The following is a 71,124-nucleotide window of genomic DNA, read 5'->3' as shown; positions in this document are numbered from 1 at the left end:
CTTTTCTGAGGTTAGTTCCCGGTGAGTGTTATGTGCTTTGCATGTTGGATAGGTGTATGCCATGCTATGTGTTAGTTGAGGAACATTTGGGGACGAATGTTCTTAAGGGGGGGAGAATGTAATACCCGGCTAGACTCCGGTATCGGAATTCCTACCGTCCGGTGGAATCTCGGATGTCGGCAGCCCCTAGTAGGGTAGAAACATGTTTTCATAAAATGTTTTAGTGTTTTTCATGGATTTTAAGTAAAAAGGAAATGAGTTTTTGAATGAAAACAACCTTGGAGGAAAACACAGGTTCGGCCGCCGAAACTCAAAGTTCGGCCGCCGAACTTGCAGGCATTTCGGGTGTGCCTTAAGCCCCCGAAGGCATAAGTGAGGGAAGTCCAGGTTCGGCCGCCGAACATGGCATGCATGCGGAGGCACATTCGGCCCCCGAATGTGGCCTGGCCAGCCACTATAAAAGGGTTCCTTAGCCGAAAACGGGCGAGCTTTTTCCCCATTTTCGGCCAAGATGAGCCTTTCCGCCATTCCTCACCATCCTTGAGTTCTTTCCTTCAAATCTTTCATGATTTTCACAAGCTTTCATCTTGTTTTGAAGATTTTCAAGTTTGAGCAAGTTTTGGAGCTTTGAGGTTCAAGACCCCAATCTCTCCCACCTCCGAGTTTAGGTCGTCTCTCTCTCGATCTTCAAGAGGTAAGAGCCGATCTTAAGCTCCTTGCATGTTTTAAGTAAGTTTTAAGTAGATCTATGGGTTAGAATGCATGTTTAGGTTATGGTTATGTTTATGGGTATAAATGTATGTTCATGAACAATGTGGCTTGTAAATGTATGTTTGATGTGTTGTAGTTGGGGTTTAAGGTAGTTTGAGACCCCTAGGAACTTGTATGCATGTTTTGGTTGAGCTAAATGCATGATGGTATTGAGTTGGAGGCATTTGTGCATGTTTGAACCAAGTTTCTGCCCTTTGGGAGAAACCAGATTCGGCAGCCGAAAGGACTTTCGGCCGCCGAACCGACTTTCGGCCGCCGAACCCTCTTGTGGAGGCAGCCTTCGGCTGCCGAAGCTTGCCCCCGAAAGGAGACTTTCGTCTCTGTCTGGGAGTTTCGGCCGCCGAAAGTGCCGCCGAACATGCATGAGTTTCGCCTCTATCTGGGAGTTTCGGTCGCCGAAGGTGCCGCTGAACCTGCCTGACTTTCGGCTCTGGAGGGACTTTCGGCCGCCGAACCTGCCGCCGAAAGTGCCCTGTCCAGCCTTCCTTTGCATGTTTTTACATGGACGTTTTGAGGTGTTTTAGAGGGTTTTTAGGGGATGTATTCAGAGTCATGTTATAGTTTGTTGGTCCCTCATTTGAGTCCACCTGTGTAGGTTCGGACTCGAGGAACCGAGGACCTCAGCAGTGAGTCAGCTGCTTCAGTCAGTGTCAGAGCTAGCCAGAGGTGAGTGGAATAACTCTTATGCTTTTAAATAAATAAATCAGTTTTGAGCATGTTCATGCATCACGGATGCCATGTGATATTTTAGGTTGTTTGCATTAGAAATCACGAATATGTTGCATTGCATAATATGTTGTTGATGTGGATGAATGTTGAATGATCCATTAGCCCTCATATGTTATGACATGATGATATGATATGGAAGTCCAGGTGTGGCCTGCACTACGCCCCTGGCACTATGTAAGAGGAAGACCGGACGTGGCCTGCACTATGCCCCCGGCACCATGGATTATGTATGTTATGTTATGTTATGTATAAGAGAAAGACCAGGTGTGGCCTGCACTACGCCCCTGGCATGATTGGAATATGTAGAGGGCTAAATGGTGACAAGTTCATCCTTGATATGATTAGTTGTGATGTGATGCATTCCATGATAGCATGCGTTTTAAATGCTTTATGATTCTGCTCACTGGGCTCTAGTAGCTCACCCCTCTCCCAATTTCCCCAGGTTTGCAGGTACGGGTTAGACAGAGAAGTCAAGAAGAGTAATAAAGTCTTATGTATGTAATAGTTAGAATGTGGACATGACAAATTGTATAATGATGTATAGATATGTATTGTAACGATATTAAGGTTAGAAGTGTGCTTGACCATAGTATATTGTAATCCCCTTTTGATACATGATCTTAATGTTTATGGATGTCTATATTTAGCCAACTCAACACATGTTATGCCACCCATTGGGGGCATTGATGAGATCCCACAGAGGGGTCAAGTTTATGATTATGTATATGTTCAGTGCATGTACAGGTTGAGTTTGGTGTATGATAGAATGTATGAAAGGAAAGTTTTAATTTTTATGTATGTTGTTGATCATGTATGGGACTAAACAGGTTTACAGGTTGCATGTCAGGCTTGCTACGGGTCCCGGCGGCCTTAAGCCGACCTGGATCCTAGTGCCTGTAGCGGTCCGATTTTCGGGTCGTTACACCCGATGTACCTCCCATCGGATACCCTAGCCCCTGAGGGTAGGGTGGATCTGTGGTGGTTGAACAAAACCCGAGGCCTGAGCGCCTCCTTGGGACTCCCCTATATCCTCTTCTAACATGCTCATGCCCAGACTGTTATCTCTTCTCTGACCATCCTCCTCTGATTCCCTCACATCTGCTGACATTCCACCTTGAACTGTTCTCCTCCTGCTCACATCAAAAGACCTTCTAAGATCCCTTGATGTTCCTTCTCTGCTTGATCTACAAGATCTTGTTCTTTGCAGAGCAGGGGGAAGGGCATCCATGCCCTCATTCTCTGGTGGGACTCCAGTCAATCGTGCAGATCGACGAGTGCCTCGCATTCTGTTTCTGAAAAACAGTACATACCTGTAACAGCCCGGAAACCGGACCGCTACCGGCGCTAGGATCCAGATCGGCATAAGGCCGCCGGGACCCGTAGCAAGCCTACTATGCATCCTGTACAGTTGGTATAATCCCAAACATGATCAAACATTCCATTAAACATTTGAAACTTTACCTTTAGCCAGCTTGACCTGTGTATGCACTATGGCCGAACTCATAGAACCCCTAGGGTCAGCATACCCTATGTCAAACTCAGTCCAACATATATATCAACATGAAATAAAACTCATGTACAAAGGGATTAACCAACTCGGGCCAAGCACAATACTATAACTCTTAACATATAACATAAAATCAGTTTGCAATACAACTCTTTTTACATCAATACATAACCTTACATTACATTATGTCCACTACTATTCTATTACATATCATAACCATAGCCATATCCTGATGACTTCCTGAACTATCTCTGGCCCTGCAAACCTGGGGTTAGGGGAGAGGGGTGAGCTAGAAAGCCCAGTGAGCAAAAACCATAAAAGGATGAATCTGTCAACAATGCTTTATGCCAGGGGCGATACGGCCACGCCTGGACTTCACATACTCTATGCCAGGGGCGATACGGCCACACCTGGACTTCTCATACTCTATGCCAGGGGCAATACGGCCACACCTGAACTTCTCATCTCATATATATATCGTACATGTCATATCCTATCATTTCATCACATCACATCATACTGAGGGCTAGAGGTTCATCCAGTATCCATCCACATCATCATCATCGCATTATGCAATGCATCATATTCGTGAATTCTAATGCAAACAACCTATTGCATAACATGGTATTCATGATGCATGAACATGCTTGAACATGCTGAAAACATTTGATTTAAAACATAAAGGTTAGTTCCACTCACCTCTGGCTAGCTCTGGACTAACTCTGAAGCAGCTAACACTGCCAATCACCTCGGTCCCTCAGGTCCGATCCTACACAGATGGACTCCAGTGAGGTGCCAAACATACTCTAAACACTCATAAACAACTCCCCATAAACCCCCTAAAATATCACTTAAACATGCATAGAAAACACTCAAGAAAATGATGGACAGGGCACTTTCGGCGGCAGGTTCGACGGCCGAAGGTCCCTTCCAGAGACGAAAGTCATGCAGGTTCGGGGGCACTTTCAGCGGCCGATGTAACGACCCCAAAATAGACCGTCACCGGCGCTAGGATTCAGGTCGGCTTAAGGCCGCCAGAACCCGTAGCAAGCCTGCTATACTCTCTGTGTACCTGTAAATCTCATACATGATCATACATTTTCTGTGAAAATAAAAACTCTTTTCTCTAGATCAAGGCTTAACCTGTGCATGCACTATCTCTGTACTCTGTACTCTGTACCCCTGACTAGAGCTTGCTCTAGATGGGTTAACTCATACCTGTTAAGCCTTGTTTTCACATACTCTATAAAACAGTTATACATAAACAGACCATGTATACAAAAGATTTACAACACAAAAATAACTAAGTCAAGCACAATTCTAACTTTATACACAACTGTTACATCTCTTTCAATTTACATGTCCACAATATTCTATTACAAAACTCTTCTCTCTTCCTGTACTCTGCTGGACTTTCCCTGCACACTGTACACTGAACCTGCAAAACTGGGGTTAAGGGAGTGGGATGAGCTCTATAGCCCAGTGAGTAGAACAGTAAAATAGTCAGTAACACATGCTCTGATGGAATGCATCAAACCACAGACAATCCACATCAAGGGTAAACCTGTCACCACATAGTCCCGGTAACTCTGCCGTGCCAGGGCGTAGAATCGAGCACCTGGTCTTCCTGTCATATATGTATATGTGTATATAACACCTCTGTACTTACCATTGCTAGGACGTAGTCAAAGGCTCCTGGACTTTACTATACTTGCCAGGGCGTAGTCAAAGGCTCCTGGACTTCTCTATACCTGCCAGGGTGTAGTCAAAGGCTCCTGGACTTCTCTCAGAGACTATTGGATCATTCAACAGTCACCCACATCAATAAATACCTATGCAATGCAACATATTCGTGGAGTCTAATGCAAACAACCTATTGTATACTCATGATGCATGAACTATGCTAAAAGCATTTCAGTTTTCAATTAAAAGAATTAAGTTTAGTTCCACTCACCTCTGGCTATCTGGACTAACTCTGCAGGCTCTGAAAACTCTGGAGCAATACTCACTGCTGCTCTCTCTGGTTCCTCTGGTCTGTGTAAGCACAGATAAACTCAAATGAGGGACCAAACTAACTTATAAACCACTCTATGTAACTCTCTAAGAATCCCCTTAAACTCACTCAAACATCCATGCAAAGCATGCAAGAGAAGGCTGGACAGAACACTTTCGGCGGCAGGTTCGGCGGTCGAAAGTCCTCTCCAGAGACGAAACTCATGCACCTTCGGCGGCCGAATCTCTACTTTCGGCAGCCGAACCCTTTCGGGGGCAAGTTTCGGAGGCTGAAAGGCACTCTAGAGACGAAAGTCTCTAACCTTCGGCGGCACCTTCGGCGGCCGAACTCCCCTCCAGAGCCGAAAGTCCAAAAGCTCGGGGGCAAGCTTGGGCAGCCGAAGCCACCTCCTCATGGGTTCGGCGGCCGAATGTACCTTCGGCGGCCGAACCTAAGTTCATCCGCAAGGCAGAAACTTGCTCTGCCTCTCACCAAAAGCACAAATCTCTCCCAAGCTTAAACACCTCAAGTCCTCAACTTGCATAAACCCAAGTATATGCTCAAAGGGGTCAGAAACTACCTTAAAACCCCAAACACACAAGACATACAACACATATACAAGCTTTTCTCACTAAATTACCAAAATCTCAAAAATAACCCTATTCATGCAACTCTCTCCCATAACCTCCTAAAACCTTCAGAAAACATGAAAACAAGCTCAGGATCTTCACTTACCTCTTGAAACCAAGAAGATGAACAATCCTAACGTGGAGTTTTGGAGCAACTCTCCTTCAAACTCTCCAAAATACACAACTTTGAGTTTTTAGCTTAAAACCTTCAAAATAACATAAAAACTAATCAAACCTTTGCAAGATTGGATAAAAACATGTAAAATACTCAAGAAGGACAGAGTCTCACCTCAGAAAGTGAAAGGAATCGGCGAGCCTTATCCTTTCAACCGACTGAGGGCCTTTTATAGGTGGCTGGCCAGACCACCTTCGGCGGCCACAAGTGAAACCGAAAGCCATGCATGTTCGGCGGCCGAACCTCAACTTCGGCGGCCGAACCTGGCTTTTCTGCCTTGGTTCATTTCACTCAAAAACTCATTTCCTTATGCTTTAAAACTATGAAACATACCAAAACCTTTTAGAAAAACAGAAATATACCCCTTCTAGAGACTTTCGGCATCCTGAACTCCATCGGAAAGTAGAATTCCGATGCCGGACTCTAGGCGGGTATTACATTCTCCCCCCCTTAAGAACAGTCGTCCTCGAATGTTCCTAAAACAAACAAGTCACACATAAAAAGGAGGAAACTAACCTCAAAACAAATGTGGATACTGCTGAAGCATAGATTCCCGCGTCTCCCAGGTACATTCTTCTAGATTATGGTAGTTCCACAGAACTTTCACCATCGGAATCTCTTTGTTCCTTAGCTGTCTGATCTGCGTGTCCAGAATCCGTACTGGCTGCTCTATATAAGTGAGATCCCCTAGAATCTCCACATCAGGCTCACTCAAAACCTGACTCGGATCTGACACAAACTGCCGTAGCATAGAAACATGAAATACCGGGTGAATTTTCTCCATAGAAGTAGGTAAATCCAGCTTATACGACACATTTCCAATCCTCTGTACGATTTCAAAGGGTCCAATGTATCGTGGGGCTAACTTACCTTTTCTTCCAAAACGAACCACTCCTTTCATTGGAGACACCTTCAGCAATACCATACTACCCTTCTGAAATTCTAACTGCTTTCTGTGAACGTCTGTATAACTTTTCTGTCTGCTCTGAGCTGTTCTGATTCTCTCTCTGATCATAGGCACCACTCTACTGGTAATCTCTACTAACTCTGGCCCTGCAAGAGCCTTCTCTCCTATTTCTTCCCAACAAACTTGTGATCTGCACTTCCTCCCATATAAAACTTCATAAGGAGCCATCCCTATGCTAGCATGATGGCTGTTATTGTAGGCAAACTCCACCAAAGGTAGATGCTGCCTCCAAGAACCGCCAAAGTCTAACACACACAGTCGAAGCATATCCTCTATGGTCTGGATGGTCTTCTCTGACTGTCCATCAGTCTGTGGGTGGAAAGCAGTGCTAAAATCCAATCTCGTGCCCATCGCAATCTGCAGACTCCGCCAAAATCTGGAGGTAAACTGAGGTCCTCTGTCTGAGACTATAGATACTGGAACTCCATGTAATCTCACTATCTCATCCAGATATACCTGTGCCAACTTATCCACAGCATAGTTACTCCGAACTGGAAGAAAATGAGCAGATTTCGTGAGTCTGTCCACAATCACCCATATGGAGTCTATCCTGTTGGACGCTGCTGGTAAACCCACTACAAAATCCATAGCTATGTTCTCCCATTTCCATTCTGGAATCGGCAGTGGGTTAAGCATTCCAGCAGGTTTCTGATGTTCTAATTTCACCCTCTGGCAAACCTCACAGGCTGTCACAAACTGTGCCACTTCTTTCTTCATGGCTGGCCACCAATAGACCCTTTTCAGATCCTGGTACATCTTGGTGGCTCCTGGGTGAACACTATACCTCGCATTATGAGCTTCCCTCATAATGTCTTCCTTCACATTGCTACTATCTGGTACACAAAGTCGACTCCCATAGCAGAGGATCCCTTTGCTGTCAAATCTGAACTCTGCACTGTTGCCTGACTGAACAGTCCTGGCAATTTTCATCAACTCTGGGTCCTCGTGCTGTTTCTGCGCTATCTGCTCCAGAAACACAGGTGTCACTCTCATCTGTGCTATCAACGCACCTGTACCAGACAACTCTAGCTGTAACCCCTCTTCTAAGAGCTTGTAAAGCTCCATCACGACTGGTCTCCGCTCTGCTGCTATATGGGATAAACTGCCTAGTGACTTCCGACTTAGGGCGTCTGCCAAAACATTCGCCTTACCCGGATGATACTGGATCTTACAATCATAATCACTGAGCAATTCTACCCATCTTCTCTGCCTCAAATTCAGCTCTCTCTGGCTTAAGATGTACTGTAAACTCTTGTGATCAGTGAAGATCTCGCATTTAACCCCGTAGAGGTAATGCCGCCACATCTTGAGTGCAAAAATAACTGCTGCCATCTCTAGGTCATGGGTAGGGTAATTCAACTCGTGCTTCTTCAACTGTCTAGAAGCATAAGCAATCACCCTATCCTGTTGCATCAAAACACAACCCAATCCCACTCGAGATGCATCACAGAACACTGTGAAATCCTCATTACTGACAGGCAGAGCTAGCACTGGTGCTGTTGTCAATCTCTTCTTGAGCTTCTCAAAGCTCTCTTCACACTGGTCTGACCAGATAAACTTCTGGTTCTTCTGAGTCAGTTTGGTCATAGGAGCCGCTATCTTTGAGAAGTCCTGAATGAACCTCCTGTAGTAACCTGCCAGTCCCAGAAAGCTTTTAATCTCAGTCACTGTAGTGGGTCTGGGCTAGTTAGCTACAGCCTCTATCTTCTTGGGGTCTACCTCAATCCCTTCTGCTGATACTACATGTCCCAAGAAGGAAATGCTCCTCAACCAAAACTCACACTTCGAGAACTTGGCATACAAACCATGCTCTCTCAGTGTCTGCAGAACTATCCTCAGATGCTGGGCATGCTCCTCTGCATCTCTGGAATACACTAAGATATCATCAATAAAAACAATGACAAAGTGATCCAGAAACTCACTGAAAACTCTGTTCATGAGATCCATGAATGCTGCAGGGGCGTTAGTCAACCCGAACGGCATCACTAAGAACTCATAATGCCCATATCTGGTCCTGAAAGCTGTCTTTGGCACATCTGCCTCTCTGACTCTCAACTGATGATACCTGGATCTCAGATCTATTTTAGAGAAACAACCTGCTCCAGCTAGCTGGTCGAATAGATCATCAATCCTAGGTAAAGGGTACCTATTCTTGGTAGTGACCTTGTTCAACTGTCTATAGTCGATACAAAGTCTAAGGGATCCATCCTTCTTTCTGACAAAGAGCACTGGAGCACCCCAAGGTGAGGTACTGGGGCGGATGAAACCCTTATCTACCAAATCCTGCAACTGTTCTTTCAACTCCTTTAACTCTGCTGGCGCCATCCTGTAGGGAGGAATAGAGATAGGTCTGGTATCAGGCAATAATTTGATTTCAAACTCTATCTCCCTACCAGGTGGTAGTCCTGGAAGTTCGTCTGGAAAAACATTTGGAAACTCTCGGACTACTGGTAGCGAAGCTGGTTCCCTAACCTGGCTATCTAGCTCTCTCACATGAGCTAGAAACCCCTGACAACCCCTCCTAAGCAAATGACGAGCCTGTAGGGCTGAAATCAAACCTCTGGGTGTACCTCTCCTGTCTCCTCTGAAGACACACTTTGACCCATCCTGGTCTCTGAAGCTAACTATCTTCTCTCTACAGTTCAAAGTAGCACTATATGCAGATAACCAATCCATCCCTAGAATGACATCAAAATCTGTCAAGTCTAGAACTACAAGGTCAGCTGGAAGGCATCTACCCTCTATGAACACTGGACTGAACCGACAGACTGACACTGCCACTGATGGGTCACACTTGGGTCCACTGACCCAGAGAGGATACTCTAACTCAGAACTGATCAAACCCAATCTCTCTATGGCTCTCGAAGCAATAAAGGAATGAGAAGCACCGGGGTCCATCAAAGCATACACATCTGAACACCCAATGATGAGATTACCTGACACCACTGTGTTCGACGTGTTCGCCTCCTCCTGTGTCACAATGAAAATCCGTGCTGGGACTACCGGATTTCCACCTCGGGAACCTGCTGCTGAAGTAGAGGCTGCCCCTCTCCCTCTACCTCTGCCACTACTCTGAGGCATGACTGGAGCTGCTGGCTGTACAACTGGCTGTACCACACTACCTGAACTCATCTGCTGGGATGGTGCAAAAGTCACCTGAGGACAATCCCGAGCAATATGCCCTTCCTGTCCACATCTATAACAAGCTCCTCTATGTGGTCTTCCGCATCTTCTGCATACTGGATAAGCTGTGCCAGAGCTTGAGCCACTACCTATTCCCATACTAGACTTGGCTTTACTCCAGAACCTATTCTTTAACCCTTTTGCTCTATCCCATCTCTTGCTGCCTGAAGTTGCTGCACTGGGGGCCTTAGAACCCGAAGCCTGTGCCTTTGACTGTTTCTGAATATTGGCACTAGCTTCCATTTTCCTGGCTGCGTCCACTATAGTGTGGAAACTCTCCTTCTCTGCTGGAAGAATCAAGGAAGAATACCTGGGATGCAGTCTCATAGTATATCTCCTTGCCTTCTTCTGATCAGTATCATAGGCGTGACCCACATACTGAAGCAAATCCAGGAACTTATCTGTGAATTCATCAACACTCATTTCGTCTGTCTGTCTCAACTGTTCGAACTCTATTACTTTCATCTCCCTGGAACTGTCAAGAAAAGCCCACCCTGCAAATTCATTGGCGAACTCTCCCCAGGATATACTGTTCATCCTGGGTTCCACATAATTCTTGAACCATTCTCTGGCTTTCTTGCATTTGAGTGTAAACCCTGCCATCTCAATGGCTCTACTATCATCTGCTCCCAATTCACTGGTTATCATCCTAACTGATCTGAGGTATTCAAATGGATCATCTCCCGTGTTGTATTTAGGAGCATCCAATTTCAAGTACTCTGTCATTTGCACTTTACCTCCAGATGAGCTAGGTTGATGTCTGTCAACAACAGGGGCTACTGGTTCTGGTGGTGGTGGTACTGGGTCATTTAGCTCTGGGTGTGCTGCACTTGGATGGGTAGGGGAAGGTGGATACATAGGATATGGTGGGTAATAATGAGGATAAGGCATATATGGTATGTAAGGAGGATATGGGACAAAACTAGAGTACTCCGACATACCTCCCATCGGATACTCTGGGTCCTGCGGAAAGGCTGGATAGCCAAAACCTGAGGCCTGAACGCCTCCCTGCGACTCTCCCATACCTTCCTCAAATCTGCCTACACCCATGCTGTCATCTCTAGACTGATCAATCTCCATAGCCTCCCTCCTTTCCTCTGATCTTCCTCCCCTAGCTGTTCCCCTTCTGCTCTCGTCGACAGACCTTCTAGGGTCTATTGACGTACCTTCCCTGCTAGATCTCTGAGACCTTGCCCTCGGCAATGCAAGAGGACGAGCAGCTGTTCTCTCACTATCTGGTGGGACTCCAGTCAATCGAGCTGATTGACGAGTTCCTCTCATCTTTACTCTGGAAAACAACACATAATATAGCACTTTAGCACATAAACATCACATATCAATAAGGCACATGCATAACTCATGGCATTAAACAGATAGGACTCAATACCCTATCCTAGTGGACATGATTTCCTATTGTGCTTGACCACTTCTAACCTCTATGAGCCTGACACTTTCTCTATAGGTCCGATCATGTGAACCTAGGGCTCTGATACCAATCTGTAACGACCCCAAAATGGACCGTCACCAGCGCTAGGATTCAGGTCGGCTTAAGGCCGCCAGAACCCGTAGCAAGCCTGCTATACTATCTGTGTACCTGTAAATCTCATACATGATCATACATTTTCTGTGAAAATAAAAACTCTTTTCTCTGGATCAAGGCTTAACCTGTGCATGCACTATCTCTGTACTCTGTACTCTGTACCCCTGACTAGAGCTTGCTCTAGATGGGTTAACTCATACCTGTTAAGCCTGGTTTTCACATACTCTATAAAATAGTTATACATAAACAGACCATGTATACAAAAGATTTACAACACAAAAATAACTAAGTCAAGCACAATTCTAACTTTATACACAACTGTTACATCTCTTTCAATTTACATGTCCACAATATTCTATTACAAAACTCTTCTCTCTTTCTGTACTCTGCTGGACTTTCCCTGTACACTGTACACTGAACCTGCAAAACTGGGGTTAAGGGCGTGGGATGAGCTCTATAGCCCAGTGAGTAGAACAGTAAAATAGTCAGTAACACATGCTCTGATGGAATGCATCAAACCACAGACAATCCACATCAAGGGTAAACCTGTCACCACAGTCCCGGTAACTCTGCCGTGCCAGGGCGTAGAATCGAACACCTGGTCTTCCTGTCATATATGTATATGTGTATATAACACCTCTGTACTTACCATTGCCAGGGCGTAGTCAAAGGCTCCTGGACTTTACTATACTTGCCAGGGCGTAGTCAAAGGCTCCTGGACTTCTCTATACCTGCCAGGGCGTAGTCAAAGGCTCCTGGACTTCTCTCAGAGACTATTGGATCATTCAGCATTCACCCACATCAATAAATACCTATGCAATGCAACATATTCATGGAGTCTAATGCAAACAACCTACTGTATACTCATGATGCATGAACTATGCTAAAAGCATTTCAGTTTTCAATTAAAAGAATTAAGTTTAGTTCCACTCACCTCTGGCTATCTGGACTGACTCTGCAGGCTCTAAAAACTCTGGAGCAGTACTCACTGCTGCTCTCTCTGGTTCCTCTGGTCTGTGTAAGCACAGATAAACTCAAATGAGGGACCAAACTAACTTATAAACCACTCTATGTAACTCTCTAAGAATCCCCTTAAACTCACTCAAACATCCATGCAAAGCATGCAAGAGAAGGCTGGATAGAACACTTTCAGCGGCAGGTTCGGCGGCCGAAAGTCCTCTCCAGAGACGAAAATCATGCACCTTCGGCGGCCGAATCTCTACTTTCGGCAGCCGAACCCTTTCGGGGGCAAGTTTCGGAGGCTGAAAGGCACTCCAGAGACGAAAGTCTCTAACCTTCGGCAGCACCTTCGGCGGCCGAACTCCCCTCCAGAGCCGAAAGTCCAAAAGCTCGGGGGCAAGCTTGGGCAGTCAAGCCACCTCCTCATGGGTTCGGCGGCCGAACCTGAGTTCATCCGCAAGGCAGAAACTTGCTCTGCCTCTCACCAAAAGCACAAATCTCTCCCAAGCTTAAACACCTCAAGTCCTCAACTTGCATACACCTAAGTATATGCTCAAAGGGGTCAGAAACTACCTTAAAATCCCAAACACACAAGACATACAACACATATACAAGCTTTTCTCACTAAATTACCAAAATCTCAAAAATAACCCTATTCATGCAACTCTCTCCCATAACCTCCTAAAACCTTCAGAAAACATGAAAACAAGCTCAGGATCTTCACTTACCTCTTGAAACCAAGAAGATGAACAATCCTAACGTGGAGTTTTGGAGCAACTCTCCTTCAAACTCTCCAAAATACACAACTTTGAGTTTTTAGCTTAAAACCTTCAAAATAACATAAAAACTAATCAAATCTTTGCAAGATTGGATAAAAACATGTAAAATACTCAAGAAGGACAGAGTCTCACCTCAGAAAGTGAAAGGAATCGGCGAGCCTTATCCTTTCAACCGACTGAGGGCCTTTTATAGGTGGCTGGCCAGACCACCTTCGGCGGCCACACGTGAAACCGAAAGCCATGCATGTTCGGCGGCCGAACCTCAACTTCGGCGGCCGAACCTGGCTTTTCTGCCTTGGTTCATTTCACTCAAAAAATCATTTCCTTATGCTTTAAAACTATGAAACATACCAAAACCTTTTAGAAAAACAGAAATATACCCCTTCTAGAGACTTTCGGCATCCTGAACTCTATCGGAAAGTAGAATTCCGATGTCGGACTCTAGCCGGGTATTACAGCCGAACCCTCTCTCCAGAGACGAAAGTTAGGCACTTTCGGCGGCCGAACATCACCTTCGGCGGCCGAAAGTCTGCTCCAGCTCCAAAACATAACTTTCGGGGGCAAGGTTTGGCGGCCAATCCATGCATCCATAGGCAGGTTCGACGGCCGAAATCACCTTCGGCGGCCGAACCTGAGTTCTTCCAGAACTCAGCCCTTGTGCATACAAGCCTCCCAACCCCCCAAAACAAGCATCCAACCTCTTTAAAACATGCATAAACTTCTCAAAACCATGCATAAACCCTTAACCATGCACAAAGGAGCTTAACCACTAGATTAAACTCCAAAAACAACATCAAAAGCATACATAGATAGCTTATGACCCACATAGGCCAAAACCATCAAAACAACCCATAATCTCACTTGCTCTTTCCCAATCATGCTTACACTCTCCCACATGCATAAGCTAGCTTAAACCTTCAACATAACATCACATAAACATACATTGGGCATAAAACCCACATAAACCCTAACATGCATATCTACCCATACTCAACCATCAAAACATCATTAAACTTACTAAAAACTTCATTAAAACACTAGGAAAGCAAGGATCTAGACTTACGTCTTGAAGATCGAGGGGTGGTGCGATCCCTAACTCGGAGATATGGAGGATCCAAGCTCCAAAAGCCTCCAAACTCCCAAAACTCCTTTTAAGCTTCAAAACATCAAAACAAGGGTAGATCGCATGAAAACTTGAAGGATGGGTAGAGAAAAACATGAAAACGACCAAAGGAGGACCAAAACTCACAGAGCTCGAGAATGGGGAGAAAACTCGCCCATTTCCGATCTGAGGGCTCTTTATAGGTGGCATGCTGAACCACCTTCGGCAGCCTAACGTGCCCCCTAAACTCATGCATGTTCGGCGGCCGAACTTGAGGTTCGGCCGCCGAACCTTGGTTCATTCAAACAAGGCTTTCGGAGGCCAAAAGCGCTCCCGAAACCTTCCTATGTTCGGCGGCCGAACTTCACTTTCGGCGGCCGAACCTGGCAAAAGCCTCCTTGGTCTTTTCTTTTCAAAACTCAATTTTTTTTCATTTAAAACCATGAAATCAGTAAAAACATTTTAGAAACCACATTTTACCCCTCTAGAAGACTCTGACATCATCAAAATTCCATATTCCAACGGAGATTCCGTCGGAAGGTAGGGATTCCGATGCCGGAATCTAGCCGGGTATTACAATACCCATAAATCTTAGCATCATATGGTTCATGTGAAAACACATGAACCCACGTCATACATACCATATCATTAATGCACATGCATATAGTCATGGTATTACACATCATCATCATTAAGACAAAACTCTACATCCTATCCTAGTGGACATGATTTTTCCCTATTGTGCTTGCCCTTCTATAACATCTATGAGCCCGACACACTCTAGGTCCGACCATATGAACCTAGGGCTCTGATACCACTCTGTAACGATCCGGAAATCGGACCGCTACCGGCGCTAGGATCCAGATCGACTTAAGGTCGTCGGGACCCGTAGCAAGCCTAACATACATCCTGTCATACCTGATAAATCCCATACATGATCATACATTTTCATATAAATTAAAACTTTCCATATACCAAGCTTGACTGTGCATGCACTAAAACCATATACATAAAAACCCCTTACTGGAGCCCTCATCAAATGCTCCAGTTAGGTCAACATCTCATATGTCAAGCCTGATTCAACATAACTCATCATTAAAACATTTCATAAAGATCATGTAAAAAGGGACTTAACCATACATAACTAGGGCAAAGCTCAACTCTATCCATTACATATCTTTACATTACATCTCAATACTTTACAATACATTTCATTACATTACATGTCCACTAAAACTCTATTACATGACATAACCATAGCCATTACCCTTGCCGACTCTCTGTGCTAACTCTGACCTGCACACCTGAGGGTTAGGGGAAGGGGGTAAGCTACTAAAGCCCAGTGAGCAGAACAATAAAACAGTTAAATAACATGTGCTCTCATGGAATGCATCACATCATAAACATTTCATATTAAGGATGGACTTGTCACCAATAACCATCTACAATATCCAATGTGCCCGGCCCACTAAGGGTGCTCCGCATGACTTCTCCCTTAAACATAACATAACATATCCATTATGCCAGGGGCGTAGAATGGGTCTCACTGGTCTTTCTCTTACATCGTGCCAGGGGCGTAGAATAGGCCTCACTGGTCTTCCTCATACATCGTGCCAGGGGCGTAGAATGGGTCTCACTGGACTTCCATACCGTATTATACCATATCATATCTAGGGCTAGTGGGTCATCCAATATCCATCCACATCAACATCATAGTGTGCAATGCATCATATTCATGAATTCTAATGCAAGCAACCTAATACATAACATGGCAATCATGATGCATGAACATGCTTAAAAATCCATTTGCTCTAAAATAAAAAGAGTTGTGTTCTACTCACCTCTGGCTGATGCTTTACTGACTCTGAAGCAGCTAGCTCACTGCTAAACACCTCGGTTCCTCAGGTGGACTCAAATGAGGGACCAAACAACTCTAACATAACTCTAAACATCTCCCCAAAAACCCCCCCAAAACATCATAAAACATTCATAGAAAACATGCAAAGGAAGGCTAAACAGGGCATTTTCGGCGGCAGGTTCGGCGGCCGAAACTCTCCTCCAGAGTCGAAAGTCTAAACTTTCGGGGGCGAGTTTAGGCGGCCTAAAGCTGCCTCCAGGCAGGTTCGGCGGCTGAACATGGGTTCGGCGGCCGAACCCTGGGTTCTCCAGAATGGCCGAACCCGATTCCGCCTCATGCATTCAGCCTCCAAAACCTCTCCACAACGCCCATAACATGCATTCAACTATTCTAAAATATGTATGTACACATTTTCAAGCATATAGGGGCATAAAACTAGCCTAAACCCCAACAAATATCACATTAAGCATACATTTTCTCATCAAACCCACATAAACCCTAACATTTTACATTTACTCTAACATTTTCTCATCAAACCCACATAAACCCTAACATTTTACATTTACTCTAAACATGCATTAAAACCCTTAAAACCCCTCAAAACTTACTTAAAACATAGGAAAGAGTAAGGATCTATACTTACCTCTTGAAGATCGAGAGGAGGTGCAACCCAACTTGGAGATTGGGAGAAAACGAACTCTGAGGGTCTCCAAGCTTCTAAAACCTTGATCTTAGCTTAAAACCTTCAAACCATGATAAAAACTCATAAAAATCTTGAAGGATTTGAGGAGAAAATACAAGATCACCAAAGGGGTGGCGGAGACTCACCTTGCCCGGAAATGGGGAGAGAAAACTCACCCTTTTTCAGACTGGGGGCCTTTTATAGGTGGCTGGCCAGACCACCTTCGGTGGCCAAACGAGCTTCCGCAACTTCACCACCTTCGACGGCCGAACATGAGGTTCGGCGGCCGAACCTGGCAATTCCCTTCAAAACTTCCTTTTCTTTCAAAACTCAATTTTCTTTCTTAATCAAACCATAAAAACATGTAAAAAAATTTTAGAAAACTTTTATTTTATCCTTCTAGAAGGCTCCGACATCCGAGAAATTTCGGATTCCAATGGAGATTCCGCCGGAAGGTAGGAATTCCGGTGCCGGGTCTAGCCGGGTATTACATTATGTTTCTAATTATATTCGTTGGTTAGGGTTGTAGTAGAGCAACCTTTTGAAAGATATTTTTATTTTGTTTTTTATCAAGTTATGTGACGGGATTTTTGATCACTTGTTGATCCTAGGTTCCACATCACCTAGTTCATGAGTTTTTTCTGTATCATGTATATACGTGTCATGATTTCAACGGGCCTTGTTATTCTTCTGTTATCGCAGTGATTTAAAAGAAGAAGAATCTATGTACAAAACACTTTTTTTTTCTCTATTCTACTCTGTCTTTTATTTAAAAAAACTGAGGAGTTACTTATCTATATCTATTGTCTCTTTTACATTTATTCTAAGACAATTCCTACATTTAAAAATGTCTTTTAGTAAATGGTATCATACTGATATTCTTCAAAGCCATAATAGAGGACATGGAATATAAACATTCCAACAAGTTATTTTAGTATTTTTTCAATTTGAAAGATTTGTTTTGTGTCGTTTGATGTACTTTAAGATTATAGGATCAACATATCTAATATGTAGAAAGATAATATTTATTGTTGTATTTCACGATAGAGATTACAACCTATTTATACATAAGACGGTATCTAAACAGGAAGAAAAATCAAGTATATAATTATACAATCCCTAAAATTAAGCAACTGACCCATCTATTAATATTTACTTTCCATATTAACATATTTACTTTCTATAACCTATAACACTCCCCTTCAAGCTGGAGCATAAATGTTAATCATGCCCAACTTGTTAAATATATAATCAATTCGTCCCATACAACTTAGCAGACACTGAATTTGTGAACCCAACTTCTTAAAATAGTTGACGTACCCACAAAACTTCACAAACAGCTTTTGCCATGACTCGACATTCAGGTTCAGCACTAGAACGGGAGACCACATTTTCTCAGCTTGGTAAAATGCCTTACACACATCATAAATACGGAAAATATTCCCTTTGCCAGAATATAGAAATTCCAAATACTCCATTAATTCTTTAACAAATTCAGAATGATTAATAAGATTAATCACCTCACTATGAATATAATTTCGAATATGCAAAAACAAACGAGCATCATCTCTCATCCAATCTCTATGAGTTTCATCAGTAGAAGGATTCTTGGATTCTTGGGAAGATGATCATCCATTTCAATACTTCGTAAATAAATACGGATAGTCTTACTCCAATTCAAAAAATTAGATCTATTTAATTTGTGTTCCGTGATTTTAGTCATCACAAGAATCACATTGGTTTTAACTTCAGCCATGAAGACAGCCAACCCAAAACAATCAAAATAAGCAAAGGATCAGAAGAACAATACCTGATGAACAGTACTCGTGAACAGTACTTGATGAACAATTCCCGTGAACAGTATTCGATGAACAATTCTCGTGAACAATGTCCGATGAAAAGAGCCCTAAGTCTCCAAATGTTACCCTTTATGGGTAATCCAAATGAACAGAGTCCTGAGTCTCCAAATGTTATCTTTTATGGGTAATCCAAATGAATAGAATCCTAAGTCTCTAAATATTACCTTTTATTGGTAATCCAAATAAACAGAGCCCTAAGTCTCCAAATGTTACCCTTTATGAGTAATCCAAATGAACAGAACTCAAAGTTTCCAAATGTTACCCTTTTATGGGTAACCCAAATAAATAGAACCCTAAGTCTCCAAAAGTTACTCTTTATGGGTAACCCAAATGAACAGAGCTCTAAGTCTTCAAAAAAACTTTAAATCTCTATTGGTGAGACTCTGATACCATGTGGAAAGATAATATTTATTGTTGTATTTCACGATAGAGATTACAACCTATTTCACCATGTAGAAATATGTTAATATAAGAAATAAATATTGATAGATGGGTCAGTTGCTTAATTTTAGGGATTGTATAATTATAGACTTGATTTTCCTTCCTGTTTAGATATTGTCTTATGTATAAATAGATTGTAATCTCTATCATGAAATACAACAGTAAATATTATCTTTCTATATTGTATCAGAGTCATTCTCGTAGAAATTTAATTTTCTTTCTCTCTCGTCAAGTTTTAAAATTTTTTGAGACTTAGGGCTCTGTTCATTTGAGTTACTCATAAAGGGTAACATCTGGAGATTTAGGATTCTGTTCATTAGTATTACCCATAAAGGGTAACATTTGGAGACGTAGGGCTCTATTCATCATCGGTACCCATATAGGGTAATATTTGGAGACTTAGGACTCTGTTTATCGGGTTACCCATAAAGAGTAATATTTGGAGATGTAGGGTTTTGTCTATTTGGATTACCCTTAAAGGATAACATTTGGAGACTTAAGGTACTGTTCATTGAGTACTGTTCATAGGTACTGTTCATCGGGTACTCTTCACGAGTACTATTTACGGGTACTGTTCACGGGTTCTGTTCCCGGGTTCTATTCTTCTGATCCTTTGTTTATTTTGATTGTTTTGGGTTGATTGTCCTTATGGCTGAAATTGATTATATATGTAACAAGTTGGACATTATTAACATTTATACTCCAACTTGAAAGGGAGTGTTATAGATTATAGAAAGTAAATATGTTAATATAGAAAGTAAATATTGATAGTTGGGTGAGTTGCTTAATTCTAGGGATTGTATAATCCTAGATTTGATTTTTCTTCCTGTTTAAATATCGTCCGTCATATATAAATAGATTATAATCTCTATTGTGAATTATAACAACAAATATTATCATTCTACGTAACAAATACCAGTCAAATTCAATATGTTCTTTCCTATAATTAAAATAAATTGAAAGAGAAGTTCACATGATATTAATATAATATTTTATGAAAAAATATTAAAAACTTAAATCTTACTCTTTCTATCTCATAAGTTTTGTCCATTTTTTTTTATTATTAAAAAATTATTATTTACTTTTTTTTACATTATAATAACATATAAATTGATTATTATAACCTATTTAATTTTATTTTATTTCCAAAAAATCTCTCAAAATATCTCTTACTATTTAATAAAATTTAATATTTTTAAAACGAATATAATTAAAAAGTTAATAAAAAATTTATCTTTTTTAATATGTATAAAAAAATAAAATGAAAAAAAATTATGAGACAAATGGAGTATAAAAGCTAATTATGAATAAGTGTTTTTTTGGAAGAAAAAGAAAAAACAATCTCACACTATAATAACACTCATTATTTTCGGTGGATGCAAGCTTGCTAAATAAAGATTGAAGAGATTGATTTATTTAAAGTGAATGGAGATTAATGGAGGTCCAAAAATGTTTATGAGAAGGTTGTATGAGACTTGTATATAGGAAGAAGGTTTCAGGGTGATGCGCAGTTGAATCTTAGTGCATTAATTGTTAGATATGTGTTTCGGAGATAAAAGTTGAATACAAGCAAAGTGAGATAGAAGCCTAAATTTTGTTTAAAAATTTTGATTATTAAAAAATCATTAATTCCATTTAATAAATTTAAATGACATTTAATAAAATATCGTAAGTGTTAAAAGAACGTAAATAAAAGATATAATTTTATTATAAAATAAATTTTAAATTTTAAAATAAAAATTATGTGAAAACAATATTTTAATAATTATTATTAATAAATATTTTAATTAAATTTTAAATATTAAAAATAAAATAAAATAAATAATAAAACAAATTAAACAAATCAAACTGAATAGAATCATGATAATATTTGATTTCTACAAATTTTATTCAGTTTATTTAGTTGATTCGATCTTCAACGGAATTGACCGAATACCCTCTGGTTAAGTTTTTCCCTTGTTTCGTAATGCCTGCTATTTCCCATTCTCAAAGCGACTCCGGATTCCTTGCCCCGTTTTGAATCCATCCCATTCTGACTTTCGCCTGTTAACCCGAACCCGCTTGTCAACCGTTTAAAACCCAGAGGTAAGCTTCTAGGTTTTTCATCTACAGTCATCGTGAGGTTGACTCTCTATTTCTGTTTCGTGTCAACAAAGGAACAGCGGAACCATCTTAACTCATCATCAAAACTCAACAAATGGCATCCAGATTCGCTCTGAACCGACTCTGTATTACTCGCTCTATGGAGTCAACTCGGGGGGCAACTCGCTACTTCAGCGATGGCAAGGGCCGTGTCCTGAGCGAAGAGGAACGCGCTGCTGAGAACGTCTATATCCAGGTTTCTTTCTCTTCTTCCTTTTTCCCGCTCTTAAATTTTCTTATAATTTTTTGCTAGTTTTTGCGTTAGTTCCTGTTTGGCTATCGAGAAAGTGTCGTGAAATAGAAGAAAATCGAAATATTTTAAGGTAGATATATATCATAATAAAGCATAAAAGTGCCGCTCCTTTTGATGTATTAACGATGTAACTACTTTGCTTCGTTTGAGCAATTGTGCTTGCTTAACAATACTTCTGTAAAGAATGATTCGGTTGGAGCGGCTGGGTTCAGGTGGTTTCTTCGTGGTCTCCGGGCGATCCGATGGCTGCCCTTTATTAGTTACAATTGATTGATCCTGTTTCGAAAGAAAATAAAAACTATAGAATCAGTTTGATTGAGAGGAAAATGGAAGATGTAGCTTGTTGTGCTAAGTGATTTTAAAGCTATGTTAAGATGGTTGGTGTTTTTCAGATAAGATGATATTCTTTTCCCATTTTCTCTCTACTCCCTCTTCTCTGAGACTTGGATTAAGTAGGTGACTTTAATTTCCTCGTTTGGTTGTTGTGATTTTTTTTTATTGATATCCCAATTAATTTGTTTTTATTGTTATTTGATGTTTTTTGAATTTTTTTTTCCCAAAGAAAATGGAGAGGGAGAGGCTGGAGAAGCTGAAGCAGAAGGCTGAGAAAGAAAAGGCAGAGAAAGAGAAAGAGAGCGCTGACAAGGTATGAACAGTTTTTCCTTCATTGTGTTTAAGTGGGTCTATGCACTAATGACTGTGATGACATCAATTGGGGAAGTGAATTTTTTTTTTTTTGTGATTTCCAGCATTTTCCTGTTTATTCAAAATCTTTCTTTCTACCAGTCTGCTTTTCATGAGTTTAATTGCTTTTGAAATGGAGAAAGGAAAAAAGGAATGACCTAAGATTAGACTTATTCTGGTGGTTTGGATGTATAAAAAATAATGGTGTTGGCCAATTGTTTATATATATATATATATATATACATATACATATATCTGTGAGCATTAAAATTCAGAACCATTTTGATGTATCTGGTTTTATTATACGTGAAATATTCCTTTTTAGTGCATCTCCTGATTGCTTTGTTCATTTTGTTGCTTGACTTTGGACAAATTTTGCCATTGAAACTACTTTGACCCTAAGTTTTAAACTGTCATATAGAAGCTTAATACCTGTTTTTGGCTAAAACATTTGATCTTTATCATCTTATGTGAGTCCTCCTTATTGGTAAGCAAGTGAGCATGTAATTTGTCTTCCACCAAACCACATCCCCACCCTCCAACAGGCCCGGAACCCACAAAGCCACAAAAAAAAGGCAACAAAATGTGTTAGTAGTTACCTTATTAGTAGTACAAGAATTACAAAAATGTTCATGTCCGTAATTCTGTGTTTTGTTGTAGCAATCAAATTTAAAAGTTTGGAGACTAGATGTCTTGATGTAATATCCTGAGTCTGCAACTTTTGCTCATAAGAATTTTATAGAAAGAGTTAAAAAGAGGGGAAAAACTTAAATGAAAAAAGAGGCATTGTGCATTGGTTAAGTTCCAGTTGAGGGTGGGAGTGCAGATTGGAAAACTAGCTTCCAGCTTTCACTTGGAAAATCAGCATAATGTAGTGTTGTGGAAGCCATGATGAATGGACTTGGTTACTATTACTTGCTCATTTTTTACACTCTTATAGACACTGCTTAAATGTGAGGTTTTGATTTTTCTATATTTTTTGAAAAGGGTGGTGCAGGGGCTTGATTCTCTAAATAAATTTTCCTTGCCGTAAAATCTCAAAAGCAAGCTGAATATGGATCCTACTTGAATTTGTTAATTGAATGTTGAGTGAGTAGTGGTTGGTGTCATAGATTATGCTGTTTTGACTTAAAACTACCAATTGCATTGGTTGAAGGTGTGATGTTCAAGGATCAGTGTCAGTTTCATATGTTTGTTTTATTTTCTCTTTTGCAGAAAACCGAAGGGAAGCCGTAAGGATTGAATTCATCGTTTGCTCTTGATGAGATGATCATTTGTGGAATAATCATCACAAATAAAAGTGCGACTCTTAACATGTCATGATGATCTTCCTAATGTCTCTTGAGCTGTTGTAAACTTGTAGCTGTAACTGTGTTGTTGAATCTGGTGGTTCATGTTTTAAAAAATTTGAAATGTTTGTTAATAAAATAGAAGTTGCAAATTAAATTGTTTCATACTCAAGAAAGTTAATGCAATGTTTGGATATCAATAGTTGAAATTATGGATTTGGTTTTAATTTTAGTATAGAATATGGATGAAATTATGGATTTTAAATAATTTATATTATTTAACAAGGATCTTTCAAAATGGACCATCAATAACACTATTTTATTAGTAATTTTAAACTCACATTTAAATAAAATGAGTGCAAATTCTGAAGTTAAAATATATTTCTGGCTTTAATTCAAATAACAAAATATATTTTATTAATTTCAAATCTATTTGAAATTCAGGTGATACGATTGGAGTTAATCTGTGGATATAAAATATCTAATAATTCATAAAATTAAATATTTAAAATATTTAAATATTACTTAAAGTATATATATATATATATATATATATATATATATTTAACTAAACAAGAAATATAAAATATTTAAATTTAAATATAATTTTTTACCATTCAAATATAGATATATAATCATAAAAATGAATATAAAATTAAACTCTTAATCAAAATAATCTACAACGGACAGAAAACAAAACCAAACAAACAAACAAAACGTAACGTCATGCAGGTGAGGAGCGTAAAAAGGGCGGATTATGTTGCTAAGAAAGGAAGGGGAAAACCTTCCCTTCCTCTTCAAGCTTTCTCTATTTATTTATCCTAATCCCATTCCCTTCTGTGCATTCAGTCACCAACCCAATCCCATAGAAAGGGACACAGAGCTTTTGCGACTGCAACTCTACACATTTATCCAAATTCTCTTGCCCCTTTATCATATGTTGAATGCTTCATCGGGAAGCACTCTCTGTCTTCGTTTTGTTCGAATTTACTCTTCGTCTGGTGCCTTTGCGTGTTGAACAAGGCCTTTGAGCCTTGCCCTTTTCTTTAACAATGGGGAATTGCCTTAACCACTCCAAGAAATCGAATGCTGAGATAGCTCCTTTTGATTTTATCAAATCCACCACCGCTATTAAGTTGTATGGCTCTCCCACCGCGGCCTGCACTGCTTACATTCGCTTCGCACTCCTCTACAAGACACTTTCTCTCGATTTTGTCCCCACCACTGACACCCCCGATAGCCAACTGGTCCTCCAAATCGGGTCTAAAACCGTTTCGGGGTCTCGCGAGACACTGCTCCGGTTTATAGATGCGAAATTGCCGCAGCCGCCATTGATGTTGCCGGAGATTGAGGGTTTTGGTGAAACGACTCCATGGATAATGAGGGCGGTGGTGTTGCAACATCGGAGTATGAGGTGGCACCTGGAGAGGTTAGTAAATTGGGGAGAGGATTTGACGACACGTGGAGGGAGGAAGACTGTAGATCCGGCGATGGGTAGTCCTAGGATGGAGATAAGAAAATTTAGCAAGAGCTACTCCCAGTTGCTCGAGATCATGCTTGAACACGCGCAGATGGAGGAGCGCGTGGTTTTTCCTATCCTGGAAATGGCTGATCGAGGTAAGAATAGCTTTGGTTCTTAAAAAATGAAAGTTTTCTTTACAAATAAGAAATGGATTTATGTACTCTATAGAAGTGTATAGATTGATTTTATTTTGAGAAAATTACTATTTAGTTTCTCAATTTTAAAAAATTATTAAAATATTTTTAAAATCTCCTTTTCTTTATTATTCAGTATTTTATTATTTAGCTGTTTATGAGAACAATGCATGTGGTGAGCATATTTGTAAATTGACTATAATGATGCAGGGATATGCAGAGCTGCAAATGAAGAGCATGCAAGGGATCTACCTATCATGAATGGTATCAAAGAAGACATCAAATCCATTGGAGTTCTTGATACCGGAAGCCCCGACTACCGAGAAGCTCTCTGCAACCTTTCTACTCGGCTGAAATCATTACTGGTATAAGCTCAGCAATATTTTAATTTGTGCCTTAACACATTTAAAGTGCATGGCAAGTCAATTTTCACCCCCATTAGCGCCTTTATTTGAGTTTTAAACTCCTTATGATTTGGACTTTTCTGTATGTGCTAATAGGAACACTGTAAAGAACACTTTGAGGAGGAGGAGAAAGATTTACTGCCATTGATGGAGGCTGTGGAGCTGAGCAAAGAGCAGCAACTAAAGGTATTGGAGCAGTGTTTTGATCTGATGCACGGAACTGATTCACATTTGTTCAACTTCCTAATTGAAGGTCTTCTCCCTTGGGAAGCAATGCATTACTTAGATTTGATCTTAACATGCAAAGACGAAGAAAAGGCAGCCTCCATGCTTTGCAGTATCATTGAATGAGACATAGAAGTTGGTTCCATCTTATATGGTACATATACGATGACAAGAATGGATTATAGAATTTGACATATTGTTACTTGACATAATCAAGATATGGGATTTATGAATTTCAACATGTTCATAGAACGCATGATGTTTTCTTTACTCTTAACTACAGGGAATAAATTGATGTCAGTTTGTAATCCTTACCCTCCATTTGAAATAAAAAATTTCACAAAAATTCAATTGAACTGATTTTTTTATCATAATTATCTTATTTGGAATGAAAGAATTCAATTTTTTTTAACTGAAATTTTTCATTCGAGAAGAAGTTGAAATCTTGCATGATTTTTATAAGAATTTATTTGAATTATCCTTTACAAACTGAAGCATACCAAAGAAAGAGTTAGTGTTTATATACTAGAGTTATAATGATATTTGTTAGTTTGTAATAGTATTTGAAGAATGTTCATACTGTATATAAAAGAGATTTGCCTCGGAAACGCAGCCTTAAAATGTAGGATGCTTTTATATTGAAGTGTAAACTGTCTTCGTTATTTTTTCTAATACCCTTAATGATGGTTTTGAGCTTCAGTTTTATTATTGGAATTGATTATTCAGCAAGCATTAAAAAATTCTCTGCTTTACCATTCTGGAACCTTATTTATTGTCTTCTAGTGAGGTACTCAACTGTGGATAATAATAAATATGTAAATGCACATTATATCGTATTAAATATATTTTTTATAATTAATAAAATATTAAATTTTAATGTGGTTACTTTATAAGTTTGATTATGTTCTGGTATACACTGTTTTGGTGTATTTGATTAATTTGATTATGTTCTTCATCTTTTGAGAGTGAGACCGTGAGATTGAGACACTGGTGCCTATTTGAGCAACGAACAGCTCTCGATTCTAAAACTAACCTTCAACTTGAAACCGATTTTATAATATTTTTCAATGTTCTCATTTAGAGTAATTAACAGAAGGTGATTTGAATAGTATCATGCATATATATATATATATATATATGGTTCACAAGCTGCAGAGCGCAGGCTTATTGACTTGCAAGAATTGGTATTACAGAAAGGCTGCAAACAGGAATCCACGAACGAAAGGTACATAATACAGTCAAAACGATCTATCATCTTAGGATAATGGATTGGATTAATCGTATGTTTGCATCTAAATATTACATTTATATGTGCAAAGTAACAGCAGCTAAGGTGGCCATAATCATAGGGGAAAATCTTATGCAGTTTCTGTTGCAGTTAGCAGCACTGCAGTGGGGGTTTTGGTGGCGATTATTATTAGCAGCACCGGCTACTATAACAGGGTTAGCTGCTGTTCCTCCTTGTGAATTGCCATTGCCATTTCCATTTTCAGCTGGCCCAGCATTTGCTCCTCCATTTATGCCTGCCCCAGTTGATCGATGGCTGCTGCTATGCAGAATGCCACTTCTTCCATTGTAAGCTCCATCACTGTCAACACCATTGATTTTTTCTTCATGTCTTCCTGTAAGTCCAAAAATATCCTCCTGCAGAGAATCTATCTTTGAACATTGTTAGTCTGGCTTGGCAAACAATCAAATGGGTTTTCAGAAGGAATAAATCCATGATAAATAAGGTTAAAACATCATATTTTATATTTTTTTTCAGGGTTGGCAGTGCTGGATAAGCAGATTGCTCCAAGGAATTAATGACAGAAATAGTGACCGGTCACTCCACTCTGTCAGGGATAAGTACTGGTAGTCTGGTAATCATAAATTTTTACGATCCTCTCTCTCTTATCAACTGAATAATGAAAGGCTTTGATAGTAGAAAAGCTTTTATAGTGAAATACCAACTAATTTCAGTGGCAATCCTCTACTGCAGACAAAATCCCAGAAAAATATCAACTGGATGTTGCCAGTTAGATGCTCTAAACAGAAGGAATGTAGTTGGTTCAGATTATAAATTGGTATGTCCTCCCCTTTTTTCATAGACACTTGTGTTCTACATTCAACAATTTCTTAATGCTTAAAAGATAATGACAGAAGAAGTAAAAAAGATCTTGTAATAATACCAGAAAAAATAAAGAAGATTTTTTAATAATACCAGAAAATAAATAAGAGTTCAGATTTTGTAATAATACCATAAACTCAAATCCATATATATGAATGCAAGACACTTGTACAGAAGTCATTTGTCTTCTACCAACCAACTGCTCTGGTTTCTTGTTATGGAACTCTTTTGCATGCTATAAAATTCATGATCTTAATCCTTTCTTGGCTATGTTACACAACAAATTTCTTTCTGATGGAAAGTTGTGGCTCAAATGAAGCTTAGAAAAATGGGAAATTTGCAGAGAAAGTAAAAGAAGAATTTATAATACCTGAAACAAAAACCTTGTGGTCTGGAGATGAAGAAGCTAAAAAATACAAGGAGGTGAAGAATATAAGAAATAACACCATCATCTTTTTACTTCCCATTTGTGTTGCCTCCATCTCATGCAAAAGAAGGGCTTCATGATAATCTAAAGATAAATTTGATATTCTCCAAAAACATCTTATACATAAAAGATTCCATCCCAGCCTGTATGATGGTGAGGAATTTATTCTACATGCTATACGAAGGAGTTTTTTCTATCATAAAAAGGTCTAGTTTATTTTTAATTTTTTATTTAAATTAATTTAAAATTTTTAATTTAGTTTAAAAATTAAGAAAGTGAGATAATCTCTTTTAATTTTTTTAGCTAAATTAAGAATTTTACTCTAGTCTTAAATATATTATATTTTATTAAATTTTAAGTGTATTAATTTTAAGTATATTAATTTTTTAATTTTATAGTCTTAAATATATTATATTTTATTAAATACAATCTTTTGAATGCATTTTTTACTTTTTAATAGTTAATAATAATGCCCACTCCACTTGTCACCTCGTTCTTGTAAGGGCCAGCAGTTTATTATCATCTTAGATTTGGCTTCTGCTGGATAAGTTCTCCTTTGCATCAGTCGCTGTCTGAATTTTAATGCTTCTTGAAAATTTAAAGTTTAATGAAGTAAAATTTTTATTTTTTTAGTTTAAATTTATTTTTAAATTATAATTAAAAAATAAAATAAAATAAAATTGTTTATCAAAATTTTACAGTATAATTTACATTCTTTAATATATTTAATTTTTTTATAATAATTTAAAAGAAAAAATTAAATAAAAAATTAAATTTAATATTTTTAATATTTGATGTATAGTTTAAAAATAAATTTGATATTTTATTAATTACAAATTATTTATTAACAAAAAGTGATCTATATTTTTAAAAATTTATCAAAATATTTTTAAATTTTAATTTCATTAAATAATTTCATCCCGAATTATTAACACTTTAGAAAAGATTACAATACCCTATGTTAAAATGTATAATTATTTAACTTTTAATATTTATAAAAGTATAATTATTTATATTTTTCTAAAAGTTATATGTCAAGAATTAAAAACCATATAACTTTCCAAACACTAAAAAATATAAAAATATTTTTTAAAAAATAAATGAAACCTTAATATAATATAATTTACAAATTAAATAGTTTTTATTTGAAATTCAATTACTAGTATACTTAAAAAATAAATAAAAATATTTAAAAAATATAATAGAATAAAAACTTAAAAATGTTACAATGAATTATTCAAATCAAGAGATAAAATATATTTTTTTTACTAATTTAAACGCACATATACCATTCAGCGGCAAGATTAGAACACAAATTAAAATCGTAGCAATTTTAACTATTTCTTCAATCATATATAATCTACACAAGCATTTTGTCCATAATCGATATCCTTTGAATTAGAAGGGGAATAATCCAAGTCAGCTTTGGTAATTTGAATTCGGCCAATAAGAAATATATTCGACCAAAAATACGAAGTGTGCCAATTGATGCTCCTCTACCTCGGACTGATATGGAGAGAAAGAAATTTGTAGATTTTAAGGTTTAGATTTTCTTTTTTTCTTTTTTTCATAAAACCTTTTAAGGAGAATAATTCAAATGCATATCTTCGAAATTTATGGAGAATAATTCGGTGAAGTATAAAATTCTTGGTGCATGGGTTCCCTTTTCAAGCCAATATATATATATATATATATTTTTTTTTTTTATTCTTAGGGTATTTAATTTTTAAGTGCACAAATTAAATTCTTAAACATTTTAATAATTTTGTCTAATTTTAAAATTAAAATTGAAAGAAAGTGCATCCATATAAATATAACAACACATGTTATTTTTTTAATTATTTTTTCATGGTTTATATGGCATATGGAATAATTATTTTTTAAAAAAATAAATTAAATGGCGTAGAAAAATCAAAAGTTGGGTTCCTTTTGTGATTTAATCACAATATTTAATTCTTAACTCTGCTGACTAAATTTTTAAATATTTTTATAATTTTATATTTAATCCAAAGGATATTATTATAATTTTTATCAAATTAAAAATTCTTAATCTTCAAAATTCTTTTCTTATATTTTTTCCCAAAATTTCTTTTAAAAAATCAAATAAGGAAAAAGAGAATAAATGTCAATATTTCTTAAAGAAAATATAATTCGAAAATCAAAATTGTTTTATTTAGGAGCTATTAATATGAAGAATTATAATAATAACATTTTTGGATTAAAATAAATTGCCAAAACATTTAATAGTTTGGTTTGTTGTGCGAATAATTAAAATTTTAAATTAATTAATTCACAAATGATTGTAAGTATTTGGATTTTTTAAATATCAATAGGCCTAATTTTTTAAAAAATTGTTATCTTGTATAACTTGAAATCCTACAAAAATCTAATAAAAACTGATATATATCATGCTATAAGGATATATTTTTTTTAATTTAAATTTAAATAAAATAACAAAAATATTTAAGCATTTAACATGTAATGCCAAAATTTAAAAATTTGAATTAAATTAGCAATGACCACAAGGTTTTTTTTTTTTTTCCTTATACTATCAGCAAAATATAATTACAAGAAGATTATTAAATTAATTCTTTAATTAATACAATGTCCGATTTAGAGAAAGTAAGCTTTTAAAATAAAATTTAACAACTATATTTATAAAAATATTAAATTAATATGGAATACAGTTAAAAACTTAGGAAATCTTCAAAATAATTATTATTAGTAATAATATTTTGTCACTACGTGAGTATTATGTGTTATTAATTTAAGAATTACATAGATATTACTTCTTCATTTCTTCATGCATAATTTGATGTGGACGAAATGAATCATAATATTGAGAATGGGTGGATTCGTCCAAACTCAACCACAAAAAATATTTTGAGCATAAGTTTTGCTATGAGTATAGCATTACTATAAAGACCTTATTTTAAAAAATTTATCACAGCCTTTTATTTGCTTTTGGTTATATACAACCCGTCACAAAATTTAAAAACGCGGTTTACAGTCTCAAAATGGCCTTTGAAATTTTTTGTCAATATTTTTCGAATTTTTTTATACGCCTATTTAAGGAAAACGTCATATTTTATTAAATAATTTATTTTTTATTAATAATTACAGATTTTTCTCAGAATCTATTTAGAATTTAAATCTTAAACATTTTTATATTGCATCATAATTGAATTTTTATTTTGATTTGTTGAATTTTTAAAATTTTAAAGTAGCTCAATGACTTCTAAGTTAACTATATGGGGTAATTTGGTTGAGAGTTTTGTTTTCAAATTGTATGAGAAAAATTCAAGTCCCTTTATCCTTAATGCAATTTCAACAACTGTAAGAAAATTCAAAAGTGATGTATTCTTTAATAATAAAGACCAGTATATCTATTTTCTTTTGTGAAATATGTAATTATTTTAGATACTAACATTCAAATATTTATTTGGATAACATGGATGAGGTTTCTTTCTCTTCAGCCGGTGCTGCAAAATATATATCAATCTTGAAATGACATGAACCGCCAGTCTTATTGCAAGGTTGGTTGATGCTTTCTATTGGTATTTAAATATTACCCTATTGTGAATTTATTTTAGTAATGATAACTTGTGAAGTAGGTTTGTACCTATTTCCAATGGTGTGCAATTTATTCAAAGTCAAGGTGTTGATATTCTTTTAAAACAGCAATTGTTTGGAAATAGGATAACTATAAAATAGTTGGTGGATAGTGATTGATTGAGATATTTATATACAAGTTTGTATTCTACTTAGTTTTATTTTTTTTTCCAACCCTCATTTTAAATTATTTTTTATTAAATAGTGAAAAATAATTTTTTAATCATGTTAGAGGGAGAATATTAGATACTGATGTGTTCTGCAATCAAGAGAATAGGGTTTACAATACAATTGTAAATTTAGTCGGAGAGAAAGGTGTTTCTCCCTTCTTATTCCTTTCCATTTGTCTGCTAGTGACGCTTAACGGCTTCTCTACTATAGTGTCACGTGTCTCTGTCGTTTAGATCCGTACGTATGGATGCGTCAAAATCCTTTTTTACACCATACGGCCATTTAATTCCTCTGGCGCACATGCAGGGAGGGCTGCGAAGTGACTGGGCTTACTGTCTTTTCTCATATCACATCACCGGACTGGATTTCTTCCCATTGGACCTAGGTTCACGGACAATCCGACTTGCCCCGCATATCTGGATTAGGGCTGAAGAGACTGGACCGGTTATCCAAAAAATATTTCGTGGACTTTGGGTCAACGCTGTCTTCTTGGACCCTGCCTTGTCCAGCAATGGTGAGACCCGGCAGTTATCAGATACTAACAACTTTTTTAGTGGGTATTACATTTCTGAATTTTGAATTTCAAAAATATTGATAAGTGAGGAATTTCTAGAAATGAAATATAAGTCCAAAAAATCAAAGGGGGTTGTTATAATAATCACAATTGAAATTAGGTGCATCAGAACACCCGTTGATCAATGTTGCACACAGCAAAATTACACTACCAATAAACTTTTTGATATATGGTTTGACATTATTATCTTTTTACTCCATCATCGTTAGGGTTAAGGTTAGCATTCGGTTGATTCGATTTAAAATTGAACCAAATTAAATAAACCGAAACTCAAAATTTCAGTATTTATAAAAATTAAATTGAATTGATTTAATCAAAAGTTAAATCGAATCAAACTGATCTGATTCAATTTAAATTTTTAATAATCTTTTTATCTTTTACACTTTATTTTTAATATTTTAAAATTTAAATAAAATATTTTAACCTTAATCTAATCTCTCAATATTATTGAAAATAATAGAGAGATTTACATTTTAGTTCTTAGATATTACCATTATTAATAAGTCATTTCCTACATTTTCAGAAATCTATTAAAACATCCTTAACTTTTCTTTCTGTCAACGAAATAATACTTCTGTCATCTTTTCTATTAAAAATAAATAAAGGATGAAAGAAAAAAAAATTAAAATTCAATTTTGTCCTAAAATAAAATTCCTTATTTAGTCCTTGGATATTGCTATTATTAACAATTCAGTCCTTACATTTTCAAATATCTATTAAAAAGTTATTATCTTTCCTCATATCTATTAAAATGTCCTTATCGTTTTTTTCCGTCAATGAAATAGTCTCTTCTCCTCCTCATCCTCAGAAAAGAAGAAAAAAAAGAAGATGATGATGATGATGAAGGAGAAGAAGAAGAAAAAGAAGAAAAAAGAAGAAGAAGACCTCCTCCTCCTTAAAAACGAAGAAAAAAAAAAAAGAAGATGATGAAGGAGAAGAAAAAGAAAAAGAAGAAAAAAGAAGAAGAAAGAGAAGAAGAAGAAGATGATGATGATGATGAAAAAAAAAAGAAGAAGAAAAATCTCCTCCTCAAGAATAAAAAGAAGAATCAAAGAATAAGAAGAAAAAGAAGAACCAAATAAGAAGAAAAGGAGGAAGAATCAATGAAGAAGAAAAAGAAAAAGGACAAGGAGGATGAAAAGAAATGGGGTAATTTAGTTTTTTGCCTATATTTTTAATGGTAGAAATAGACGGAATGACTATTTTGTTGACAGAGAAAAAAGATAAAAATGTTTTAATAAATTTTTGAAAATGTAAGGACTGATTTATTAATAATGACAATATCTAGGGACTAAATTGTAAATTTCTCAATATAATATATTATTATCACTAATCGGTTCGGTTCGATTTTTTAATTTTTTTTATTAAAACTGAATCAAATCAAAATAACTGAAATTTTTAAAATTAAAAATCGAACCGAACCAAATCGAAATGAATAAAAAAATAAATTTAATTTTTAAATTAATTTAATTCGATCGATTTTTTTAATTTGAACGTGCTTACTCTATGCTATTAATTTTTAAAATTAAATTATTTTTACTCTTTAAATATTATAGTTTTATTTGTCTAGCTTATAGTTACAATTTCATCATTTGTATTCATCTATTTACCTCTCTTGCTTAATGTCTCTTCCTCTTTCTTGAAAGAGAAAAGATATATTAATGTGCAAAATTATAATTATTATAAAATTAAAAGTTAAAACTATAAATAATTATAATATTTAATGATTATTTAATAATTTATCTTAAAACATTAATGGTAAAATTAACAAATTATCCTAAGTAAGATTGAGCAACAATAGTCTCATCTATAACAATACAAAAACCAAATAAGCACCACCAACAAAAGTTGATAATTAATTAATTAATTTTTCCAAAACTACTAAACCTTTAGAAAAATAAAATAATAGAAAATGAATAATTTGAAAAAGATTCAATTTCCCTGCAGTTTTTACTCTATAGTTTAATATAATTAAATGGGTAAATTATATTTTAATTCTGAAGTTTAGTAATAATAGATTAATTTTTATATTTTTTACAGTGAATACTAAAATTTCTTCATAATTAATATGTTCCTTTCATTTTTTTACCATTAAAAATGTAAAAATATTTTTATTGGCTAAATCTTAAGATAATTATGTAAAAACTCAATAAAATAATTTCACTAAATAATAATAATAATAATAATAATAACATAGATGATCAGATTAAATGAAGATAATATTCAGCCAACAAAAAGAAGGCAAGTAAAATTTCCAGGGCCTTCTTTAACAAGATTTGTGGAAAAATAAAACAAAAATGGCACTAAAATTCCTTTTGAGTGCTAGAAAGAGAACTGCATTTTCCCTCCTAGGTGTTGGTAGCCCTAGTGTAAATCTGCTGGCTGGCATGAGCAGATATCATCCTAATTGATCCTCTGGCCATAAGATCCTTGATCGCTCTACGTGCAAGCGAACCGCTAATCTGAAAATCAAGAAGATAGTGCTGCCATTAGTAAAAGTGCGACTTTCTTCAGCAAAAAGAAAAATAACAAATACACAAATTTCATAAGCAAATTTCCAAACAAAAATCTCTTCTGAACTTGTGAAGAATACCATGCAAATTTCAAAGTTAAAAATGATTACTGGAAACCCATTACAGTCCAAAGCAAGTACTCCCACTCGCACAAACAACTACCACATGTGCAGTGGTTCGCGATCATGCCCTACCAAGGCAAATTCACAAAACACACCAATTCATGTAATTTTGTATTAATTATAACTAGTTTTGCTGAATTATACACTGGAACATGATAAACAGGGCTCCCAGTTTTTTATTAAATCAAACAAGCACTGATGGCTCAGAAATAGCTGATTGTGATATCATATTGTACAATCAATGGGAATCCGTCTGATTCTTTTCTTCATCTGCCATCGTGCATAGATAATTTAAAAGAAAAAAGAAAAAGAAATAATAAAATGAAAAGAACTAATAAATACATATATGATTGCATAAAAATTTAAGTCCAAAAGGAAACTAAAAGGGCATTTGTGATTTTAAAATGTTATACCATTGACTGTTTTATTTAAAAGGTCAAACTTTTACATCCCTAAGGTATGTCAAACTCAACACATACAATTTAGTTATTTTTGAAATGACCAAAATACCCTTAAATATAAAGAATATTTTAATCCTTGGGTTATGTCAAAATAGTTCAGTCCCTGCATTTTAATTTCATCAAGCTGGAAAAGATATATTGTTTTCATGAAAGGACGTTCAGTTTGACAGCATTAAAATATAGGGATTAAAATGTTAAATTTTACAAATAGAGGGATGTGTTAATTTTGACATGTCTCAAGAACATAAAGTAATTTTCCCTTTTTTAGAAGGGAAGCTTCTGATTACTTCATTGATTCCATTAAGAACACAAAACAATTTGACTTTGAAAACAATATACAATTTTTCCTGTCAAATTGACATGCAAGCTAGCCTGGAAGTTCACTCTATGCTATAGGTATATAATCTCCTGATGATTGTATAAGATCTAATGCTCAACGATCCAAGTGAGAAAACACAAATCAGCACCCACACTACAGGCTTCTAGCTATATGCTGAATCAAATTTCCTATCAATGAGCTTCAGGCTTTGTCTGGTATAAGCTCTACAAAAGTGTGATTATACATACAAGGAAAGGGGAAAAAAACAGATACAACAACAAAAAAAAAAAAAGAACTGCTAACTTAATAAAAAAATATGGCGTAAGGATTGTCACACAGTTGCTCAAATCAGTAGGTTAGATTAACAACAGCAGAAATGAAGAGCTACTTAGCAATTTTAAGTGCAAAGGAAGTACCCTCAATCTGTCGGACAAGATAGATGGAGTCACAAGCTTGTACTTGGGAACCTCACTAAGAAGCTTATCGTAGGTTGCTTGATCGAACAAAACCATGTTGTTCACCTTCTCCTTTTGCTTTCCCTTGCTCCATTTCTGCACATCAAACCCTAAATATCTGAGAATTATAAAATTATCTATAATATGCAAAACATTAAAATAATTCATAATAACTACAACTATAAGCACCACATTTGCACATACACCAAAACATTCATTTAAGCTGAAAAACAATTAATCGATTTTTATCTTGCTTACATTAGGATACTGATAATCTGATCAATTGTTTGATTCGAGAATCCAGCTCAATCCAAAAAATTTACAACACTTTAAAATGGTATTTCATCCAGACTCAATCACACAGAAAACTAATAATAACACCATAAATATCATTGTGATATATCAAATTTTTATATCCAAACAAAAACCACCAGAATTCAATTACCAGCACATCAGAACTAGTTTAGCACTCAAAACTTGTACCAATCAAAATACTGAAAGAGTATAACAATCAGTTAAAAGTAACATAATTTCACTTCCTTCACACACCACCAAAATTATCATATATAAATAATCTCAACTGCAAAGACTAATTCTATCTTTACTATGAAAAACTAGCAAAAACTGGAAACAGCGACAATTAAAGACATGAATATACAAAACTCACAATTATAATTGTCCAACAGCTAAAAATACTAAATTATTAGAAACTTTTATTAAGAGCGAGCGACAGAGAGAGAAATCCTAAACTTACTTTCTTCTTCTGCTTGCCTCCGCCTGACTTTGCGGGCTTTGAAGATGGTGGTGGAGCCTTGTCCTTCTTTGGCGCCTACGAAAAAAAAATAATAATAAAAAGGAGAAAAGTTAACATCACCAGTAAGATTAGCAAGAAAAGCCCACCCTTGTTTCGATGCCGAGAAAATACACAAACCAATTAACTTTAAAAATTAGGAACAACACTTTCCTACACTTTCCTAGAAACCAAACAACAATACACGCGATCGAATAGAAAATATTAGGCGAAAACATTACCATGAGATATCTCAAACTCTTGTTCCGGATAGAGCAAAACTGTACAGCTGGTGATGGCTTAGGATTATATATGCGAGTCCAGTAGCTCGCTAGGGTTTTAAATGGGAGCGTTCGTTTGGCTCTTGAATAGATGAATTCCTAAGGCGTTTGGCTAGGAGCCAACTACTGATTTTACTAAAATGGGCCTTGGCTTTTGGAGTATTCACTTGAATTCGAAATAATTAATTAAATTGAATCAATTTTGAATTTTAGTTCAGTTCATTTTAATTCAAATTTATTTTTTTATTATATTTAATTTTTAAAATTTTTAATTATATAGATTATGTTCCGTTTTAGCTAAAAGATTAAAAAAAAAGAACTGAATAGTTATTAACTATGAAGTTTTCTTTTTTAATTTTATGATTCAAAGTTTACGTAAACCTCCAACCAAACTCTTAGCGATATATATTCGCAAGTCTCGTAGCAGTTATAAAGGAAAAGAACTCATTATTAAAATGCATTAACATGCTATAAATCATAATTATATATTCACATCAATATAATCATTATAATAATCCTTATATCACTTGTAGACAATGAATGATCTATAAGGAATAGAGACACAACTCGACAACACCTCAAGCCCCCGATGGCCAGCTAGGCACAGTTCTCATTAGTGACCACCAGTCACTCCCTCCTAAAAATCCTTAGGAACAAATAGAATAGTAATGGTAGGAGAACCCTTTTAATAAATAAATAAAAATGAATTATAAATAATTATCACGACTCTTTTGATACTACTATTTTATACTTATTTTTTCCAACATTGCTTTTTGAAAATTACGTTGTTGAAAAAATTATATTTTAGTACTATAAAACTCTAGGCCCTTAACACTCCTCCACTTAAACTGTCGAAACCCTCGTCAACTGAGCTTGTCTAGAGTCTTCAATCACTTGCTTGGATGTTCAATTCTTTTCCTTACTTTGACCGGCTCTATAAGGATCGCTGCTATTTCTTTGCATAAAAGTTGTTTGCTTGAATACTAATACTGAAAGTCTTGTCCTTGCTTAATCATTTATCTTGTCGAATAAGATACTAGAAATCTTCAATCTTTTACAAATGTGACTTGAGGTTGGCATTTCAGTCTTCTCCACAAACTTGTTTGTTGGTTGGTGTATTCCTTTTCTCCTCCATGTTGACCACTACTTCTGGGTGATGATAGCTCTGTAAAAATCTTCCTTAACGAAGGGCATGTTGCTCCAACCCATTCACATAAGTGGTTGTGTAAATGGAAACCAATCAAGAAACTTTAATCTGCTTGCAAAGAAACTAATTGAATCCTTGTCGAAAAATGGTGGCGTTGCCGCATAAATGACATGCTCAACTCTATGTGGCTTTGACTTGCACTCGTTTCCTCCTTTTATTTCTTTACCAAACTGCTTATATAAGACTCACACCACACATAAGATACCAAAGCTATTAATCTACAATATACGTATAAGAAACTTGTAGAAACAAATATTAACATTATATTAATACCATAAAAATAGAATATTGAAGGGTACTCCCTCATTGGGAAGCCATCAACATCGTAGCATTTCACTGTCTCGATCTCAAGTCTCCTCTTCAATGTACATATTGGTATTCCACTTGCTATCATCCTCCTCTCAACCATTTGGCTCCTAATATTGCTTTTCTACTCAATCATATAGCTGAAACTGGACTTGATTTTAGTAAAATCATATTACCCCCTCTTTCACTTTTAAGAAAGCTATACACGATACATTTCAAGATTAGTTAACACAAATCTATCGAGTCCATCAGAAAAGATGAACCTGATTTGTGCCAACACAAAGACATATAAAACAATTAGTTTTGAAAATAACATATCAAGAAATTTCACATACCATACCATATCGACTTGAGAGGGTCTCCTCTCACACTCTGTCTTGCACTCAAGTATATCACTTTGGAGCTCCAGTTGTCACCTTAAAAATAGTTTGTGTTGTCATCATCAGAATTTATCTCTTTTATTCTTTTAATATCTTGCAACACCTGATAGGGCCTTTCACATGAATAACATCATATTGTGCTCAGCTGCACAACTATTGGGTTACTCGACTCCATGCATTCTTTTATTATTTCCATCAAAACTTGCAGTTAACACATCACTACTATTATAGTAATGTCTATCACTTATATCCGCTCCTCCACTTAACGGTTTGACCCATTTGTTTTGGATCGACTGTCTGTACGATATGGAGAATTGCATCTCTAACAAATGCGTAGAGCCTTTTTCAATTCTTTTTTTCCCTTGCCCACTCTCCCACCCTTAACCAATAAAAAATGATAGACTTTCTACCAAAACAAATTTGATTAAATTCACATAAATACTATAGCATTGTTCAATTCTTTAAAAAATAAAAAACGAAAATGACATTCACCAAGCACTCACCTTATGTGCTTGTGCTTGTATGTATGTTTTGTTACAGGGACAAGGCTCTAAAAATTGCGCACTTTCTTTTCTTTCACCCTCAGCAAACACTTCCATTAACAAAAAACACTGCCACCCAAACTCAAGTTTCTCGATCTACCAAAATTCAAAATTGACACATTATGAAGTTAGCAAATCTTAGATAATAAATAGACACCAAAATCTCATCAAACCACCACACTCGTGATCACAAACCTTCCATATATTTCTATTTTCAACACTCACTGTCCTTTTAATTCCTCTTCTCAAAAATTGTTTTCAATATTTTCTTATTGTCTTTTTCATATTTACCGGTTCTAGTTTATCTAAAATTTTCAATTTTTAAATAACATGTAGTATTATATGTATTCTTTATTTCAGTAATTTTCTAATATTTCTTTTTTTTTTTAAAAGAAAAAAGGCACTAACATGCTACTTAGATAATATACTTTTTGATTATTTGCCATCTATCCATAAAATAGTATTAACATGTTATTTAGGTCCTATATTTCTAGGTAATCTAAAATTGTTTTTTTTCTCCTTATTTTTTCTAAAGCTATTTAAATTTAATCTTTGTATATGTTTGTAATGAATAACTTTATTTTTCAATAAATATGAATATGGTAGTTTTTCCAAATATTACTTATTATATTTTAATAATTATTATTTGTGAATTATAAATAACTTTACCACAAACAGTTATTTTGGAAAATGGGTAATTTTAGAATTAACATTTCGTTAAAAGGTAATTTAATCTAAATATAAAAATAAAATTTAAAATAACCAAGTGGTTTTCAATTTATATATGTTCTTCTCAAACTTTTGTTTTGTAAAGTTATTTTTTTCTTTAGATTCAAAATAAAAGAAAAAGTTTTCATTTTTATTGTATTTTTGTAGTTGTATCTTATAAGATTTTATAGGAAAGATAAAATTTAATATTCAATGTTAGAAATAAAAATCCTTGTATTTTATAATATTTAATTTAATTTTGAAATTTAAAATTTAAATAGAGTATAGTAGTAGGGGCGGATGTAGCCAAGTGGATCAAGGCAGTGGATTGTGAATCCACCATGCACGGGTTCAATTCCCGTCATTCGCCCACCTATTATCCTATTATATTATATTATATAGATAAATATTCCTTTCCATTATGGATAGCAATAGTGTATGACCGATCATTATGGGTATAATGGTAGATGTCCGGGACCACGTTACTATTATTTTTTTTTTGCAGTAACTACAACCGTAATAAAAAGTGTAGTCTTATGAAAAAAATAAAAAGTGTAGTCGGATTGAGAGCCTGAAAAGAGGTGTGAACAAAACTGGTGCACGGCGGCAGCTGCCCTGACATTAGTTATGAAAGCAGTAATTCTCGACTTCTTGTATTTTGTCTATTATAATTTTGGCAAATAGCCCTCTTACACCCCTGAGAAATATTTAAAAAATTATTTAAGCCCTACTAAAAAATTGATACACATTCCTAAACATTTTAAAATAATTATTTGAGCTCTTAAATTTTTTTAAAATGGTCATTTAGGTATAAAATCCTAACTCCATTAAAAACTTTATTAGCGAATTAGAAATGGACATTTAAGTCCACTCAATAGTTATTTAAGTCCTATTTAATAAATAAAAGAATAAATTACAATTAAATTAGTAATTTAATTTTTATATTTTTAAATCATCTATTTAATCACTCAGTCCAAATGAGAGGTCTTTTTATTTATTTTTACATGAAAATGTCTTTATTATTATTTTTAAATAGTTTAACTACATTAATCTTTGAATTTTAAAATAAGTAATGAATTTATTCTTATATTTTTAAAATCGAACATTTATATTTCTCAATATCAATTCATTTAAATTCTAATCTTTTCATTTATTTCTTGGAATTAAAAACATAAAAATATCTTTATTATTCCCTTCTTAAATTAAAAATATTAAGGAGTTAAAAGTTAATTTACTTTTTCTCGTCTATTAAAATTAAATATTTTAATAATTTATTTTCATTGTAAAAATACTTAAATCTCATTCATTTTTATTCAGATTATCATATTCAATTAATTTTTAACATTTTTTATTCTTCAAATTTTTATTCATTAAAATACTCCATGATTTTAAAATTTTTAAAAAATATTTACAATTTTAATCATTTTTAAGTGGTACTTGTCACCTTTAAATAGGTTGTACATTTTTACAAAATATATTTTAAAAAGAAATTGTACCTTTAAAAATTTGACTGCGCACTAACTTTAAACTAATGTCCATAATATATGAAAAAATGATAATTTTAAATAGAGAAATTTAAATATTTAATTTTAAAATTATAAGAATTAAAGTGTAATTTATGCAATATAAAATATTTCACCTACATTTATATAAATTTAGGTGTTAATAAGAATATTTTAAATATTTATTTTTCATTTAAACCGTTGATTAAAGAAATTATAAATGGAAAAAACTTTTCGTTTAAACGGATTAATTATAAAATAAATTTAAATATTTAATTTTAAAAATATAAAAATTAATTTATTAATTATTTTAAACCTCAAAAGTTTATCTAAATAAAATTATTTTTACATTTAAAAAATATACATTTTTGAAATTTTAATGGTTAAGCTCAAAATTATGTTAATTTATATTGTTTATAAAAAAAGTAATTTTATAAAGTCTGTAAAATAAATAAAATATTGGTAAACAATTTATAAATATTTAAATTTAATTTTTCTTTTTTTAAAATAAATATTTGAATATTGGAAGAGTAGAATCTGAAATCTCTCAGATTTACTTAAATACACTTATTATCACACTAAATCCATGCATTTAAATTTAATTTATTAAAAATATAAAGAAAATCATTGATTTTGATAAAACACTTAAAAGAATTTAATTGTTCCCTTTCTCGTTAACCAAACACCCAACTTTAACCCAGTCTCTATTAAAATTTTTAAAATATTATTAAAAAATTAATTAATTTTTTCATTTCATAATTTTTATTTATTTTTATTATTATTATTATTTATTATTTTAAAATTATAATTTACTTTCTTTTTTAACTATATAAACTATTATAACCTTATTTAATTTTATTTTATTTTTAAAAAATTTTTAAAATTTTTTTTCAGTATTTAATAAAATTTAATATATTTAAAATAAATATAATTAAAAAAATTTTATTTCTTAATATATATATAAAAATAAAGTGAATAAAAATTATAAAAGTATTACTCTATATCTAAAATAAATAATAAAAGTAAAAAATATATATTAAAATTTAATTTTTATTTTATTATACAGATATAATTTGAACTATGCTAAAAATGAAAAATAAAAAAAAAATCTTATAATTCTTATATTTTTATAGCTTTCATAGCAAGCCACCGTGAACGCAGCCGTAACATAATATGATAAATTTCTTTTAAATATTTTTTTAATTAATAATTAATGGTTTTAGTATTTTAGATTTAATTTATTTTTTAAGAATTTAAATTATTATTTTGAAAAACTCAAAGGTTTAAATGGAACCAATTTTTTTTACAAGATCATAAATGACATTTTAAATATTTCTCAAGGGCTTCAAAAGGATATTTGCTTATAATTTCCATCGCATGCAATAAATGAGAACCTAGCATTATTTACATTGCAACATCTGCCCATGATTTCCACAAAAAACTTGATGGGAGAATATTAAGCCTCCTTTATTTTATAGAAAAATATTTTTTATATTTTAATGTTTCAGTACTTAAAATTGATTAAAAAAATATTTTCTTAATCAAGAGAAATTATTTTTAAGAAAAAAAGTATTTTTTAAATTTTTATAATTATTTTTAAAATTTTTATAATTACTTTTTAAATTTTTATAATTTTAAAATACCACTTCGTTTAAATTTAATAATATTCTTTATTTTTTAGCATTACAATTAATAATAAAAATAAGTTATTATCTTGGAAAATGTTTTTGGAAAAATATTTTTTAAATATAAATTATTTTTTAAAAAAATAAGACTAAAAAGAGGTTCAAAAGTTTGATTAACTGGTTATTTCTAGGGCTCGATTTTAATTAAAAAATCAAACCAAATTAATTTAATTCAATATTTCGGTTTGATTTTATTATAAATTTGAAATTTTAATTTTTTAATTCGGTTTAATTATTTTCGTTAAAAACCAAACCGATTTGTCAACACTGCCATTTTGACCCCTTTTATCCCTGAGCTAAATGAGTTTTAAACCTTCCCCTCCATGACCCAGTCACCATCTTCTCCAGTTTTGAGCCTTTTTCCCTTGCTGTTCTTTTTAATTCTTTCTCATCATCTCACCTACCCATTCATCTTCTCCATGCAGAAGTCCAATCCACCATTTCACACTTGCCAAAGTCTCAAATTTGACTTCATTCCCATTGATGGCATACCAAACGTAGATGCCTCCAATCTGTCTTCACACAATGTTCCTCCCTCCTTGCCATCATTATGTTGCGTTTCTCGTTGCTTGCATGTGTTTGATTATGTTGCTCGCCATCTGGTTCTTTTAGCTTAGGGCTCCTATTGGCTCATGACTCACGAGAACATTTCTCCACAAGGCCACATATGCGACCTTTTGGTTCAATTTGATTGTGTTGTGTGATTGAATGTCGATAGGTATTTTGAGTTATAATGGTGATTTTGATTGTATTGCTTTTCATTGTTTTTCTTTGATATTGTATTGCTTTTCATTAAGATTGTGGAATTATGGATACAATATGGTTCTTTTACTTTGTTGAGATTGTGCAAGGTTTAGAAAGCTTGTTTTTATAAGCATGAAATTTGGTTCTCTAAGAAAATGTCATAAACCTAAATTGAATCGAAACAAAATTTTACAGTTTGGTTCAATTCTGTTTTCCCTTTACTTTTATGAAAACTCAGTTTTCATAATTATACATTTTGATTATTCGGATTTTTTTATTCAGAATTGCACATCCTAGTTATTTTGACCTATTGTACAGGCCCCACTCAAATGTACAAAATGGTACCGAAATGCCATCCTCTCAAATGACTGCAAAATCAAATAAAAGCTAATAATCCCAGCAATGAAACCAAAGTGATAAGACTCAGCACTATCAAAATCTACAAACTAAGATAAGTACCAACTATCTTAACCAATTAATTAAAAGAAACTTGAGATTCAAAGACTCGAGGATATTAAGTAAAATAATCAAGGCCGAACAGTCAACTTACATGATCCAAAAAAAAAAAAAAAGTCTAATTGAATACATAGCGACATAAACAAATAAACTACTAGGATAAAAACACAAAGAAATGATAAAATATGAAGTGAATTTGCTCAATGTTGTCGTGCAGCAAAAATTCTTCAGGTAGTCACAGTAAGAACAAATAATCACAAAGCATCAAGATTAAGTACAAGCCAAAAAGCCAAACAACAAAAGTTGAGGATTAAGTTTTAAGGACCAAAGCATGAAAAGCCACATAAATACTGAACAACTTTTTTTATGATTAAATAAATATTTTCAAATTGAAGACACAGTGAAAATAGAAAAATTTTAAAAGGAAACTGAAAAATAATACTATATTTTTACATTCTATTAAGGAGGGAGAGGGAGAAGGAGAGAGAGAGAATTTACTTGGAATCATGTCAGCCATCACTGAGAAGCGGTGGAGCCAGTTGTGAGTCTCATGTTTTCCTTTCAAAACAAAATGCAGCCACTATTTAGAAGAAACACACTCAAGTTAGACATGAATGCTAGACAAGTTCGATTGGTAATTGAAGCTTCAAGTATTTCTCCCTCTTTCTCTCTGTTATCCTTTTTCTCTAAAGGGGTTAGAAGAACATGGAAATGCTGGGTGAGAACAAAGCTGGAGGGGATGTTTAGGGCAACGGTGGTATTGGTGTCAGAGTTGGCAAGTGTGCAAGGAATGGCACAACAGATGAGAGGGGAAGTCAGCAATGTGATGGTTGCAACAGGGACGATGAAATGCTGAATTATTTAAAAGTAAAAGAGCATGGAAACATTGGTGGTAGGAGAAGTGCTGGGGCCATCTGAAATTTGACACCCAAAACCAAAAACCACCATATTGCTTTTAAGCCAATGGAGGAAAAATACGAGAATGGGTGGAAATAACAGCCTCATGCACATATTTCTTTGAATTATTTGGATCTGGAGCCCAACGAATCTCACTCATGTTAGGTGTCTCCACATATGCCATAGTAAATTCTCCCACTTTCTCTATGTTCCCCCTCTTGCCTGCCCTCAACACAAGACTCTTCCTGTTGTAGGAGAAAATGCCATTGGTTAAATGGATAATATCACCAGGCTCAAAAGCATCACACTCATCCCCCCACAACTGGAAATGCACAGCAGCTGTCTCATCAGCAACCAGAGCCAAGCATGTCTTATTCTGTCCTTCTGTTGCTGTCCTACCTTTGTCCAAAAGTATGAATTGCGTTTTTATATTGGTTTGAGCAGAAGGCACTATGTCTTTCAAAGGAATCATGCTTCTTCCATCCATTCTTTGTGAAATACTATGCAAAAAGTGCTTCAATTTGCAAAACAAGCAAATGGTTTTGAATCATGTCACACTACAGCGAAGCGCTGGAGGCCTCATGTTTAACTGTCAAGAAGAGATGTGGTCAGTGCTTAGAAAATTAGAGGTTTAGAAACATGAAGAGAAAAGAATTGATACAAAAGAAGACCACTAGGAAAAGGTAGAAATCAGTAGATAATTTGGATTGGGTGTAGGATTTTTTTTTTTCTTTTGGGTAGTATGGTAAGGTAATGTATCCAAAATTCCAAACCCCACCAGTCCATCAATTTGGTGGATTGAACGAGGATTTTAAAATTTTTAAGGACTCCAAAAACCTTCCTTTTCTTAGAAAACCTTACTCTTAAAGATAACCATCCTTTTAAACATTTGTACCTTACCCCTAAAAGTTTCATAGAAAAAGAGTCGCTAGATTTGCACATGCACGTCAGGTGAATGTGGCGGGTAACTGCAACTTCGAATCACCTATTTTATCATTATTATAAAAAGCCTGTATCAATTTTATTTACAAAGATGATATTCACTTAAAATACAAGTTTTCTTAAAATGAGCCGATTAAGTAGTGCAAATATTATGCACATCAAATTATTGCTTATTATTTAGGTTAAATTATTACTAGACTCCTATAATTACTTAATCCTTATTTTTTAACCCAATTAAAGAGTCTCAATGTTTTATAAAATCAAATTCTTTAATTTTTTTAGTTAAAAAACACATCAAACTTCAATATTCATATTATTTAATCTAACATCATACTATTTAGTGTCTGGCAACAAAGCTACAATAAGTGGTTGACATTTTCTTTAACAAAAATCTAATATAAAGACTAAAAAAATTGATTTTACAAAATTCAAAGAAGTTTTGATTGGGTTTCTGACAAAAGGAACTAAAATAGTTAATTTTAACAAAATATAGGGACCTGATAATAATTTATCTTAATATTTATTAAATTCTTCCCCCACTGAAATTGGTGGATTCTTGAACGGATGTCATTCAATTCCTAGAGATTTTGACAAGTTGCAGGCACTAAGCTACCCCAACCCACCCATCAATAATCCCATCATCAGTGTCCAAATAACAAAAAGAGTTACGTCTGATGCGTGCAATTTTATGTTACGCGGTAATCATGCCGAGATGCAAAATATAAAATGCACATCTATGTACGCATTGCAAGTATTTATGACGTATAAAATATAATTACCACATAAGAAAAGACTATTTTTATTAATAAATGAAGTTAATATGGGTGTACTTCTCATTTCATTCAATTGGCAGCCCATTTCAAAAGCAAATGTCAATTAATGTAAAGAGTTTGACTCGTCTGCGAGCAATCCCACTCCAAAAGTCAAAGTCTTATCATTCGCATAACGGTTAATCCTAACACATATTAATTCAATTTACTATGTACTAAGATAAACATAAGAATGTAGGTCTTTTAGCACTCACAAATCCATCAAATATTCAACAGAGCCCACCCTGTAAATAGGATGTTTCCCAAATTATCAAAACACAAGTTGCATAGGAATCTATCATCTTGGCCTACACAACTGTTATGCAATTATTTCCCATCCAAAAAACGAAAGCAAACGGTAAAATTAGGCTCTACAAAGGCTCTTAGGTTACAAGTAATTGGTCCCATCAAAATTTAAAAGGGTTGTTATTCAGCATGACACATTTATTCCATTCACTAGAAATTTTTAAATTTCAGAGATAAGAAAATGATTCCAGGGCAACCCCCTCAAGATCACCAAAATTGCTTTTTTGTTTTTAGGAAATGATAAAGAGGCAGCCCTCTTGGTCCCTTCTAATCCCGAACTCCTATTTTTCAAAAGAAAATGTTAAAAGATAGAAGTGATTAAGGGGACAGGCAGCCCACTTCGAAACACTGAAAAGTGAAACCACATTTTTTCAAAAGAAATTATCTTTAAAAGGCAGAAGCGAATAAGGGGCAACCCCTTTTGAATCATTGAAATCCCTTTTCAAATTAAAATGTATCAATTTGATTTGCAAACGATCTTAAAGTTATTGTAACCCTTGCTTCTTACCTACACAATGCTTTTGTAAAATTTACAATGCAACCTATAGAGCCATTACAAAATTATACTTCAAGACAAAGGCACACCACAGAACATAATATCACAGTGATATGGACAAAGCATTTCAAGACGACCATGACACATCCACAGAAACATGACAAACAAGATCAAATTCACGAATACACTACTTTCCCCAACATCAAGCATAAATCCACCCACGTAACATCAATTGAAATTACCTAAACAAGCTCCATTGAAGACAATGGTGACGGCCCACACATCCTAATAGGTAAACAGAGTTCTCAAAGGATGTCCATCTATTCATCAATCACAGCATGCAATCCAACAAGTTCCCACAACATTTAGAAGCACTAACTGTTGAGATAAATAAAGAACAAAAGAAAAATCCTTAAAGATGACCAGACTCGTATAAATTGACCCACAACTGATAATAGTTGCAGATATAAAGCTTATTGTAAACAGAGGGACAGGGCAGGAATATGAATATTTGGTTCACAGATAACAAGAGGAGATGATGCATTCATGTCTCTCTTTTTATTTTATGACCGTATTATTTTGTTCTACTAATGACTTGCCCTTCTCTTGATACACCTTAAATAAACAGATGAAAATGTTTCTCTACCCGAAACTCACAAAAATAATCCATTTCCTATATAATGGCCACAAAATTCAACATTGAATGTTTCAACCTCAGAATAAAGTCAGCAAAGACTTTTTGCGAACAGAAGCAAAATACAACTAAAAAGAAAGTTTAAAAAAAAAAATTAAATACAGATAACAGCCACATAGCATATCATAATCATCTTTAAATATTAAAAATTCAAATCACAAAGTAACAAGTTGCTTAGAACCAACTCAAAGTATCAGAATTATGAATCCCTCACCATATCAGTTTGCTTCATCGAAAAGATGATGTACATTGAACACAACCAATGAGAATTTTATCATAACTCATGTATGCATGAAGTAATGATGAGTCAGCACTACCACGAAAGTCTCATAGGCAGAGGATCAAGAATCCTAGGTTCCATGATAAGGAAATGTGGGTGGCAGCATGAAGAAAATGGAGTGTGGCATGCAGTACGTGAACCATAGGTTGCATGACTGCCTGCACTAAGTCACGATCTAATCAGTAGTTTACATAATGAATTTCTGTTATGATTGTAAATAGGGTCTTTTCAGCATTTTCTTTTCAGTAATTGCTTGTAAATAGGAGACACTTAGTCTCTTTGCCTATTTAAGCATTTGAATACAAGAAGAAGTCAGGCTGGAATTAAACACAATTGTAATTCTTATTCTCACCCCAAGTAGAATAGCAAAAAAAATATCCAAAGGATCCTATCAATTGGTATTAGAGCCGCGATGGCCGCAAACAAAGAAAGGATCGAAAATGTGGAGAAAACCATCGGTGGACTCCAGGAGAGTTTTAACAATTTAAAACATGGAATGTTGGAGAAGATGCGTCAATTGGAGATTACGATTGGCAAAACTGCCAACACTCTTCTCGCCAAACATGAGCAATGCTGGGTGAAGGGAGTTCCCTCGTGGGATTGAAATATCGACAAGTCATGGGAGGTAGCAGGGAATCCATGGAGGGCAACATACCCAAACTTTTATCCAAGCTTGTGAGACTAGAATTTCCTCCATTCTCCAAAGATGATTCGACAGAGTGGTTCACAATGGTGGAAAAATTCTTCGAATATCAGAAAACTCCTGAAATTCAACAGGTGGCCTTAGCTTCACACCACCTCGAAGGAGAAGCCAACACTTGGTGGCAGTGGTTGCGGAGGACACTTAAAGAGCAAGGAGTGGTGCTAACATGGGTTGTGTTTGTGGAAGAGCTGTGGCTCGGTTTGGACCCAATGAGTGTGAGAATTTTGACGAAACATTACAAAAATTTGGCAAACAGGAACATTGTGGGACTACCAAAAGGAGTTCGAATGACTTAGCAACCGAGTCCAGGGATGGTCCCAAAAGGCATTGGTGCGTACCTTCATGGGAGGGCTCAAGCCGGAGATAGCAGATGGGATACAAATGTTTAAGCCAAAGACACTGAAGGAGTTGGATTGGCTAGAATGAAGGATAAACGGCTAACTCGATAGAAGAAAGGACACCGAACTTGGAATCCGCAGAGTCCATCGACCCCAACAATAATGCCGACCAAAACAACCAGTGCCATGAAAAGGTTGTCCTGGGAAGAAATGCAGAAACGACATGCTCAAGGTCTCTGTTTTAACTGTGATGAGAAGCTTGCATAAGGGCACAGGTGTCGGGGATTGCAATTGCTATTGATGGAAGGATATCAAAGCCAGACTGAGGAGGAAGAAACTTCTCCCGAAATCTCCTTACACGCTTTCACTGGATTATCAGCTTTCAACACCATGAGAGTCCACGCAAAGGTGGGTACCTGCAATCTCATTACCCTCGTTGACGATCAACTCATAACTTCATCAGTAAAAGGGTTATCAACCTGTTGCAATTACTTATGATTCCAACTCAATCCTTTGAAGTAAAAGTGGCCAATGGGAATCCATTGAAATGTAAAGGCATATTTGAAAATGTTTATGTACATATCCAAGGTATTACTTTTTCACTTACACTTTATGTTTTACCTCTCACGGGTTTGGATATGGTTCTAGGAGTTACTCCAATTGGGACCGGTGGTGTGTGATTGGAACAAGCTCACTATGGCATTCAAGATGAATGGTACAAATTGGAGGTTGCAAGGCATCGGGGCAATTCGGATTTAGTCGACATCTGCAGAAGAGTTAACTAAGGAATTGAGGCAAGGCAACTCACTCAACAATGGCACCTTCTGAATTAAAGAGCTTGATGGATGAATTCAAAGACATCTTCCAAGGGCCAAAGCAATTGCCACCGGCACGAGAATGTGACCATCGAATCAACTTGAAGGAAGGGGCAGAACCCGTGAATGTCAGGCCATACGGATATGCCTACTTCCAAAAGGCAGAAATAGAGAAAGAGGTGTAGGACATGCTCACAATAGGACTTATCAGGCCTAGTACCAGCTCCTTCTCTTCTCCTATGCTCTTGGTTAAAAAGAAGGATGGAATTTGGCAATTTTACACAGACTACAGGGCTCTTAATTCAGTCACTATCAAGGACCATTTTCCCATTCCAACAGTAGAAAACATGTTGGATGAGCTGCATGGTACCAATTTTATGAACAATTACCAGCACATCAAAACTAGTTTAGCACTCAAAACTTGTACCAGGCAAAATACTTAAAGAGTATAACAATCAGTTAAAAGTAACATAATTTCACTTCCTTCACCCACCACCCACCACCAAAATTATCATATATAAATAATCTCAACTGCAAAGGCTAATTCCATCTTTACTATGAAAAATAGCAAAAACTGGAAACAGCGACAATTAAACACAAGAATATATAAAACTCTCAACTATAATTGTCCAACAGTTAAAAATACTAAATTATTAGAAACTTTTATTAAGAGACAGAGAGAGAGAGAGAGAGAGAAATCCTAAACTTACTTTCCTCTTCTGCTTGCCTCCGCCAGACTTTGCAGGCTTTGACGATGGTGGTGGAGCCTTGTCCTTCTTTGGCGCCTACGAAAAAAAATAATAATAAAAAGGAGAAAAGTAAACATCACCAGTAAGATTAGCAAGAAAAGCCCACCCTTGTTTTGATGCCAAGAAAATACACAATCCTCAAAATTACTGATCTAAAAAGCATTAATAAGCAGAGACTAATCCATAAAATGAATATAGACTTCACCATTTTTTCTCCTATTTAAGGGAACACTATAAGCATTTGTTGGAAAATAAAATAAACTAAAATTTTGCACATCCAAAAATGAACCCAAATGGCACTGTTAGTGTTATTAGAAATGAAAAGGGTGAAAAGAAAAACAGCAAGTTTAGATAGCCTAGAGACAAAGGACCCAAATAATATGTTAATATTTCTTTATTTTTTGGAAAAAAAAAAGGCTTAACAGCACGCTAGTGAAGAAAAACAAAAACAAGCTAAGAGAGTGTAACTGAACCTAGACAAGCCGAGTCAAGCTTTGAAAGCTCAAGATCCGTTTGCAAAAGAATTTTGAGGCTGAGCACTAATATGAGAGCTCTTGAGCTTGGTTCATGAACATTTTGTTGAACTCAGCTCGCGGTGAGCTCATTTATCACAATAACCAGCCTAGCTTGAGCACAGCCCAGTTTAAACTCGTTTGAAAGCTCAGCTTATTAATATACTAGTTAAATCGTCTCATTTAGCTCCAAAAAGAGCTCCTTTAAAAGAAGGGGCTTCGGCTCGAGACCAAAGAGCTCCAGCTCAAATTTCAGATTCAGAAACCACACTGTTTGTAGCACATGCTTGATCTGTCATTGGTCGTTACTAAAATTTCAGATTTAGAATGAAAAACCCATGGTATTCATCTTCATGAAGTCCCAATAAACATCAGTACAAGGAAAAGCACATGATTTAGACTGAAATACAACATGTAATTTCAACCAAACAAACACAAACCTATAAAATTTCAACAACCAAATGGCTAGGGGACAGTCGCATAAAGGAAAACAACAAACAAACAGCAAAAGGACATGTATTTTTTCAACCAAACAAACACAAACCCATGAAATTTCAACAACCAAATCAATAGAAATAGGTATACTAACTGCAACCGAAGCAACCGACTGAATAAGCGACGAAGCTTCAATGAAATCGAACAACGGTGACAAAATCGGAGCAGCAGATGAAATGGAAATGGTGGCACGCAGCTGAAAGGAAGCAGTAGATGAAATCGAAGAACAGGGCCGCTCCTCGTCAAGATGAATCGAACAAAGGTGAAAAAATACAAGGCGTGCAGCGGTGCGACGCAGCTACAACGACTGTTGAACCAGAGCTCCTCCTCGTTCTCCAGTTGAACCACTGGTCGAAATTGGCGTGTCAGGGGCTCGAGGCATGCGGCGGATGGCTACGGCTGGAGAGTTCTCTACACGATGGGGGAAAATTGGGGGGGGGGGGGGGGGGGGGGGACCAAGGGCACGAACTGTTAGCTTTTATGATTTATTGTTCTTTTTACCCTTTGTTTGGACGTGTAATCGAATTGAGGAGAAATGAAGAAAAAAAAATTCACTTTTGGATACAGAGGACTCTCCTAATAGAATTACTTTATTGCCATTAAATTTTAGTTTTCTTATATATGACTTAAATTGGTATATTTAAATAATTTTAACAGTAAGATATATAATGATTTCTATGTCTCTTTATTTCTCTCTGGAGAGAAATATTTTGGGCTATTGGAGGGAAATTGAGACATCAAATTTCTCCTCTTTTTTATTTATTTTTCTCTTCAATTTTTTTTCTAAACAAGAGAAAATGGTAGAAATCGATTTTTTTTTCTCTTTTCTCTAATTTCTTAGGATTTTTATTTTTAATATAAAAAATCATTAGAAATAAATTCAATTAAGTTTTTATATTTTTTTCTCAAAGATCAAATAAATTCAATTTAAGAATTTGGATCAATTAAATGTGTGTAATTCTGTTAAGGGCTAAATTAGTTTTAATATAATATAATATTATTTTTCAATAGTAAAATATTATTTTTTATAATTTAAAAAATCAAAATTTAGTGTTTTAATTACCATAAAAATTAAAAAAATAGATATATAATAAATAATTTTAAAAATTATAAAAACCAAGTTCCATCATATAAAAAATATTTTTATTATTAAAAATAATATTTTATTATTAAAAATTTATATTAAATGAGAGTTTATTTGACCTTGAATAACGGTACAGAACTTAATTAGTCTAAAATCTTGAATTGAGCTTATTTATCTTTGAGTAAAAGTACAAGTGTTCATTAGACGTATATTCAAAATGCATTACAAGACTGCTAAATATAGCAAAACTAAACAAAAAAACTCCAGATAGGACCATGGGAAAACACAAACAAGATACCTTGTAACCTAGGCCCCATTTAGCTAACCTATTTACCATATCATTAGCCGAACAAGAAACCTGACTGAAAGGAAAAGGCCCCATTTAGCTAACCTATTTACTATATCATTGGTCGAATAAGAAATCTGACCGAAAGGATAAGGAATGAAAGTACGGTGAGAGAGTTGATATAGTATAAACAGAAAACCTAATGTCCCAAGAAACTTGAATAGGCAGTTGAGATAGAGTAGAAACTAAAAGAGCATAATCAACTTCACAGATCAAATGTTGAAAAATGTGACAATCGGATCAACTTGAAGGAAGGGGCAGAACCTGTGAATATCGGGCCATACCGATATGCCTACATTCAAAAGGTAGAAATAGAGAAAGAGGTGTAGGACATGCTCACAATAGGACTTATCAGGCCTAGTACCAATCCCTTCTCTTCTCCTGTGCTCTTAGTTAAAAAAAAATGGAATTTGGTGATTTTGCATAGACTATAGGGCTCTTAATTCAGTCACTATCAAGGAAAATTTTCCCATTCCAACAATAGAAAACATGGTGGATGAGCTGCATGGTGCCAATTATTTTACTAAATTAGATTTGCAAGCAAGGTATCATAAGGTTCAAGTGCATCCGCCGCACATTCTGAAAACAGCATTTCGGATTCATAATGGCCACTATGAGTATTTAGTAATGCCCTTCGGCCTATGCAATGCTCCTTCCACATTTAGGCAACAATGATATTTTATATTCCGGTCTTATCTGCGCAAGTTTGTACTTGTATATTCTTATTTAACGTCCTACTTGAAGTTGCATTTGGAATATGTCCGAAAAGCATTTGACGTCATAGAGCGCCACAAATTTTTCATTAAATTCTCCAAATGTGCCTTTGGTCAAAAGGAGATTGAATGCTTGAGCCATATTGTAACTGCAGATGGGGTGAAGGCTTAATTGGCCTTGTTCGGCTAATATTACTGATTTGCATGGATTCTTAGGTCTCACATGCTATTATCGCAGATTTGTCAAAGGCTACGGTGTCATTACTCGGCCACTAACCAATCTCCTTAAAAAGTGGCAATTTGGTTGGACAGATGAGGCAGAAACAGCCTTCAACAAACTTAAAGAAGTTATGACTACAACACCTACATTGGCCATGCCAAACTTCAGTGATCCATTTGCCATTGAAGCCGACGCATCTAATCATGGAATAGGGGCGGTGCTATCTCAGCAAGGTCGTCCCATTGCATTCATGAGTGCGGGTTGGGCATCTCTAAGCAATCATGGTCCACTTACGCAAAGATGCTGTTGGCCATCATCCATGCAGTTCGGTTATAGCGACCATATCTCATAGGACACAGATTCATTATCCCAACTAATCAACAGAGTTTAAAATTTCTCCTGAAGCAATGAATCGGTACCCTAGAGCAGCAAAAATGGATCACTAAACTATCGGGTTATGAATATCAGATTCACTACCGACCAGGAAGAGACAATGTTGCTGATAGCCCTCGCTTGATGCTCTTTCCATGCCACAACCACAACTTTGGAACTCCATTCAAGGTGAAGCTTCTCACCACTCGTACATTCAACGTATTGGACAGCAAGCCACCGATAGCCTCAGCAAACCGTCCAAATGGCGGAATGAACTGAGTTCCACAGTTCACCAATTGGAGGACATTCTCGAATGCAGCGGACCTATAAACGGATCCCCCAACAATTTTATTAGCCATCAATGTACAAGCACATTCAAGAGTTTGTAGCCGCTTGTGATGTATGTCAACGTAATAAATTGAATCTCTCTCTCCTGGGGGTCTTCTACAGCCCCTACCTATTCCATGGCAAGTGTGGGATGACGTTACAAGGGATTTTATAGAAAGGTTGCCGCTGCCAAGATCCATAGTCAGTGATAGAGACCCAATTTTCCTCAGTAATTTTTAGAAAGAATTTTTCAAGAAGTCAGGCACCTAGCTAAAAATGAGCTTTTCTTATTATCCACAAACTGACAAACAATCGGAGGTGGTTAACCGATGCTTCGAACAATACTTTCGGTGCTTTGTACATCCACAACTCAGTCGATGGAGTTCCTTCCTCTTTTATGTAGAATTTTAGTACAATACGGCCTAGCATGGTTCCACGGGAATGTTGCCATTTCAGGCGTCATACGGTCGTTCTCCACCTATCATTCCTCATTACACCGTTGTCCATGATGTGGATCAGCAACTGGCTTTGCGAGATACCAACCAAATGAAACAACTTGCAAATGCAAAACGACGGAATGTGGAATACATGGTTGGTGATTGGGTCTATCTTCGACTGCATCCCTACCGGCAACAGACATTTTTCGTCAAGCCACCCAAAAGCTCGCAAGCTGCTACTATGGGCCATATTAGATCATCGAAACAAACTGCAATTACCTTCCACTGTCCGTATTCATCCTGAGTTTCATGTTTCCTTGCTCAAAAAGCAAGTTGACAACACAATCAGTACCAATTCCGAGATACCATCCATGACAGATCCATGACAAATGACGGTGACATCTTGATCGAACCCGAAGCTATCCTGGACACATGTTGGATCACAAAAGGATCTAAGACAATTCCTGAAAAATTGGTTAAATGGAAACACCTTCCAATCGAAGATGCTATGTGGGAAGATGCTGCATAGGTCAACCACCGGTTCCTGAACCTTGAGGACAAGGTTCATCTTGATGGAGAGGGCAATGATGTGTCAGCACTACTACGAAGGTCTCATAGGCTGAGGATCAAGAATCTTAGGTTTCATGATAAGAAAACGTGGGTGGCAGCATGAAGAAAATGGAGTGTGGCATGCAGTACGTGAACCATAGGTTGCATGACTGCCTGCAGTAAGTCACGATCTAATCAGTAGTTTACATAATAAATTTCTGTTATGATTGTAAATAGGGTCTTTTCAGCATTTTCTTTTCGGTAATTGCTTGTAAATAAGAGACACTTAATCTCTTCGCCTATTTAAGCGTTTGAATACAAGAAAAAGTCAGGCTGGAATTAAACACAATTGTGGTGCTTATTCTCACCCCAAGCAGAATAGCAAAAAAAGTATCCAAAGGATCCTATAAGTATACCCTTAAACTGATTGAGTATCCATTCAAAGGAGCGAAACTAACAAACACAGAAGTGAAATTACTTCTCAAAAAGATCTTGAAAGAAGATAAAGCAATTAACCAATTCTAAATCTCAAAAAACGAAAACTCTCTGAAGGGTAAACGGGAGAACTGGTGCACTGTTGAGGAAGAAATCCCATCTTTTTAACAAGATATAACATCACATAAGAGAATGTCAACCAAAATCCATAAATCATTATTTATCTAACACGCAACCATCAATCTGAAATAGCTAGACATTAAACAAGACAGAATTTTGAATCAGCGAATTGACAAACAGAAACATAGAATCGGATTTAGAAGCAAACTCAACTAAATAGACAAATCTCCACCTTACCTATGCTACAGCAAACAACCTTAAGAAGGGAAGAACCGCTGGGGATTTCACAGAGCCGTAGCACCTCGACTGGGAGAAATGGGATCGCAACTAGAGGTGAAGGAGCTGGGTTATCGTGGAGAATAGCAAAGGCCAAGTTCGCCCAATCTAAAATCGAAGAGTTTATGCGAGGCGTACGGATCTGGACGTCCGTCAGTAGGAGGAGTGTGAGTCGGAGGTGGGGTTTGCTTGAGGGGCAGCGACCGTGAGTTTGGGTTCTGTTGCAGGTGGGTGAGAGAGCAAACGAGGAAGAAACGCGAGGCTTTGTCGTATGGAGTGATTCTTGCCTACAAAGTTGCATTAGCGACGGTGGGGTATTTTTGGTATCTATCCTAAGGGAGTTTTAATAGGATGGATTTAAGCACGTACAATGGGATTTAAAAATTAATAACAATGGCAGGATCAGAATAGATTCGAATTTCATGTATAGATAATTAATTTAATATAAAATTATATTTTATATATTTTTTATTTAAAAATTAAAATTAAAATATTTTTTAGAAATATTAAACTTTTTAAATAAAAATCATTAATGAAAAATAACTTATATATAAATTATTAATTAAAATATATAAAATTAAATGAATTTAAATTTTATTTAAATAATAATAATTAAATCTAAATAATTTATATTAATTTTTTTAATCAAATTTAATATGAATTCAAATATTAATAACATAAAATAAATTTAAATTTGAATAGACTAATTTATGCATATACTTACTTATATATTTTTAATTGCATATTTATCACGAATATAAATATATAAAATTTATGGAGATTTATTATTATTTTACATTAGAATTTATATAAATTCAATTTAAATAATTTTTCTATATTATAATTTTTGTGCATAGGAAATTTAAATTGAGTTGTGCAATATTCAAACTAAACTGAAATATTTAAAATCAAATTTTAATGGAAAATAATAAAAATCAGAATCAAATCAAAATTCTCATATTCAGTTGATCGGTTTTCTCTATTCTTTTTTATTATAGTTCCACTCTTACGGAAATAGACTGCACATTAGCTTCAAATTAAAATATTTAATCGGATGTTCAACGGTAGCCATATAGAAATTTCCAACACTCCACGGGACAAACCTAATGTGGATAAAGGTATACTAAAACAGAACTAATTTTTATTTTTTTTAACAGTAAAAAAAAAATTCTTTATCCTTCATTATCTTTTTTTTTTTAATTTAATTTTATTCAATTGTATTTTCCTCACCGTATGATTTGCCTACCTACTTTGACTTCACATTTTTCTGCATAATTTGAAAACATCAACATTTCAGCAGTATGGGTAAAGAAGGGTTGCTATGATGACGGTTGAGAAGCTCGAGTAAGAGCGTAGGTTGACTAGTCCCTCACTTTATTTTCATGTTCAAGTCTCTGCTAGTTGTTGCTATTTGATTTGCCGTCTTGTTTCCAGTGCAGAAATGTTAGCCACGTGCCACGACTTGGTTTAGTTGTTGATTTTCTGGGCAAGTTACTTCATGTGAACAGGAGGTAGATGATTTGAGCTTGTCGGTTTGGCCAAGCACCTATGCACATGTTGAAATTATGTGAAGGGAGATAAAGAACTGAAGGTCGCAAGCTAGTGGAGAGGAAGGTGGAGGTATCGGTCTCGAAAGGAAACAAGTGTGTAAGGGGGTGAACAAGCTATTTGGAAAGGAAGGGTGAAACAGTAAGGCAAGGTGCAGTTTGAAAGAGAATAAACAAAAGACACTAGCTCGTTTAGTTGCTTTTTATATTTGAACTATTTTAATTATGCTTCCCAAAGATGGACATCCGACGGGTTGAATCTGTAAATTAAAATTTATATTTTTTTTAATTTAATATAAAATTAAAATTTATATATATATCATAAGTGAATATCGATCTCATATTGAAATTTTAATTAAATAAGACAATTGAAATTGTGAAATAAATAATTAAATTAAATTTAGCTAAAAATAATTAAATTGAAGAGTTTGACAGTTGATCATTGATTAGAAAAATAATTCATTTTATTATCTATTATTTGGTTAATCCAAACTTGATTAATAATAAGACGCGAATTATTTAAATCAAATTTATTAATTTTTTAATATAAACGAATATTCTAATTGCTACTTGTTATTAACTAATTTTTTATGACTAAATTAATCCATTTGGCGCTTAAATTAATTTGTAATTAATTAACAACCCCAACATACTTGTAGATTTAATTAGTTAACTATTTTAAAAGAGAAGAATCTAAACTTGATTAATAACACGCGAATTAATCTATTAATTTCTTAATATAAATGAATATACAAATTGCTACTGGTTATTAATTCAATTAAATAATTACGAATTTAATTGGATTAATTAGTAATATGTTGTATTTCCTAAGAGATTCAATAGACCTCTTGAATTTTTAAGACTCAACAATGGAGGTGCTATTTTTCAAAATAAAAAATTAATAGCAAATAAAAATAAAATTAAGAGAATTTAAGCACATAATCTCGTAATTTGAATAAAATCTAATTTTGATTAACTTTCAACTGAAAAGAATTTTTTAGACTCTAAAAGCTTTAATAATATTGCAAAAACTAAAGAAAAGAGAATAAGAGAGGACGGCAAAGAGTAGTCGAATTTGAGAGATGAGAAAAAGAGAGAAAAATATTAGATGTCATATTAATTTTTGGACAGATTTTGTATATGTTTTTTCCCAACAAAAAGATAAATATCCATAATTTAAAATAAACTTCACTACTGATCTTATTTTTGTATAGCTGAAAAAATCATGATGAGCTGATAAAATTTTAAATTTTAGAGTTGTCCATCATCTTAGGCTACAGCCTTGCCCAAGACTATAATCCCCTGTCTAAAAATCTTCTAATTCAGTTTTTTTTGTTTTTTTTTTTAGTTTTTATTAAAATATCTGTCCAAATTTAAATTTTAAATAAAAATTAATTATTTATATCAAAATTATAATAAAATTATGAAATTTAATAAAAAAAAATGGTGAATTTTATATCTCATCAATGATCGTGATGATGCATTAAATTGGCTTGGAAAAAATGAAAATGCATTTATTAAAATATTAAGCAAGAGAGTTAGAGAGAGACCCTAATAGAGTTTTTAGTTTTAAACCTTAATGGAGTTAGAGATAGACCCTGACTTCGTATTAAATATCATTTGTTCGTTGATGAGAAAGTCAAAATGTGAAATAGAATACTTACCAAAGAAGGTCAGAGAGCATGAGCGAGAAAAACAGTTGAAGAGTATTGTTCACCAATGGGAGGGCTTTTGACCTTGGAGTATTCTTTCCGTCTGCTAGTCTATTTTTTTTTATTTTGTCTTTTTTGCTTTGTTTGTGTTAAAGAGTTTTGTTGTAATTGAATCTAGTTTTTGATGGTTTTGATTTTTGAATCTCAGGCCGATCCTTTCTACCCAAGAAATAGTGTTTGATTGTTGACAGCGACAACTTGAGACCGCGCTGCTATGTTCAACGACTAATGCTCCCAGTGAACTCTTTCATGTCCCCTTTCTTAGTGTGATGATCTTTTCAGTATGGAAATATAAGTTTTGATTGACGACTCGGGCTTTCTTAGTGGGCACTGAGTTTGGTTTGGCGGAGATGGATTTGTGATGGCTAGGAGTTTGGCGTGCTTCTATTACTTGGATCGTCTGTCCATTGGGTTGGTCATCTGTGTTTTTTTGGCATGCTTGATCATTTGGTTCCGCTGCCTACTTATTTTTTCTTGAGTTTCTAAAGTCGCTGAGGCAATGGAGGTGGGCAGGCTTGATCATTTGGTTCGGCAGCCTACTTATTTTTTTTTTAGTTTCTAAAGTCGCTGAGGCAATGGCGGTCACCTATTTGCGATGGGAGTCAGACAATTTCGTTCAGGTGTTGCTTGTTGGTTCTTTCCATTCTTGATTTCTTTGTGATTTCTTTGTTTCCTCTAGTAATAGCATTACGAGTTTTGGTGGTTCAGTTACTGCTTATGATCGGTCGATTGTTGCTATGATCGATGCGGTAGGTGGTGCTGATGGAGGTTGTAGTGAGCGGTGCCAATTGAGGTTGAATGGTTTCTAGATTGTTCTGTTCTTACATGGTATGTGGACTCCTTGGTACATGGTGTTCTTTGTGGGTTTGACCTTGCTAGGTCTACAGAATTGGGCCTGAAATTGCCTTTTAGACTTGTATTTCTTTTTAATTACCCTAGGGCTTTTAATGCAATTCCATTTGCATGTTAAAAAAACAACTATACATTTATACTAATTTATTGATAAACATAAAAAAGAAATAAAAAATATTTTTATTTATTAATAAATATTTGGAGGCAAATACACAATATAAATAAAAGGAATAGTTATTAGTATAATACAGTCGATACACTAAATATACATAAATAATTAAGATTTTAAAATTTTTACTATAATCTTTTACTAAATTAAACAATATTAAATTTCTTACTATACTGTTTGTAAAAGGCTATTGTTGAAGTTCATGATTAGATTTATAATTAGACAAACTAAATTTATTTATTTAATATTTTATTTTATAATTCAATAAATCAATTTAATTTAATAAATTTTAAAATTATATGCTCAATTAAATATATAGTGAAATAAAATAAAAATATGAAAAATAGACCGACTTTTCAAGGTAAAAATTACTATTATAAATAAAATAAAATAAAATTTTAATATATTTGAATGAAAAATAAAATAAAATAATAATTTTTATTATATATATTAACATATTAATTAATTAATAAGAGTCGACGCAATTTGTTTTCGTATATTTATTTTGAGTATCATATAAGACATATTGATGTCTCCTATTTGTTTATAAGACTCTTCAGGAAAGTGACTAGTTAGCCATCTGTGAAGACTAGGACAGCTAGCCATCGTAGACTTATGGAGTCACGAGATATAGACTTATGGAGTCACGAGATACTGCCTCCAAGTTGTGAGAAGATCGTTGTTATAATTGTGTAATAACTGTTTTGTCTGAAATAAAATAAATAGCTCATTCAATAACCAATGTTTTTATGATAACAGGATGAGAGATTCTAATCAAAATATTCTATTGTGCAGGTGCACAACTGAATTTATTGATTGACTTGACTTGAAAAGAGTTCAAATTAGGTGAGGCACGGTTAGTGTCAAAATCTAAAACCGTGACCTCTGATACTTTTAGGCTTTTTTTTTATGATTTTTGTGAAAAATTAAAATTAAGACTAAATTTGCAGTGCTTTTTATTTTTAAAAATCATACTATACATTAAATTTTTGTATAATTTTAGTATAAATTTAAATAATTTTAGTATGGTTCTGATTAGATTTTAATTTTAATTTTAATTATTTTTGAATTTTAATTGTAATTTTAATTTTAATTCTAAATCTTAATTTTTAAATAAATTTATAATTTTCTTAACTTTATTTTAAAATATTAAATTACAAACATCAAAATAATAATAAAAAGTAATAATATTAATATTTAAACAATAATAATATTAATATTAATATATATTACTTATTTTTTTATATAATTATTAATTATATAATTTTAATTAAAAGATATATGTGTAATTAATACATAAAAATATATTAAATTATTAAGATGTGATTCACTTGTATAATTAAAAATTATAAAATAATTAATATATTTATATTTAAAATATTATATATATATATATATAAAAGAGTTAATCACCTAAAAATATTATATTTTATAAATTTTTATAATTACATTTTATATTAATTTAATTACTAATTAAACTCTAAACTTTAGATTTTATTTTAAATGCACTCTTAAATTATTTTTGCGGTTAGAAACTAATGAAATTATCATGTCAATCGTATTTCATACTATTATATCAGTAAAATTTAGAGTATAATTGATAAAAATTTAAAATTTATAGTTTAATTGATAAATTTTCAAAATTCAAGATGTAATTATAATTTTTTAAAGCTCAAGGTTGTTTTTGCCATTTGGCCTATAATTAATATTTACAATATTAAATAATAATTTATATTATTATTATTATAATTTTTTTAGTTTTATCTATGATTTATATTTTTAAAAAAAATATATATATTATATTTTTTAAGAATCGGTGGGTTATATACAAGAGGGTGATAAGAAAAATACTAAAAGGCTAAAAAAATTCAAGTAAAGAAATCAAATCAAATCTAAACTAAAAAATATACGAACCAAATCAAACTATATACACAACCCAGATGAAGACGCACACACCGACTCTGCAATGCACGGATTTAGCACTTCAATCACTAATAAAAAACAGTGCAAGACAACCAAAATCCAAAATGACAAATACGATCCAAACGATTATAGTCACAATATTTCAAGAATAGAGATACAACAATACAAGCATGCATGCAACAAACATTAAAAAGAAAACAGAACGAAAGGCCCTTGTCGCGATAAAGTAAGAAACAACCCTCCAACCAGCCACCAGAAAGTGATGCGGCAGAATTTCAGCCGAAATAGCGTATAAGAGCATTGGTCACCGAAAACATTGGTGCAGTAGACCCATCGAAAAATCCATCATGAATAACCACTATAAACCTGACCAAAACTAAGAAAAATAACAAAATAGAATCAACTGAATGAAAGACCAATTCACCCACTACGGCAAGGGAAAACTGAGATGGGTAGAGGCTGAAATTAAAAGAAAAACTATATCAACCCTTTCCTTATCCAGAAGCAGAGAAAGGAGAAAAATCAACACGCTAGAAGAATAAAACGAGAAAGAGAAGCAAAAGTCTAGATATAAAGAGAATGAACAGAAGATTAAAACTCAAAGAAATAAAACCCTTTCCACTACCCTTTTTCTTCCCTTTCTCTCTCTATTCCATTCGATTTAGGTATATTAATTTATCTTAATTTCATTCTAAATCATTTTTTTCTTAAATACACTAATTATTATTATAATTTAAAAAATACACAAATAAAAGTAAAAAAATATATTTTAAAAAGTATGATTAACAATATGGTTATAATTGCATCCTATACTAATCTAGCTGCCAATTAGACCCTATTCCTTTAATATGCTTTTTCTAAATAGTGTTTTTTCCTTTTTTACTTTCAATAATATTATTAATCAGGTAGGAGGTAGATTAGTTCGAAATTGAATTAATATAAATTGATATTACTTAAATTATTGATAAATCAAATAAAAATAATATTAAATATTTTAATATTATAAAATTTAATTTTAAACCAAATAACTAAAGAAACTCTTAACTTTAAAAATTTATAATTGCATCTTAAACATTAAAAATTTATCAATTAAATTTTTATCAAATGTATTTTGAGTTTTATTGACGTAGCGATAATGTTTCAGATCACATGATAATTTTATTAATTTTTAATAATAAAAGTAATTGTAGTTAAGGGTGAGCAGTATTCGGTTCAAACCGAAAAAATCGACCGAACCGAATTGATTTAAAAATTTGGTTCGGTTTTTTATATATTTCGGTTCGGTTCGATTTTTAATTTCAAAAATTTCAATTATTTCGGTTCGTTTCGGTTTTAATTAGAAAAAAACCAAAAAAACCGAACCGAACCGATTAGTAATAATAATATATTCTTTCAATAATATAGAGAAATTAAATCATATTAATATTAAAATATTTTAATTAAATTTTAAAATACTAAAAATAAAGTGTAAAAAATAAAAAAATTATTAAAAATCGAAACCGATCAAACCGAATCAAACCGGTTCGGTTCGATTCAGTTTCTTATCAAAATCGGTTCGGTTCAATTTTCATAAACACTAAAATTTCGATTTTCGGTTTATTCGGTTCGGTTCGGTTTTGAACCGAACCGACCGAATGTTCACCCCTAATTATAGTACTTATAGATTTAATTTAGTGATAATTGTATTTAAGTAAATTTAAAAAGTTTCATATTCTATTTTCCCAATTCCCAGTTTTCATTAAAAAAAAAAGGAATGGTAGATTACATTTAAAATAAAATATGGAGTTTAAAGTTTAATTGGTAATTAAATTAGCTTTTTTTATGATTATTTATATACGAAAAATCTATTTGGATAGAATAAATTTTAATTAACTAATTAAATTATTTCAATTATATTATTAAAAATTTTTAATAATTGATTAAAATATATAGTTATTTTATAATATTGTTAATAATTATTTAATAGTTAAAAGAATGAATTATATAAATAATTTAATTTATAAAATATTAAAAAATATTAAATATAAAAATGATGAAAAAGAGTATATACACACATAATGAATTAGACTTGATTAAGTATTAAATAACTCAAATAACATATATTTGCATTATATATAATCTTTATTTATAGACTTTTCACCATAAATGTAAATGTAAGAGTTATAAAATATAAATAGCCAAATAATTTTTATAATGATATTAATAATTTGAGAGTTGAAAAATTGAATTAAATGAGAAATATTTGAGGTTATAAAATTTAATTATATATTGAATTTTTAGAATTATGGATATCAATTAATTATGAATATATTTATAATAATAAATAATTATTTTATTTATACTCTTACGTATTTATGATTTTCTATTATATATTATTTAACAATTTATAAAATTAAATTTTGATTTTTTAAATATAATTATATAATTTTAATAATATAATTTATAAAATTATATTGAAATTATATAAAATATCACTAAATTTATTAAGAAAATATTGGATAATTATGCGGTTTGGTGTCATTTTTAAATAAAGTTCTGTAATTTAATTTATAATAAAAAACATTATGTGATTTTAAAGTGAAACTTTTCTCTTTTAATAAATATTAATATGATATTTAAAAATTAATTAAAAATATATTTTAATTAAAATAAATTACATTTTAACTTTTAAAATTTTATAAAACATATAATTTAGGAAAAATTACTTTTTAGTCCCTGAGATATAGCATAATTAACGGATTCGTCCCTCTATTTTTAGAACCCAACACTTTCGTCCCTGAGGTTTAATTCCGTCAAAATTCAAGGTCCCTCCGTCAAAAATTTCTGTTAAGTCAATGATTTTCACCTGGTCAAAGGAAAGAGAATAAATATAATGCCAAAAATACCCTTATCAATAATAAAATGAAAAAATACTATTTAGTCCCTATAGTATGGAAAAACTCGCTACTTAATCCTTCAAATTTGAAAAATATATTAAAATATCCCTAACATTTTAAAAAGTCTACTAGTTAGTTCCTCTATTAATTTTATCACTAAATATTTTACTATTTAGTCCCTATAGTTTAGAAAAAAAATTAATTAGTCCCTCAAATTATTAAAAAATTTACTAATTAGTCACTCCATATCATGAGAATTTTAGATTTTTCTTATAATACTTAACGACTAAAATTAATAGAAAGACTAACTAGTAAATTTTTTAAAATATCAGAGACATTTTAATGAATTTTTAAAATGGCGAGCAGTGATCGATGACGAACAGCATCACAAAAAATATTTATATTGAGTTTTAACTTTTTATTTTTAATAATTTAAATTTTATATATTTTGATTTTTATTATTTTTGCTGAATTTGAATCTTAAATTTATTAAAATTTTTATTTGTTTATGGAGATTGAATTTGAGATTTTCTTCCTTGAATTTTGACGAAATTAAACTTTAGGGACTAAAATGTTGAATTCAAAAAAATAAAGGGACAAATATGTTAATTATGTAATATCTTAGGGACAAAAATGTATTTTTTTCATTCCATTCTTTGAGAGAGGGACCTATAAATTTATAGGAATTAAATTTCAGGGACTAAAGTATTGAGTTCTAGAAAGGGTAATTCGGTCATTTTTCCTATCACTAACGGCATTTTTGACGGAGGGACCTCTAATTTTGACGGAATTAAATCTCAGGGTTCTAAAAATAGAGAGACAAATATGTTAATTACGCTATACCTCAGGGACTAAAAAGTAATTTTCCCTATAATTTAATTCATATATTTATAAATTTAATTATTTAATTTTGTTTTACAATTTCTTTATTCTTATAAATTAGTTCTAAATATTATAATTATTTATAAATAAATATTTTTTTATAAATTAATCTCATATGTCTATTAAATTTAATATTTTATATTTAAAAATAAATTAATAAAATAAAAATTAAATAAAAAATATCGGCACAATACACATTTAAATTCAGATTCAAAAATCTCATCTAACTTTTTCTTTCTCAACGATATTTTTATTTTATGAGAATAAATTAAATGAAAACAGCATACTCTTATTTCATTTTTATTTTATTATTTTTTACATATAAAATACTAAAATTTAATAAATAGAGAAATTAATTTATAAATATAAAAATTTATTAATAATTATAATAATTAAGAACTAATCTATAAAAATATAAAATTTAAATTAAGAAATTATTTTATTAATTAAACAAAATTTAAAAAGAGTATATCAGTGATACTGATATTAGCAGAAAATTTGATGAATTACAAGATTCCTTTTATTTTAAATTATGGGAAGCATTTTGAAATCTTGTTTCAATTAACGACTCTTTTTAACCACTGATCAGTTTGCCTAGTTTGGTTTCTGATTTGCATCTGTAGTAGTATTCAGTAAAACAAAGAGGAAAAAAATGGGTGTGGGTATATCAATCTTGGTGGGAATTCAAGCAACAGTACTGTTCATCTTCTTTTCATACCTTAGAATCCTTGGTTTCACTTTGTTATCAATACCTTTCTTGTATGGTTCATTGATTTGTTTACTTGTATCTTTAGCTTCTCACCCATCTATCAATCTTCCTATGCTTTTAGGCAAAAACCCAGATGGGAGTATCCCAATTTGGTCAATTATCATGTTCAGTCCGTACTTGGTTTTGGTTAGAATCTTTTCAATCCTGCGCAGATTGACCAGTGGTGAGGAGCCTTACCATGAGATTTGTGAGGGTGTGTATGTCGGTGGGTGGCCTTATTCACCTGAGAAATTGCCTCCTGGTGACCCTGCTATTATAGATTGTACTTGTGAACTTCCCAGAAAATCGGAGTTCAAAGGGCATCCTTATTTGTGTATCCCAACTTGGGATACAAGGGCACCTCAGCCAGGGGATATCGAATCAGCTGTGAAGTGGGCTTGCCGGAAGAGAGCACAGAATCGGCCAGTTTTCATCCACTGTGCATATGGTGTGGTATTGCAATTTTAAGGCCAGTTTCACATTTAAATATGCTGCTTCTAGTAAATTATGGTTGTTGATTTGGTTTTTAGTTGCTGGTGCATTGGATTTTGCCATGGATTATTATGATATTGATACAATTTGTTTGATTTTGATGTATAGTTAGTTTTCCTGAATTGATTATGCATAATATGTACTCTCATTTTGCTACGAGTATAATACTGGCAATCTGTTGTTTATTCAAATTCAATAAAGCCTTGCATTATTTTTTTGCGCTGGTGAAGGTATTGGTGCGGTGAAGTATTAACCTTTTAGGCACTTGTGAATATATGGTACATTGCAATTCACTTATTGCTTAGTTGAGTTTGAGCTCTTGGATAGAAACTCTCTGGATTCACTTTTAATGTAATTAAATAAAACATTCTTGCATTAGCATTATTGATAAGCAGCCCAATAATTTGTATCCTTATTATAATAATTGAAGAAAATTATGGAAAATAATTCCTTTTTGGATTATATTATTCAATTTATAGGATTATTGTGCAATGCAAGGAATAGGAAATATTTTAGGTTCAAATTTCTGTTTTATTCCGGATCTCATTTTTCTGTTTAATAAATGTTTCTGGATCTTAGACTACTGTCACTACCTTGAGTGCATTCTGGTGTTCTTTGTATTCATTCCTTCTGCACAACCTTCTTATGAGTTGAAAGAAAAAGAGAAGGATACATGGTTAATCACCAAGTCATGAGCCATCTGGCTCTCAATGTGATGCCTTATAATTGTGTGTGAGAATGCATGCATGCACACATGCCTGTCAATTCGTACTGCTTCTGTGCTTGTGTTTTTGTTTTGCTCTTGGAGGGAGTGATATGATTTGTATAGTTTGAACCAAAAGTTTACCACATTAACTTGCTGAAATATAAATTTTTATCCTTTTGCCTGGAATATTAAATTTAATGTGTTGTCTAAACATCATTTTCAGTAGTAACTTCATCTTGTTCATTCTTAATGTCATTTTCATATTCATTGCAACCTCCTTTTTCTTCAGCATGCTCACTTTGATATCTAATCTCTTCTTGCACTAGCAGAGTCACTTCTGATGCTTCTATCTCCTCTCTTTGACTTGAACATATTGCAAATCACCAATTAATTTCTCAACATCCAAGCTCCCATTCTCTTTGTGCTATATTGGAAAAAAATATTTTGAAATTAGTCACCTCTCTTTGTAATTTATTGAAATTCTCAGTCTTCGACAGTAAGTTGTCTGTTTCTTTATAATGAAAAATTAGAGTATGGTTATTGGTAAATACAAATTTGAATTTATTGTTACTATAGTGCACTTGCTATTCATCTGGTTGTGGAAAATGAATGAACTATTTTTAATGTAGGTGTGAAATCCTAACAAGTAAAATTTAAATTGTGTTGTTTTTCTCCACAAATTTACACCATGTTTTTCTATATTCAGATGTAACCTGAGATGGAAAAACAACAAATCTAATAGAGCTTATCCAATGGAAGACTTGGAGAATGTGATTTATCTTCTACATCCACCATATGGCTTTATTACATAGCATCCACCATATGGCTTTATTACATATATAGCTTCTAAATAAATGCACATTTAAGCATGACATTCTCTCAATTTTTTATGCCCACCAGATTGGACTATTCTTTTATCCAAAATTGGGTATTTCAGTTAAGATATTATATAAAATCTCAAATACAATTCCTAAAACATAAAATCTGAGAAAAATCTATGGGTATAATTTTCAAACATCCTTTTCTGTGTTTGAATAAAAGAATGCATATCATGCAGGGATGATTAGTTCTTTCTTTGTGTGGCTATTTACAGTCTCTGGTTATTTTGT

General features: G+C 33.8%; 6 protein-coding genes and 1 non-coding gene across 10 annotated transcripts in view; 3 read left to right on the top strand and 4 right to left on the bottom strand.

Moving 5' to 3' along the window:
- Positions 1–21,189: 21,189 nt before the first annotated feature.
- Positions 21,190–23,700, top strand: LOC110618650 (uncharacterized protein At2g27730, mitochondrial). Its single transcript, XM_021761834.2, has 3 exons — positions 21,190–21,513; positions 22,133–22,216; positions 23,470–23,700. Exons 1-3 carry the CDS (start codon positions 21,373–21,375, stop codon positions 23,488–23,490), a joined length of 246 nt encoding a protein of 81 aa, XP_021617526.1. The 5' UTR covers positions 21,190–21,372; the 3' UTR covers positions 23,491–23,700.
- A 566-nt stretch (positions 23,701–24,266) lies between these two features.
- Positions 24,267–27,690, top strand: LOC110618465. 2 transcript variants are annotated; one of them, XM_043958009.1, is made up of 5 exons: positions 24,267–25,160; positions 25,410–25,564; positions 25,700–27,053; positions 27,207–27,403; positions 27,594–27,690. In XM_043958009.1, the coding sequence occupies exons 1-3, from the start codon at positions 24,596–24,598 to the stop codon at positions 25,952–25,954; spliced, it is 975 nt and encodes a 324-aa protein (XP_043813944.1). In that variant the 5' UTR covers positions 24,267–24,595; the 3' UTR covers positions 25,955–27,053; positions 27,207–27,403; positions 27,594–27,690. The 2 variants fall into 2 exon arrangements, with proteins under 2 accessions (XP_043813944.1, XP_021617291.1); XM_021761599.2 differs by having other exon boundaries at positions 27,195–27,403.
- LOC110618466 lies at positions 26,959–28,496 on the bottom strand. The gene is made up of 2 exons (XM_021761601.2): positions 28,309–28,496; positions 26,959–27,483 (listed from the first exon to the last, which is right to left on the bottom strand). The coding sequence occupies exons 1-2, from the start codon at positions 28,418–28,420 to the stop codon at positions 27,134–27,136; spliced, it is 462 nt and encodes a 153-aa protein (XP_021617293.1). The 5' UTR covers positions 28,421–28,496; the 3' UTR covers positions 26,959–27,133.
- Positions 28,497–34,902: 6,406 nt separating this feature from the next.
- On the bottom strand, positions 34,903–37,701 carry LOC110619429 (40S ribosomal protein S25). The gene is made up of 4 exons (XM_021762868.2): positions 37,625–37,701; positions 37,347–37,421; positions 36,554–36,688; positions 34,903–35,184 (listed from the first exon to the last, which is right to left on the bottom strand). Exons 1-4 carry the CDS (start codon positions 37,625–37,627, stop codon positions 35,071–35,073), a joined length of 327 nt encoding a protein of 108 aa, XP_021618560.1. The 5' UTR covers positions 37,628–37,701; the 3' UTR covers positions 34,903–35,070.
- LOC122724281 lies at positions 35,556–35,634 on the bottom strand. The gene has a single exon (XR_006351545.1). It is a non-coding gene; the product is annotated as a small nucleolar RNA R12 (small nucleolar RNA).
- Positions 37,702–45,477: 7,776 nt separating the features above from the next.
- Positions 45,478–46,679, bottom strand: LOC110619025 (SOSS complex subunit B homolog). Its single transcript, XM_043958660.1, has one exon. It carries the CDS (start codon positions 46,575–46,577, stop codon positions 46,149–46,151), a length of 429 nt encoding a protein of 142 aa, XP_043814595.1. The 5' UTR covers positions 46,578–46,679; the 3' UTR covers positions 45,478–46,148.
- Positions 46,680–68,606: 21,927 nt separating this feature from the next.
- The window catches only part of LOC110618565 (uncharacterized protein YnbD), a 5,104-nt gene continuing 2,586 nt past the window's right edge, over positions 68,607–71,124 (top strand). For 2 of the 3 annotated variants that reach the window (XM_021761719.2, XM_043958011.1), the window contains exon 1: positions 68,607–69,265. In XM_021761719.2, coding sequence (XP_021617411.1) covers positions 68,722–69,265 — 544 coding nt within the window. In that variant the 5' untranslated portion in view covers positions 68,607–68,721. Of the gene's footprint in view, positions 69,271–71,124 lie in introns of all 3 variants that reach the window. The other variant, XR_002488529.2, reaches the window with a different exon arrangement.

The sequence above is a fragment of the Manihot esculenta genome, chromosome 7 (genome assembly GCF_001659605.2).
Source record: "Manihot esculenta cultivar AM560-2 chromosome 7, M.esculenta_v8, whole genome shotgun sequence".
Taxonomy (NCBI): domain Eukaryota; kingdom Viridiplantae; phylum Streptophyta; class Magnoliopsida; order Malpighiales; family Euphorbiaceae; genus Manihot; species Manihot esculenta.
Note: the sequence above shows the minus strand (reverse complement) of the source record. Positions and strands in the feature narration are given on the sequence as shown.

Bases quoted from the DNA above. Each gene is read 5' to 3' on its own strand.
- LOC110618650 (XM_021761834.2), top strand. From the start codon at position 21,373: ATGGCATCCAGATTCGCTCTGAACCGACTCTGTATTACTCGCTCTATG. The intron at 21,514-22,132 runs GTTTCTTTCTCT...TTTTTCCCAAAG, and splicing joins CTGAGAACGTCTATATCCAG to AAAATGGAGAGGGAGAGGCT. The intron at 22,217-23,469 runs GTATGAACAGTT...TCTCTTTTGCAG, and splicing joins AGAAAGAGAGCGCTGACAAG to AAAACCGAAGGGAAGCCGTA.
- LOC110618465 (XM_043958009.1), top strand. From the start codon at position 24,596: ATGGGGAATTGCCTTAACCACTCCAAGAAATCGAATGCTGAGATAGCT. The intron at 25,161-25,409 runs GTAAGAATAGCT...ATAATGATGCAG, and splicing joins CCTGGAAATGGCTGATCGAG to GGATATGCAGAGCTGCAAAT. The intron at 25,565-25,699 runs GTATAAGCTCAG...ATGTGCTAATAG, and splicing joins CTCGGCTGAAATCATTACTG to GAACACTGTAAAGAACACTT.
- LOC110618466 (XM_021761601.2), bottom strand. From the start codon at position 28,420: ATGGAGGCAACACAAATGGGAAGTAAAAAGATGATGGTGTTATTTCTT. The intron at 27,484-28,308 runs GTATTATAAATT...GTTCAAAGATAG, and splicing joins CCACAAGGTTTTTGTTTCAG to ATTCTCTGCAGGAGGATATT.
- LOC110619429 (XM_021762868.2), bottom strand. The intron at 36,689-37,346 runs GTAAGTTTAGGA...TTTGATGTGCAG, and splicing joins GAGGCAAGCAGAAGAAGAAA to AAATGGAGCAAGGGAAAGCA. The intron at 35,185-36,553 runs GTACTTCCTTTG...CTTGATTTTCAG, and splicing joins TCTTGTCCGACAGATTGAGG to ATTAGCGGTTCGCTTGCACG.
- LOC110619025 (XM_043958660.1), bottom strand. From the start codon at position 46,577: ATGGATGGAAGAAGCATGATTCCTTTGAAAGACATAGTGCCTTCTGCT.